Here is a 63,534-nt window from a genome sequence, read left to right as displayed (position 1 = left end):
TCCCCCCTCCCCCCCCCAAAAAAAAGGATTTGGGGGCCCCCCCGCGGCGGTTTTGGGGTTTGTTGGGGGGGGGGAGCGGATTTTGGGGGGGTTTTGTGGGTGTTGGGGACTCTCCTCACTCCCCTCCCCCACCCCTATTGCCCCTCCCCCCCCCTCCTCTTTCCCCTCCCCCCGCGGGGTTTTTGGGATTTTTTTTTTTTTTTTTTTTTTTTAAATTTTCGGGAATTGCAAAAAAAAAAAAACAAACCCAAAAAAACCACCAAAAAAAAAAAAAAAAGGAAAGAAAAAGGAAAAAAAAAAAAATTCCGGAAAAAAGAGGAAAAAAAAAAAAGGCAAAGAGGAAAAAAAAGCCCAAAAAAAAAGGAATAAAAAAATAGGGATTTTGGGTTGGGTTTTTTTTGGCGTCCTAAAGGTTCTTCCTGGAAGCCCCAAATTCCCCTGAATCCACCCCAAAGGGAGTCTAAAAATTCCTGATCCCACCAGGGACCCCAAAAGTGCCCGGAGTTCCCCCAAAAAAGGGACCCCAAAATGTCCCAAATCTCCCCCAGAGGGACCCTAAAATTCCTGATTCCACCAAGGACCCCAAAAATCCCCACCAGGGACCCCAAAAGTGCCGGGAATTCCCCCAAAAAAGGGACCCCAAAATGTCCCAAATCCCCCCCAGGGACCCTAAAAAATTCCGGATCCCACCAGGGACCCCAAAAGTGCCCGGAATTCCCCCAAAAAAGGGACCCCAAAATGTCCCAAATCCCCCCCAGGGACCCTAAAAAATTCCTGATCCCACCAGGAACCCCAAAAATCCCCTAAATCCCCCAAAAGGGACCCCAAAAGTGCCCGGAATTCCCCCAAAAGGGACCCCAAAATGTCCCAAATCTCCCCCAAAGGGACCCAAAAATTCCCCTGAATTCCTCAAAGGGACCCTAAAAAATTCCTGATCCCACCAGGAACCCCAAAAATCCCCTGAATTCCCCCAAAAGGGACCCCAAAATGTCCCAAATTCCCCCAAATGGACCCGAAAATTCCCCTGAATCCCCCCCAAAGGGACCCTAAAAAATTCCTGATTCCCCTGAGACCCCAAAAATCCCCTAAATCCCCACCAGGGACCCCAAAAGCGCCCGGAATTCCCCCCAAAAAGGGACCCCAAAAATCGCCTAAATCCCCAAAAGGGACCCCAAAATGTCCCAAATCCCCCAAAGGGACCCAAAAATTCCCCTGAATCCCCTCCAGGGAACCCCAAAAATTCCTGATCCCACCAAGGACCCCAAAAGTTCCCGGAATTCCCCCAAAAGGGACCCCAAAATGTCCCAAATTCCCTCAAAGGGACCCCAAAAATTCCTGATTCCCCTGAAACCCCAAAGATCCCCTAAATCCCCACCAGGGACCCCAAAAGTGCCCGGAATTCCCCCAAAAAAGGGACCCCAAAATTCCCCGGAACTCTTCAAAGACGCTAAAAAATTCCTGATCTTCCCCGGGGACCCCCGAACTGGGAGGCACTGGGGGGGTCACTGGTTTGAACTGGGAGCCCTGGGCAGGCACTGGGGGGTCACTGGGGGGTCACTGGAGTGGTCACTGATGGTCACTGGGGGGTCACTGGTGGTCACTGGGGGGTCACTGGTGCTCACTGGCGGTCACTGGGGGGTCACTGGTGCTCACTGGGGGGTCACTGGTGCTCACTGATGGTCACTGGGGCGGTCACTGGTGGTCACTGGGGGGTCACTGGTGGTCACTGGTGCTCACTGGTGGTCACTGGGGGGTCACTGGTGCTCACTGGTGCTCACTGGCAGTCACTGATGGTCACTGGTGGTCACTGGTGGTCACTGGGGGGGTCACTGGTGGTCACTGGTGCTCACTGGGGCGGTCACTGATGGTCACTGATGGTCACTGCTGGTCACTGGTGGTCACTGGGGTGGTCACTGGGGCGGTCACTGATGGTCACTGGTGGTCACTGGTGCTCACTGGCAGTCACTGATGGTCACTGGGTGGTCACTGGTGGTCACTGGTGGTCACTGGTGGTCACTGGGGCGGTCACTGGTGCTCACTGGTGCTCACTGGGGCGGTCACTGATGGTCACTGGTGCTCACTGGCAGTCACTGATAGTCACTGATGGTCACTGGTGGTCACTGGTGCTCACTGGCAGTCACTGATGGTCACTGATGGTCACTGGTGCTCACTGGCAGTCACTGATGGTCACTGATGGTCACTGGTGCTCACTGGCAGTCACTGGTGGTCACTGGGGCGGTCACTGGGGCGGTCACTGATGGTCACTGATGGTCACTGGTGCTCACTGGCAGTCACTGATGGTCACTGATGGTCACTGGTGCTCACTGGCAGTCACTGGTGGTCACTGGGGCGGTCACTGGGGCGGTCACTGATGGTCACTGGTGCTCACTGGCAGTCACTGGTGCTCACTGGTGGTCACTGGGGCGGTCACTGGTGCTCACTGGTGCTCACTGGCAGTCACTGGTGGTCACTGGTGGTCACTGGGGTGGTCACTGGGGCGGTCACTGATGGTCACTGATGGGCACTGGTGCTCACTGGTGGTCACTGGGGCGGTCACTGATGGTCACTGGTGCTCACTGGTGGTCACTGATGGTCACTGGGTGGTCACTGGTGGTCACTGGTGGTCACTGGGGCGGTCACTGATGGTCACTGATGGTCACTGGTGCTCACTGGTGGTCACTGGGGCGGTCACTGATGGTCACTGGTGCTCACTGGCAGTCACTGATGGTCACTGGGTGGTCACTGGTGGTCACTGGTGGTCACTGGGGCGGTCACTGATGGTCACTGATGGTCACTGGTGCTCACTGGTGGTCACTGGGGCGGTCACTGATGGTCACTGGTGCTCACTGGTGGCCACCGCTCCAAACTGGGAGCGCTGCCCGCGCCCTGAGCGCCCCCTGCCGGCCGAGCCAGCTCCGTCACCATGGCAACCCCCGCCCCCCCACCCCTCGCCCCGCCCCCTCGCGCTCCCATTGGCCAGAAGTTGCAGCGCGCTCTCCCATTGGCCGCCGCTCCCCGCCCTCCCCACGCCCTTCCCCCAACCAACCACCGCGCGTGGGCGGGACTTTACCGCCCAATCCCCGACCGCCGCTTTGGATTGACAGCCCGCGCAGCCAATAAGCGCCGGAAGGAGGCGTGGCCTGCCCTCACCTGTGGTGGCGGGCGTGGCTGGCCCCGCCCAGGGGGCGTGGCGGGGGCGGGGCCTGGCGGGGCGGGGCGGGGCGCACCTGGCGCGGGGCGGCGGCGCCATGGCGGGAGCGGAGCGGGGCCACCGGCACCGGCCCCGAGAGCCCGGGCGGGGCCTGCGGCTGCTGCTGCTGCTGCTGGGGGGGCTCGGTGAGCGCGGGGAGTGCGGAGGAACCGGGGGGGGGACGGAAACGGGAGGGGGGGAGCTGAGGGGGAGTCGGTATTGGGGGGGAAATCGGTGAAGGGCGGCGGGGGGGGATGGGTGAGTGCGGGAGGGGGGAGGGAATTGGGGAGGGGGTCGTTAATTAAAGGGGGGGGGGTCGGTTGGTGGGTGCGGAGGGGGCATGTGGGGGAGGCACGGGGGGTTCCGGTGAGTGGGGGGAGGGGGAAGGGTCGGTGGGTACCGGAGGGGGCACGGGAAGGGGGGGGGAGGGGTCGGTGAGGACCGGAGGGGGCACGGGGGCTCGGGCAAGGGGGGGGTTGGGTAACCGGGGTCACGTGAGGAGCGGGCGGGGGGGGGAGGGGGGGTTCCCCTGGGTCGGTCCCGGGGGGGTCCTCAGGGAGCGCGTTGGTAGCGGGGAGGGTTCGGGGGAGGGTCCGGTACCGGAGAGGGGATGGGGACCCCCCCCGCCCCCGCCCAGTGCCGGTACCGGGAGGTCCCTGGGGGCGATGCCGGTGCCGGGAGGGGCTCGGTGGTTCCCCGTTCGTACCGGGAATGAGGGGGGGGGTCCCGGTACCGGCACTACCGGAGACCCCCGGGAAAACGCCCGGGAACAGCCCCGGAACGGCCCGGGTTGAGGTCACCGGGAGGGAAAGGGGAAGTGGCCCCGGGAGCCCCGAAACTCGCCAGGGACCTCGCGGGCGAGGCAGGAGCGGGATGAGCCGGTCCCGGCCCCCTCCGAGCCCCACCGGGAATTTGGGGGGTCCCGGGGTTCCGGCGGCGCATCCGGACTCGGCGGCGGCACCGGGAGCGGCCCCGGGCATGGCGGTGGCGGGGGTGGCCTTCCTGTCCCCTCCATTGTGTTCCAACAATCCCGGGATTAACCCGATCCCGCCTGGTTTGGACCTGGCCTGAGTCGGGATTAACCCGATCCCGCCTGGTTTGAACCCAAAACGGGTCGGGATTGAGCCGATCTTGGTTTATTTGGACCCAAACCGGGTCGGGATTGAGCCGATCCCGGTTTATTTGGACCCAAACCGGGTCGGGATTGAGCCGATCCCGGTTTATTTGGACCCAAACCGGGTCGGGATTGAGCCGATCTTGGTTTATTTGGACCCAAACCGGGTCGGGATTGAGCCGATCTTGGTTTATTTGGACCCAAACCGGGTCGGGATTGAGCCGATCCCGGTTTATTTGGACCCAAACCGGGTCGGGATTGAGCCGATCCCGGTTTATTTGGACCCAAACCGGGTCGGGATTGAGCCGATCTTGGTTTATTTGGACCCAAACCGGGTCGGGATTGAGCCGATCTTGGTTTATTTGGACCCAAAACGGGTCGGGATTGAGCCGATCTTGGTTTATTTGGACCCAAAACGGGTCGGGATTGACCCGGTCTTGGTTTATTTGGACCCAAACCGGGTCGGGATTGACCCGGTCTTGGTTTATTTGGACTCAAAACGGGTCGGGATTGAGCCGATCTTGGTTTATTTGGACCCAAACCGGGTCGGGATTGAGCCGATCTTGGTTTATTTGGACCCAAACCGGGTCGGGATTGAGCCGATCCCGGTTTATTTGGACCCAAACCGGGTCGGGATTGAGCCGATCTTGGTTTATTTGGACCCAAACCGGGTCGGGATTGAGCCGATCTTGGTTTATTTGGACCCAAACCGGGTCGGGATTAACCCGATCCCAAACGTGGTCCCGGATCAGGTTGGGATTTACCCGATCCCGGCTGGATCAGACCTAAACCCACTCAGGCTGAACCCGATTCCAGGTGATTTAGACCCAAACCAGGCTGGGATTTACCCAATCCCGGCCGATTTAGAGCCGGTCCTGGCAGGCCCCGACTCCCAGCCGGGATCCCCATCCCGGGCTGATCCCAGAGAATTCCACGGGATGTTCCCATCCCTTTGTTTTACCCCCCAAATCCACCCGAACAGCCCCAAAAATCCCATCCCCTCTTCCCCGCGCTATTCCCAGACCCCAAATCCCGATTTTCCACCCCCCAAATCCCGATTTTTTCCCCCGAATCCCGATTTCCTCCCCCCCCCCAATCCCGATTTTCCACCCCCCCAAATCCCGATTTTCCACCCCCCCAAATCCCGATTTTTCCCCCCTCCAAATCCCGATTTTTCCCCCCTCCAAATCCCGATTTTTTCCCCCCCAAATCCCTATTTTTCCCCCCTCCAAATCCCGATTTTTTCCCCCCCAAATCCCTATTTTTCCCCCCTCCAAATCCCGATTTTTCCCCCCTCCAAATCCCGATTTTTTCCCCCCCAAATCCCGATTTTTCCCCCCTCAAATCCCGATTTTTCCCCCCTCCAAATCCCGATTTTTTCCCCCCTCCAAATCCCGATTTTTTCCCCCCCAAATCCCTATTTTTCCCCCCTCCAAATCCCGATTTCCCCCCCCCCCAAATCCCGATTTCCCCCCCCCCCAAATCCCGATTTTTCCCCCCTCCAAATCCCGATTTTTCCCCCCTCCAAATCCCGATTTTTCCCCCCTCCAAATCCCGATTTTTTCCCCCCCAAATCCCTATTTTTCCCCCCTCCAAATCCCGATTTTTCCCCCCTCCAAATCCCGATTTTTCCCCCCCCCAAATCCCGATTTTTCCCCCCCAAATCCCGGTTTCCCCCCCCCAAATCCCGGTTTTCCCGCCTGGGTTTCGCTTGGCAGCGGCTCGGGGGTGCAAAGGTGGCACGGGAGGGTGGGGCCGAGGCGTTCCCGGTGAAATTCCCGCTTGGAATGAGGCACCGGCGCCAAACGCGGCACCGGGAACGCCCCACGGGGACGCGGGGGTGACACGGGGGTGACACCGGGAATGTCCTGGGGGTGACACGGGGGTGACACCGGGGGTGACACCGAGAGTGTCCCGGGGGTGACAGCGGGGGGTCCCCAGGGTGTCCCCGTACCCCGCGCCCTCGGAGCTCCGGGAATTGCTGCGACATTCCCGGCCGGTTTCCTGTGAAACTGGGCACAAACTGGGCAGAAACTGGGCAGGGCAGGAGGTGCCCGGACGGGATTTTCCGGCTCCTGGGTGGGGAGCGGTGACCGTCCCTGAGGCTCCCGGTGACCACCCTGAGGCTCCCGGTGACCTCTCGAGGTTCCCAGTGACCACCCTGAGGCTCCCGGTGACCTCCCAAGGGTCCCGGTGACCTCCCTGAGGCTCCCGGTGACCTCCCTGAGGCTCCCGGTGACCTCCCTGAGGCTCCCGGTGACCTCTCAAGGCTCCCGGTGACCTCTCAAGGCTCCCGGTGACCACCCTGAGGCTCCCGGTGACCTCCCAAGGGTCCCGGTGACCTCCCTGAGGCTCCCGGTGACCTCTCAAGGCTCCCGGTGACCTCTCAAGGCTCCCAGTGACCACCGTGAGGCTCCCAGTGACCTCCCAAGGTTCCCAGTGACCTCCCAAGGGTCCCGGTGACCACCCTGAGGCTCCCGGTGACCTCCCTGAGGCTCCCGTGACCTCCCAAGGTTCCCAGTGACCTCCCTGGGGCTCCCAGTGACCTCTCAAGGCTCCTGGTGACCTCCTGAGACTCCCGGTGTCCTCTCAAGGCCCCCAGTGACCACCCCGAGGCTCCCGGTGACCACCCAAGGTTCCCAGTGACCACCCCGAGGCTCCCGGTGTCCTCTCGAGGTTCCCGGTGACCTCTTGAGACTCCCAGTGACCTCTCAAGGCTCCCGGTGACCACCCTGAGGCTCCCGGTGACCTCTCCGGGATGGCTCAGCCCCGATTTCCCCCGGCAGCGCCGTTGGCCGGAGCCCAGGTGACCTCGGAGAACAAGGAAGTGCCGGAGCACAAACGTGAGTGACCCCAATTCCTCCCCCGGTGCCACCCGGCCCCGGCAGCCCCGGGGGTCCCGGGAGCCACCCCGGAACCAGGGCTGGGGGTTCCACCTGGGGAGGATCACGGGGGATCGGTTTGGGATGGTCCTGGTTTGGGGTGATCCCGGTTTGGGGTGGTCCCGGTTTGGGATGGTCCTGGTTTGGGATGGTCCCAGTTTGGGGTGGTCCCAGTTTGGGGTGGTCCCAGTTTGGGGTGGTCCCGGTTTGGGATGGTCCCGGTTTGGGGTGGTCCCAGTTTGGGGTGGTCCCGGTCTGGGAGGGTCCTGGTTTGGGAGGGTCCCGGTTTGGGAGGGTCCCAGTTTGGGATGGTCCCGGTTGGGGGTGGTGCCGGTTTGGGGTGGTGCCGGTTTGGGGTGATCCCGGTTTGGGGTGATCCCGGTTTGGGGTGGTGCTGGTTTGGGATGGTCCCGGTTTGGGGTGGTCCTGGTTTGGGGTGGTCCCAGTTTGGGGTGGTCCCGGTCTGGGAGGGTCCCGGTCTGGGAGGGTCCCGGTTTGGGGTGGTCCCGGTTTGGGGTGGTTCCGGTTCTGGCTGATCCCGGTTCTGGCCCGATCCCGGTTCCGGCCGATCCCGGTTCTGGCCCGATCCCGGTTCTGGCCGATCCCGGTTCTGGGCCGATCCCGGTTCCGGCCGATCCCGGTTCCGGCCGATCCCGGTTCTGGCCGATCCCGGTTCCGGCCGATCCCGGTTCTGGGCTGATCCCGGTTCCGGCCGATCCCGGTGTTCCCGGTTCCTCTCCGCAGCCGTGGACATTCCCTGCGCCGCCTTCCGCTCCAGCTGGAGCAACCCCCGCATCGAGTGGAAGTTCCAGAAAGGCTCTTCCCTGGTGCTCTTCTACTACGGGGGGGAGCTCACAGGTACCGGGGACACCGGGGGGGCCTGTGGGGACACCGGGGTGTCCCTGAGCCCATGGGGCCATCGGGGTGTCCCTGTGGGGACATCGGGGTGTCCCTGAGCCCATGGGGCCATCCAAGGGTCCTTGAGCCCATGGGGCCATTAGGGTGTTCCTGTGGGGCCATCCAGGGGTCCCTGAGCCCATGGGGCCATCGGGGTGTCCCTGTGGGGCCATCCAGGGGTCCCCGAGCCCGTGGGGACATCGGGGTGTCCCTGTGCCCATGGGGCCATCCAAGGGTCCCTGAGCCCATGGGGCCATCGGGGTGTCCCTGTGGGGCCATCCAAGGGTCCCTGTGCCTGTGGGGACATTGGGGGGGTCCCTAAGCCAGGGGGACATCGGGGTGTCCCTGTGGGGCCATCGGGGTGTCCCTGTGGGGCCAGGGGGTGTCCCCGAGGTGTCCCAGCTCCGTGTCCACCCCCCCCCAGAGCCGTACCGGGACCGTGTCCAGTTCTCGCGCACGTCCATCCGGTTCCAGTCGGTGACACGGGAGGACAGCGGGAAGTACATCTGCGAGGTGGTGGGGGATGGCAGCCACATCGCCAAGTCCGAGGTCAACCTCATCGTCCAAGGTGAGGCCACCCCGTGTCCCCATCCCTGAGCCTGGCCTTGGCCCTGGCCCTGTCCTTGTCCCTGGTCCTCGTCCCCTCCCAGCCCAGGATTTGTCCCAACATCTCCTGGGGGAGGGACACCGTCCCTGCTGTCCCCTCCATCCCATCCCTGTCCCTGTCCCGTGCCCGGGTGCCTCTGGGCAGTGCCACTCCCTGTCCCTGTCCCCGTGCTGTGGGGGGCCCGTCCCGTGTCCGAGTGGCTCTGGGTGGCTCCAGTCCCTGTCCCTGGGGTGTGTCCGGGCAGTGACAGTCCCTGTCCCTGTCCCTGGGGTGTGTCCGGTTGGTGCCAGTCCCTGTCCCTGGGGTGTGTCCGGTTGGTGCCAGTCCCTGTCCCCGGGGGGGCTCTGGGCAGTGCTGGTCCCTGTCCCTGGGGTGGCTCCAGTCCCTGTCCCTGTCCCTGGGGTGGTTCCGGGCAGTGCCAGTTCCTGTCCCTGGGCAGTGCCCATCGCTGTCCCTGTCCCTGGGGTGGCTCCAGTCCCTGTCCCTGGGGTGGTTCCGGGCAGTGCCAGTCCCTGTCCCTGGGCAGTGCCCATCGCTGTCCCTGGGCAGTGCCCATCACTGTCCCTGTCCCTGGGCAGTGCCCATCGCTGTCCCTGTCCCTGGGCAGTGCCCATCGCTGTCCCTGGGCAGTGCCCATCGCTGTCCCTGTCCCGCAGTGCCCATCGCTGTCCCTGTCCCTGGGCAGTGCCCATCGCTGTCCCAGGGCAGTGCCCATCGCTGTCCCTGGGCAGTGCCCATCGCTGTCCCTGTCCCTGGGCAGTGCCCATCGCTGTCCCTGGGCAGTGCCCATCGCTGTCCCTGTCCCGCAGTGCCCCCCGGGAAGCCGCTGGCCCACGTGCCCAGCTCGGCCACGGTGGGGGCTCGGGTGGTTCTGCGCTGCTCCGAGGCCCAGGGCTCGCCCGCGCCCACCTTCCGCTGGTACAAGGATGGCACCGAGCTGCCCCCCGACCCCAAATCCAGCCCCGCCTTCCGCAACTCCTCCTACAGCCTGGACCCGCGCACGGGGGAGCTGGTCAGTGCCAGGGGGCATTCCTGCCCTTTTCCCTTTGGATTCTCCATTTCCTGCCCTTCTCCCTTTGGATTCTCCATTTCCTGCCCTTCTCCCTTTGGATTCTCCCTTTTCCTGCCCTTTTCCCTTTTGATTTTCCCATTTCCTGCCCTTTTCCCTGTTTTATTCTCCCTTTTCTTGCCCTTTTTCCCTCTTTTCCTCTCCCTTTCCCCTCTTCTCACCCTTTCCCCCCGTTTTCCTCTCCCTTTCCTGCCCTTTTCCCTTTGGATTCTCCATTTCCTGCCCTTTTCCCTTTGGATTCTCCCTTTTCCTGCCCTTTTCCCTTTGGATTCTCCATTTCCTGCCCTTTTCCCTTTTGATTTTCCCTTTTCCTGCTTTTTTCCCCTGTTTTATTCTCCCTTTTCTTGCCCTTTTTCCCTCTTTTCCTCTCCCTTTCCCCTCTTCTCACCCTTTCCCCCCGTTTTCCTCTCCCTTTCCTGCCCTTCTCCCTTTGGATTCTCCATTTTCCTGCCCTTCTCCCTTTTTATTCTCCGTTTTCCTGCCCTTTTTCCCTCTTTTCCTCTCCCTTTCCCCTTTTCTCACCCTTTCCCCCCATTTTCCTCTCCCTTTCCTGCCCTTTTCCCTTTGGATTCTCCCTTTTCCTGCCCTTTTCCCTTTTGATTTTCCCATTTCCTGCTTTTTTCCCCTGTTTTATTCTCCCTTTTCCTGCCCTTTCCCCCTCTTTTCCTCTCCCTTTCCCCTTTTCTCACCCTTTTTCCCTGTTTTCCTCACCCTTTTCCTGCCCTTTTTCCTTTTTTATTCTCCCTTTTCCTGCTTTTTCCCCCTGTTTTATTCTCCCATTTCCTGCCCTTTTCCCCTCTTTTCCTCTCCCTTTCCCCTTTTCTCACCCATTTTCCCTCTTTTCCTCTCCCTTTTCTTGCCCTTTTTCCCTGTTTTATTCTCCCCCCTTCCTCCCCCCTTTCCCCCCATTTCCACCCTTTTTTCCCCATTTCCCCCCATTTCTTCCCCATTTTTTCCCATTTTTCCCCATTCTTCCCCATTTTTTCCATTTTCCCCCCCTTTTTCCCCCCCTTTTTCCCCCCCTTTTTCCCCCATTTCTTCCCCATTTCTTCCCCATTTCTTCCCCATTTCTTCCCCATTTCTTCCCCATTTCTTCCCCATTTCTTCCCCATTTCTTCCCCATTTCTTCCCCATTTCTTCCCCATTTCTTCCCCCTTTTTCCCCATTTCTTCCCGTTTTCCCCATTTCAGCCCTTTTTTCCCCCCATTTCCCCCCATTTCTTCCCCATTTTTTCCCATTTTCCCCCCTTCCCTCCCCCATTTTCCCTTTCCCCCCTTTTTTCCCTCTTCCTCCCCTTTTTTCCCCCCATTTCCCCCCTTTCTTCCCAATTTTTTCCCATTTTCCCCCTCCCCCCCTTTTTTCCCCTCTTCCTCCCCCTTTTCTTCCCCATTTCTTCCCCATTTTCCCCCCTTTTTCCCCTATTTCCCCCATTTCTTCCCCATTTTCCCCCCTTTTTCTCCATTTCTTCCCCATTTTTTCCCATTTTCCCCCCCTTTTTCCCCTTTCCCCCCCCATTTCTTCCCCATTTCTTCCCGTTTTCCCCCATTTCTTCCCATTTTCCCCCATTTCCCCCCCTTTTTCCCCTATTTCCCCCCATTTCTTCCCCATTTTCCCCCCTTTTTTCCCCATTTCTTCCCCATTTTCCCCCTTTTTTCCCCATTTCTTCCCCATTTTTTCCCATTTTCCCCCCATTTCCCCCCATTTCTTCCCCCTTTTTCCCCCTTCCCTCCCCCATTTTCCCTTTCCCCTCTTTTTTCCCCTCTTCCTCCCCCTTTTCCCCCCATTTCCCCCCCTTTTTCCCCTATTTCCCCCCATTTCTTCCCCATTTTTCCCCCTTTTTCCCCATTTTTTTCCCATTTTCCCCCCTTTCCCCCCCATTTTCCCCCCCTTTTCCCTGACCCACGCCCTCGTTCCAGGTCTTTGAGCCCGTGGGGGGCTGGGACACGGGCGATTATCACTGCGAGGCCTCCAACAACGTGGGCACCCCCCAAAAATCCGACGTGTTCCACATGGAAGCCAGTAAGGAACGCACCCCCCCCACCCATTCCCACCTTTCCCATCCCTTTCCCAGGCCCCCGTTATCGCCTCGTTAATTATGTTAATGAGCCCGGTGGAGTCTCCCGGGATCGCGGGAAGGAGGGAGGAGCCCACGGAGCCGATCCCGGCCCGGGCTGGAGATGGGAATTCCAAAATTCCCACTGGGACCCCTCTCCCTGCTGGAATCCACCCCCCTCCACTGGATCCAATCCCGATCCCAGCCCTGTTTGGATCCAGGAATCCCGAAATTCCCACCTGGCCCCCTCTCCCTGCTGGAATCCACCCCCCTCCACTGGATCCAACCCCGATCCCAGCCCCATTTGGACCCAGGAATCCCAAAATTCCCACTGGGACCCCTCTCCCTGCTGGAATCCACCCCCCTCCACTGGATCCAATCCCGATCCCAGCCCCGTTTGGACCCAGGAATCCCAAAATTCCCACTGGGACCCCTCTCCCTGCTGGAATCCACCCCCCTCCACTGGATCCAATCCCGATCCCAGCCCTGTTTGGATCCAGGAATCCCGAAATTCCCACCTGGCCCCCTCTCCCTGCTGGAATCCACCCCCCTCCACTGGATCCAACCCCGATCCCAGCCCCATTTGGACCCAGGAATCCCAAAATTCCCACTGGGACCCCTCTCCCTGCTGGAATCCACCCCCCTCCACTGGATCCAATCCCAATCCCAGCCCTGTTTAGCTCCAGGAATCCCAAAATTCCCACTGGGATCCCTCTCCCTGCTGGAATCCACCCCCCTCCACTGGATCCAATCCCGATCCCAGCCCCATTTGGATCCAGGAACCCCAAAATTCCCACCCGGACCCCTCTCCCTGCTGGAATCCACCCCCCTCCACTGGATCCAATCCCGATCCCAGCCCTGTTTAGCTCCAGGAATCCCAAAATTCCCACTGGGATCCTTCTCCCTGCTGGTTTCCCCCCTCCTCCATCCAGATCCAACCCCGATCCCAGCCCCATTTGGATCTGGGAACCCCAGAATTCCCCCTGTCCGTGCTGGGATCCCCTGATCCCGTTGGATCCCTGCCGATCCCGTTTGCCCGCAGGTGAGGTGAACGTGGGCGGCATCGTGGCCGCCGTGGTGCTGCTGCTCCTGGTCCTGGCGCTCGCCGGCTTCGGGATCTGGTTCGCCCACAGGCGCGGCTACTTCAGCAGTGAGTGCCCGGGAATGGCTGGGGATGGACTGGGATGGACTGGGATGGACTGGGAACGGACTAGGGATGGACTGGAAATGGTCTGGGATGGACTGGGATGGACTGGGAACGGACTAGGGATGGACTGGAAATGGTCTGGGATGGACAGGGAATGGACTGGGAATGGACTGGGAATGGACTGGGATGGATTGGGATGGACTGGGAATGGTCTGGGATGGTCTGGGAATGGTCTGGGAATGGTCTGGGAATGGACTGGGAATGGCCAGGAATGGACTGGGATGGACTGGGAATGGTCTGGGAATGGACTGGGAATGGCCAGGAATGGACTGGGAATGGACTGGGAATGGTCTGGGGATGGCCTGGGATGGCCTGGGATGGACTGGGAATGGACTGGGAATGGCCTGGGATGGTCTGGGAATGGTCTGGGATGGACTGGGAATGGACCGGAATGGACTGGGAATAGCCCCAGGAATGGTCTGGGAATGGCCCTGGGAATGACCAGGAATGGACTGGGAATGGACTGGGAATGGTCTGGGAATGGCCTGGGATGGACTGGGAATGGACTGGAATGGTCTGGGAATGGTCTGGGGATGGCCTGGGATGGCCTGGGATGGACTGGGAATGGCCTGGGATGGTCTGGGAATGGTCTGGGATGGACTGGGAATGGTCTGGGATGGACTGGGATGGACTGGGAATGGACTGGGATGGACTGGGAATAGCCCCAGGAATGGTCTGGGAATGGCCCTGGGAATGACCAGGAATGGCCTGGGAATGGCCTGGGAATGGTCTGGGAATGGCCTGGGATGGACTGGGAATGGTCTGGGAATGGACTGGAATGGACTGGGAATGGACTGGGAATGGCCAGGAATGGACTGGGATGGTCTGGGATGGTCTGGGAGTGGTCTGGGAATGGACTGGGAATGACCAGGAATGGACTGGGATGGACTGGGAATGGCCTGGGATGGACTGGGAATGGCCTGGGATGGCCTGGGAATGGACTGGGAATGGACTGGGAATGGCCTGGGATGGACTGGGAATAGCCCCAGGAATGGTCTGGGAATGGCCTGGAACGGTCTGGAATGGACTGGGAATGGACTGGGAATGGTCTGGGAATGGTCTGGGAATGGCCAGGGAATGGACTGGAATGGTCTGGGATGGACGGGGAATGGCCTGGGATGGACTGGGAATGGCCTGGGAATGGCCTGGGATGGACTGGGAATGGACTGGGAATGGCCTGGGATGGACTGGGATGGACTGGGATGGACTGGGAATGGCCAGGAATGGACTGGGAGTGGCCCTGGGAATGACCAGGAATGGACTGGGAATGGTCTGGGAATGGCCAGGAGTGGCCTGGGAATGGCCTGGGAATGGCCTGGGAATGGCCTGGGATGGACTGGGAATGGACTGGGAATGGCCGGGGATGGACTGGGATGGACTGGGAATGGCCAGGGAATGGACTGGAATGGACTGGGAATGGCCCCTGGAATAACCCCAGGAATGGTCTGGGAATGGCCCTGGGAATGACCAGGAATGGACTGGGATGGACGGGGAATGGCCAGGAATGGACTGGGAATGGTCGGGGATGGACTGGGATGGACTGGGAATGGACTGGGAATGGCCTGGGATGGACTGGGAATGGTCTGGGAATGGCCCCTGGAATAACCCCAGGAATGGTCTGGGAATGGCCTGGGAATGACCAGGAATGGCCTGGGATGGACTGGGAATGGCCAGGAATGGACTGGGAATGGTCTGGGATGGACTGGGATGGACTGGGAATGGACTGGGAATAGCCAGGAATGGTCTGGGAATGGACTGGAATGGTCTGGGAATAGCCAGGAATGGACTGGGAATGGACTGGGAATGGACTGGGAATGGCCAGGAATGGACTGGGAATGGCCTGGGATGGCCTGGGAATGGCCTGGGATGGACTGGGATGGACTGGGAATGGCCCCTGGAATAACCCCAGGAATGGTCTGGGAATGGCCCTGGGAATGGCCAGGAATGGACTGGGAATGGACTGGGAATGGTCGGGGATGGACTGGAATGGACTGGGAATGGCCTGGGATGGACTGGGAATGGTCTGGGAATGGCCCCTGGAATAACCCCAGGAATGGTCTGGGGATGGCCCTGGGAATGACCAGGAATGGCCTGGGATGGACTGGGAATGGCCAGGAATGGACTGGGAATGGTCTGGGATGGACTGGGATGGACTGGGAATGGACTGGGAATGGCCAGGAATGGTCTGGGAATAGCCAGGAATGGACTGGGAATGGACTGGGAATGGACTGGGAATGGCCAGGAATGGACTGGGATGGTCTGGGAATGGTCTGGGAATGGACTGGGAATGGCCTGGGAATGGCCAGGAATGGACTGGGAATGGTCTGGGAATGACCCCAGGAATGGCCCCAGGAATGGCCCCATGACCCTGGGAATGACCCTGGGATTGGCCTGGGAATGGCCCCGGGAATGACCTCAGGAATGGCCCCGGGAATGACCCCGGGAATGACCCCGGGAATGACCCCATGGCCCCCTGACGTTCCCACCAGCCCCAGGAATGGCCCCATATCCCAATGTCCCCATGAATGTCCCCGTGCCCCATTAATGTCCCCCAAAGTGTCCCCCCAATGTCCCCAAAGTGTCCCCAAAGTGTCCCCCCCCCATCTCCCCCCTCCCTGATCCCATTTTTCTTCCCTTTTTTTCCAGAAAAAACAGAGTGAGTGACACCGGCGCCACCTCCTCCTCCTGGGTGATCCCACCCCCCCCAGTGTCCCCTTGGTGTCACCCCCGGTGTCCCCTCGGTCCCTTGGGGTGTCCCCCGGTGGGGACAGAGGGGGTGGCACATCCCAATCCCGATTTTCCCGCAGTGCCAGCGGGAAGAAGGTGATTTACAGCCAACCCTCGAGGCGCAGCGAGGTGAGGACATGGGGACACCGCGGGGACACCACGGGGACACCACGGGGACCTGCCACCACCCTGGGGGGACACCCCGGTGTCCCCAGTGTCCCTCGGCAGGGGTGGTGGGGGGTGATGGTGTCACCAGTGATGTCACTGTGTCCTTGTTAATGTCCCTGGGTCCCCATCGATGTCCCCAGTGATGTCCCCACTGATGTCCCTGGGTCCCCATTGATGTCCCCATTGATGTCCCCATTGATGTCCCCATTGATGTCCCCATCGATATCCCCATCGATGTTCCCAGTGATGTCCCCACTGATGTCCCTGGGTCCCCATCGATGTCCCCAGTGATGTCCCCATTGATGTCCCCATTGATGCCCCAGTGATGTCCCTGGGTCCCCATTGATGTCCCCATTGATGTCCCCATTGATGCCCCAGTGATGTCCCCAGTGATGTCCCCATTGATGTCCCTGGGTCCCCATTGATGTCCCCATTGATGTCCCATTGATATCCCTGGGTCCCCATTGATGTCCCCATTGATGTCCCCATTGATGTCCCCATTGATGTCCCATTGATGTCCCCATTGATGTCCCCATTGATGTCCCCATTGATGTCCCATTGATATCCCTGGGTCCCCATTGATGTCCCCATCGATGTCCCCAGTGATGTCCCCATTGATGCCCCAGTGATGTCCCCACTGATGTCCCTGGGTCCCCATTGATGTCCCCATTGATGCCCCAGTGATGTCCCTGGGTCCCCATTGATGTCCCCATTGATGTCCCCATTGATGTCCCTGGGTCCCCATCGATGTCCCCATCGATGTCCCCATTGATGCCCCATTGATGTCCCCATTGATGTCCCCATTGATGTCCCCACTGATGTCCCCACTGATGTCCCTGTGTCCCTGGGGTGGGGGTGAAGGGAGGGGGTCATGGGGCTCCCTGTCCCTGTTAATGTCCCTCAGTGTCCCCATCGCTGTCCCCATGAATGTCCTGTTATTGTCCCGTTATTGTCCCCATGAATGGCCCCCTTAATGCCCTGTCACTGTCTCCATGGCTGTCCCCATTGATGTCCCCATGCCTGTCCCCATCCCTGTCCCTGTCCCCATCGATGTCCCCATCCCCATGAATGTCCCCATCAGTGTCCGAGTCCCTGTCCCCATGGCTGTCACCATCCCTGTCCCCATCAATGTCCCTGTCCCCATCACTGTCCCCACCAATCACCCTGTCCCTGTCCCCATGGCTGTCCCCATGGCTGTCCCCATCGATGTCCCCATCGATGTCCCTGTCCCTGTCGCCATCAATGTCCCCGTCCCCATCACTGTCCCCATCAATGTCCCCGTCCCCATCCCTGTCCCCATCCCTGTCCCATCGATGTCCCCATCCCTGTCCCCATCCCTGTCCCCATGGCTGTCCCCTGTCCCCACAGGGCGAGTTCAAGCAAACCTCCTCATTCCTGGTGTGAAGTCGCCCCCCCCCCGCTCCCCCCCTCTGGACACTTTTTCCCAATTCCCGGAATTTCTGCGGGATTTTCGACGCCGTTTTTTTTACGCCTCACCCGGTGCCTTCGCCGCCGCTGCCTCTGGAACTTGGGGGGGGTCCCCGTGTCCCCACTTTTGTCCCCTCCTTGTCCCCCTGGCTCTTCCTTGTCCCCCTCTTTGTCCCCTCTTTATTCCTGCCCTTGTCCCCCCCATTGTCCCCCCTTGTCCCCCACCTTTGTCCCCTCCTTGTCCCCTCCCATCCTCCCCTTGTCCCCCTCCCTGTCCCCCTTTTTGTCCCCCCTTCATCCTCCCCATCCCCTTTGTCCCCCCATTTCCCCCCCCTCGTCCCCCTCCCCACCCCCTTTGCCCCCTCTGTCCCCTCTTTGTCCCCAGGGGGGCTCTGGGAGGGGGTGGGGCTGGTGCCACCATCTGGGGACACGTGTCCCACTGGTCCCAGTGCCCACCCTGTACTGGGAGGGTGGGGGTGGGTACTGGAAATAAACCTGTGTCCTTTACTCGGCGTGGTGACATCATGGGGGGGGGGGCTGGGGACACTGGGGGGACATTGGGGGTCCCTGGAGACACTGGGGGGATACTGGGAGGATTCTGGGGATGTTGGGGGGGACCCTGGAGGACAGTGGGGGGACATTGGGGGAGTCCTTGGGGACAATGAGGGAGCCCTGGGGACACTGGGGGGACATTGGGGAGTCCTTGGGGATGCTGAGGGAGCCTTGGGGACATTGAGGGGACATTGGGGGGCTCTGGAGGACATTGAGGGGACATCGGGGGAGTCCTTGGGGATGCCAAGGGAGCCCTGGGGACATTGGGGGAACCTTGGGGGGACACTGGGGGATCTCTGGGGACATTGGGGGGACACTGGGGGATCTCTGGGGACATCGGCGGGGGGGGGGGGGTCCCGGCAACACTGAGGGGACATTGGGGAGTCCCTGGGGTCCATGAGGGGACCCCGGGGGACATCGCGGGGGTCCCTGGGGGCTGAGGGGACATTGGGGACACCGTGGGGACATTGGGAGATCTCTGGGGACATTGAGGGGACATTAGGGAGTCACTGGGAACATCGGGGGGGATATTTGGGGGGGGTCTCTGGTGACATTGAGGAGATGTTGGGGGGTCCCTGGGGACCATGAGGGGACCCTGGGGGATGTCGGGGGGGTCCCTGGGGGCTGAGGGGACATCGGGGACACCGTGGGGACGCCCCCCCCGCGAGCGGAGCAGCCCCGTCCCCTCTATCGACGTCACCTTTATTGAACCTCTGCCCCTCCCCCCCCCCCCCCCCCCAACCGAGCTCGGACCCCCCCCGGGGAAGGGGCGGCTTCGGGGGGGGGGTCGTCCCGCTCCTTCCTCATTACTGACACCTTTAATTAGTGACACTAATTGCCCCGGCGCGGGGGGGGCCGCGTTAATTGCGGGGTCTACGTTAAGCAGCAGCGACGGGCGGGGGGCGGGGGGGGGACCCCGGCCCGGGGAGGGGGAGGGGACACGGTGGCCGATTATCGGTGACACCCCGGGGGGACCCCCCGACACTGCCCGGAGTGGGGGGGGGGGGACAGGGAGGGGGTCCAGGGCTTGGGGGAGGGGTCTCAGGGGGGTTTGGGGGGGGTCTCCTGCCTCAGTTTCCCCTGGGGATGGGGGGGGAGCAGCGGTCGCCTGGGGATTGGTGGCACCTCCAGGGGTTGGTGACACTTTTGGGGTGGTGGCACCTCCAGGGGTTGGTGGCATTGGTGGCACTTTGGAACTGGTGTCACTCCCAGGGGTTGGTGGCATCTCCAGGGGTTGGTGGCACTTTGGGGCTGGTGGCACCCTCGGGGGTTGGTGGCACTTTGGGGCTGGTGGCACTTTGGGGCTGGTGTCACCCCCAGAGTTTGGTGGCACTTTGGGGCTGGTGGCACTCCCAGGGCTTGGTGGCACCCCCAGGGGTTGGTGGCACTTTGGGGCTGATGTCACTCCCAGGGGTTGGTGGCATCTTGGGGCTGGTGTCACTCCCAGGGGTTGGTGTCACTCCCAGGGTTTGGTGGCACCCCCAGGGGTTGGTGGCACTTTGGGGCTGGTGGCACTTTGGGGCTGGTATCACTCCCAGGGGTTGGTGGCGCTTTGGGGCTGATGTCACTCCCAGGGGTTGGTGGCATCTTGGGTGTCACTCCCAGGGGTTGGTGGCATCTCCAGGGGTTGGTGTCACTTTGGGGCTGGTGTCACCCCCAGGGGTTGGTGGCATCTTCAGGGGTTGGTGGCACTTTGGGGTTGGTGTCACTCCCAGAAGTTGGTGGCACTTTCAGGGACTGGCGGCACTTCCAGGTGTTGGTGACATCTTGGTGTTGGTGGCATTTCCAGGTGTTGGTGACACTTTGGGGCTGGTGGCACTTTCAGGACCTGGTGGCACCTCCAGGTATTGGTGGCATTTCCAGGTGTTGGTGACACTTTGGGGCTGGTGGCACTTCAGGTGTTGGTGACACCTCCAGATGTTGGTGGTACTTCCAGGCACTGGTGAAACTTTCAGGGGCTGGTGGCAACTCCAGGACCTGGTGGCACCTCCAGGGGCTGGTGGCACTGGGGACACCTTGGAGGTCTGGAGGATTTGTGGCACCTGCAGGCATTGGTGGCACTTTGGGGTTGGTGGCACCTCCAGATGCTGGTGGCACCTCCAAGGACTGATGACACCACCAGGGCTGGTGACACCTCAGCACTGGTCACACTCTGGGACTGGTGGCTCCTTCAGACATTGGTGACACCTCCAGATGTTGATGTCCCTTTGGGGCTGGTGGCACCTCCAGACACTGATGGCACCCCCAGGCATTGGTGATACCCTGAGGCAGGTGACACCTCCAGGGCTGGTGGCATGTCCAGATTTGGTGGCACCTCCAAGACTGGTGACACCACCAGACATTGATGCCCCCTTTGGGCTGGTGGCACCTCCAGACTTGGTGACACTCTGAGGTTAGTGGCACAGAGCTGGTGACACCTCCAGGCACTGGTGACACCTCAAGCATTGGTGATGCCTTCAGGGCTGGTGGCCCCTCCAGTCGTTGGTGTGCCTTGGGGGCTGGTGGCACCTCCAGGGCTGGTGACACCTCCAGGCATTGGGGACACTCTGCGGCTGGTGGCACCTCCAGACTTGGTGACACCTCCAGCTGATGACACCTTCAGACATGGTGACACCTCCAGACCTTGGTGTCTCCTCGGGGATGGTGACACCTCCAGACATGGTGACACCTCCAGACATGGTGACACCTCCAGACATTGGTGTCTCCTCGGGGATGGTGACACCTCCAGACTTGGTGACACCTCCAGCTGACGACACCTTCAGACATGGTGACACCTCCAGACATTGGTGTCTCCTCGGGGATGGTGACACCTCCAGACTTGGTGACACCTCCAGCTGACGACACCTTCAGACATGGTGACACCTCCAGACATTGGTATCCTTGGGGATGGTGACACCTCCAGATTTGGTGACACCTCCAGGGGCTTGATGGCGCCTCCAGACATTGGTATCCCTTTGGGGTTGGTGGCACCTCCAGTTGTTGGTGATGCTCCAGACTTGTTGACACTCTGGCGCTGGTGACACCTCCAGGGGCCGATGCCAGTTCCAGGGCTGGTGGCACCTCCAGGCGTTGGTGACACTTTGGGGCTGGTGACACCTCCAGACATTGGTGTCCCATTGAAACCGGTGAAAACTCCAGACTTGGTGACAATTCCACATTTGGTGACACTCTGAGGCTGGTGGCACCTCCAGGGCTGGCAACACCTCCAGGTGCTGGTGACATTCTGAGGCTGGTCACACCTCCAGATGTGGTGACATCTGCAGGGTTGGTGACGCTCTGAGGCTGGTGGCACCTCCAGGGCTGGTGACACCTCCAGACGTGGTGACACCTCCAGATGTGGTGACACCTCCAGACGTGGTGACACTTCCAAGGCTGGTACCACCTCCAGACATGGTGATACCTCCAGACATGGTGACACCTCCAGATGTGGTGACACCTCCAAGGCTGGTGCCACCTCCAGACATGGTGCCACCTCCAGATGTGGTGACACCTCCAAGGCTGGTGCCACCTCCAGACATGATGCCACCTCCAGACATGGTGACGCCTCCAGACGTGGCGTCACCTCCAGACGTTGATGTCCCCTTGAATCTGGCCACACCTCCAGCATCTGCTGCCACCCCCTCGCTCCAATGCCACCCCTTCCTCCGGTGCCACCCGGGGCCCGATGCCACCCCTTGCTCCGGTACCACCCTGGTGCCAATGTCACCTCTCTGTCCCCCCTCAGACGTTGCTGATGCGGACGCTGAGCGGGGCCCCCTCCCCCTCCCGCTCCGCCTCCCGCAGCGACTCCTCCAACTTCACCTTCTCAGGGTCCCCGAACCGGACGGCCTCGTGGTGACAGCAGGGCGCCGCCACCTTGACCACGCGGTCGAAGAGGCTGAAGTCGGCCACGTACTTGCCGCTGGCCGACAGGGAGATGGCCGGCGTGAACTCGTAGCCCCACAGGATCTCCTCGGGCAGGTAGGACGTGCGCACCTGGCACGTGGCGCTCGTCGACTCCACGGTGCCGCTCAGGATGACCACGAGCTCGAAGTCGCCGTCTCCCGAGCGCAGGGACACATCCCGCAGCGGGCTGGCCTCGTCCACCACGTGGTAGAAGGTCAGCGGCAGGATGAGGAAGGGGCTGTCCGAGGATGTGTCCACCTGGAAGTCCACGTTGAGCTGGTTGAGCCGGACGCTCTCGCCCTCCTTGGTGAGGTGGGTTTGCAGCAGCTTCCCGGTGACCTGGCAGCCGATCAGGAGGCTCTTCCTCATGTTGGCCACGCGGATCATCAGGCAGGTCTTGCCGTCGTGCTGCGCCACCACCGCGTTCTGGCTGAACTTGATGGTCTCGGCGCGTTTCTTGGGCCGCGCGATCTTGGCCAGGAAGGTGCCGGTGATGAAGATCTCCAGGATGGTGGTCAGCACCAGCTGGGTGATGAGCAGCACGATGGCCAGCGGGCACTCCTCGCTGATGTAGCGGAAACCGTAGCCGATGGTGGTCTGGGACTCGAGGGAGAAGAGGAAGGCGCCGGTCAAGGTGTGCACCTGCATCACGCACGGTGTGTGGTTGGCGGGCGGCTCGAACTCCAGCAGGTCGCCGTGCGCCGCGGCCACCAGGTACCAGACCACGCCGAAGGCAAACCAGGTGCCGGCGAAGGTGGCGGAGAAGAGCAGGAGCTTGTAGCGCCACTGGAGGTCGATGAAGGTGGTCCACAGGTCCTTGAGGTACAGGAAGCGCTTGTCCGAGATGTGCTCCATGCGCACGTTGCTGCGGCCGTCCTTGGTCAGCACCCGGCGCCGCCGCAGCCCCGGCCCCATCAGCGGGCGGCTGTCGGTCTGCGTGGTCTGGCTGTAGTACACCTTGGTGGAGGACGTCATCTGCGGGGGACAGGTGAGGGACAGGTGGAGAGGTCATCAAAAGGGACACAGGGACAGGTGAGGGACAGGTGGAGAGGTCATCAAAAGGGACACAGGGACAGATGAGGGACAGGTGGAGAGGTCATCAAAGGGGACACAGGGACAGGTGAGGGACAGGTGAGGGACAGGTGAGGGACAGGTGAGGGACAGGTGGAGAGGTCCTGAAAAGGGACACAGGGACAGGTGAGGGACAGGTGAGGAACAGGTGAGGGACAGGTGGAGAGGTCATCAATGAGGACACAGGGACAGGTGAGGGACAGGTGGAGGGGATTGTGAAAGGGGACACAGGGACAGGTGAGGGACAGGTGAGGAACAGGTGAGGGACAGGTGAGGGACAGGTGGAGAGGTCCTGAAAAGGGACACAGGGACAGGTGAGGGACAGGTGGAGAGGTCATGAAAGGGGACACAGGGACAGGTGAGGGACAGGTGAGGGACAGGTGAGGAACAGGTGGAGAGACCATGAAAGGGGACACAGGGACAGGTGAGGGACAGGTGGAGAGGTCATGAAAGGGGACACAGGGACAGGTGAGGGACAGGTGAGGGACAGAGGAAGGCTACGGGGCCAGGGGGAGGTGGAGGATGTCATCGGGGGGACATGTCAGGGAGTGGAGGAGGTCATGGGGGGAGGTCATGGGGACAGTTGGGTGGGGGAGGAACGTTAACTGGGGGGGTGGGGGAGGGGGGGAGGACGTTGTGGGGGGACGTGTGAGGGGGTGGGGGACATTGGGGGGACATGGGGAGGGTGAAGGAGGTCATCGAGGGGTGGACGTGGCAGACAGGGACACCCCCTCCCTCCTCAGCTGGGGCTGAGGCCAGGTGGGCTCGTCCCACCTCAGGGAGCAGCAGGGGGTCCTCCCCATATCCCTCTGTCCATCCCTCTGTCCATCCCCATATCCCCTGTCTGTCCCCATATCCCTCTGTCCATCCCTTTATCCCTCTGTCCATCCCTCTGTCCATCCCTGTATCCCTCTGTCCACCCCTTTATCCCTCTGTCCATCCCCATATCCCTCTGTCCCTCCCTGTATCCCTCTCTCCACCCCTCTGCTAACCCCTTTATCCCTCTGTCCATCCCTCTCTCCACCCCTCTCTCCACCCCTCTGTCCATCCCCATTTCCCTCCATCCCTCCACGTGCCCCCCCCCCATTCCCAACCCCCTCCGTGTCCCCCCCGTGTCCCCCCCGTGTCCCCTGGCAGCTCCGGTGCCCGTGGAAGCGTCCCCGGCGTCCGGGAGGAAGAGGAAGGGGATGAATGGGAGGTGACAGGGACAAATGACCGGGGGCAGCGCCAGGCTCCTCCCCGGTGTCCCCGTGTCCCCAAGGCCCGGTGTCCCCATCCCAAAAAAGGCCCTTTCAGCCCCCGCCAGCCTCTGGCCCCCGCCACCGCTTCCGCCGCGGAAGGGCAGCGTGCCGGGGACACGGGGACACCGGGACACGGGGACACGGGGACACCGGGAGGTGCTGGCACCACGGGGGTCTCCTTGGAGCCCGGTGTGCCAGCCAAAGCAGGGGGACACGGGTGGCACTGCCACTGTCCTGGTTGCGCCGTGTCCCCTCACAGAGAAAGGTCCTGGAAGGGGACAGAGGGGACAGCGGTGTCCCCAAAGAGGGGACACGGAGCTGCTCCTTTCCAGCAACTGGGCTGGTGGCGGTCCCTGGAGCGACCCGTGTCCCCACAGAGCCACCGTGTCCCCACAGAGCCACTGGGTGTCCCCAGAGCCACCATGTGTCCTGGAGCTGCTGGAGGTCCCTGGAGCCACCCGTGTCCCTACAGAGCCACCATGTCCCCATAGAGCCACTGGGTGTCCCCAAAGCCACTGGGTGTCCCCAAAGCCACCATGTGTCCTGGAGCTTCTGGGGGTCCCCAGAGCCCCCCATGTCCCTGGAGCCACCATGTCCCCATAGAGCCACTGGGTGTCCCCAAAGTCACAGCATGTCCTGGAGCTTCTGGGGGTCCCCAGAGCCCCCTCTGTCCCTGGAGCCACCGTGTCCCCATAGAGCCACTGGGTGTCCCCAGAGCCACCATGTGTCCTGGAGCTGCTGGGGGTCCCCAGAGCCCCCGTGTCCCCATAGAGCCACCATGTCCCCATAGAGCCACCATGTCCCCAGAGCCACTGGGTGTCCTGGAGCTGCTGGAGGTCCCTGGAGCCACCCGTGTCCCTATAGAGCCACCATGTCCCCAGAACCACTGGGTGACCCCAAAGTCACAGCATGTCCTGGAGCTTCTGGGGGTCCCCAGAGCCCCCTCTGTCCCTGGAGCCACCGTGTCCCCATAGAGCCACTGGGTGTCCCCAAAGCCACCATGTGTCCTGGAGCTTCTGGGGGTCCCCAGAGCCCCCCCTATCCCTGGAGCCACCGTGTCCCCACAGAGCCACCATGTCCCCAGAACCACTGGGTGTCCCCAAAGTCACAGCATGTCCAGGAGCTTCTGGGGGTCCCCAGAACCCCCTCTGTCCCTGGAGCCACCGTGTCCCCAAAGCCACTGGGTGTCCCCGAAGCCACCATGTCCTGGAGCTGCTGGGGGTCCCCAGAGCCCCCGTGTCCCCATAGAGCCACCATGTCCCCAGAGCCACTGGGTGTCCCCAAAGCCACACCATGTCCTTGAGTCACTGGGTGTTCCTGGAACCCCACCATGGCCCCTGTACCCCTCAAGGGTCCCCAACGTCCCCAGAGCCACCGTGTCCCCAAAGCCACCCTGCCCCCCCCCCCCCCCCCCCCCGCTTTGGGGGTCTCTGCACACTCCAGGCTCCCCTGCCCTCCTCTAGGGGGGTCCCAACCGCCCTCTTTGGGGCCCTGCCCCCCTTCTTTTGCCTCCTGACCCCCCCTTTTCTGCTCCGCACCCGTTTTTGGTCTCCCCGCCTCATTTTTGGGGTCGCCGCCCCCCCCGTGCCCCCCCACCGAGGGCCCCGCAGGGGCCGCGTGCCCCCCGTGCCCCCCGGCCGTGCTCTGGTGGCCGGACACGGCTCGGGACAAGCCGGAGCTTGTTCCCGGTGCCCGCGGCACAACCGGTTACCCATTAACCCCCCTCCCCTACCACCCCCCCTCCGTGCCTCAGTTTCCCCCCCCGAGGGGTTCTGGTCACTTTGGGGGGTCACCGCAGAGGCCCGGCCCTACATGGGGGGCCCGGCTCGGGTTGGGGGGGCCCCAGGGACACGTCCCCGTTCCCCGCGTCCCGCTGGCACCGGCGGCGCGGGCACCGTTCCCACGCCACGGCGGTGCCAGGCGTGACCGGGCACCCCGCCAGCCGCGCCCCCCCTCCCATCCTCCTCCCCACCCCCGAACTGGGGCGCGGGGCTGCTCCGCACTGGGGTAACTGGGATTGGGGGGGGGGGACCGGCCCCCAACCCCACGGCGGGGTCCCAAATTGAGGAAGGGGAGTGCGGGGGGTGCGGGGTTGGGTGCGGCGGGGTTGGAGCGGGGGGTGGCGGTGGGGTGGCAGTGGCGGGGGGGGGGGACAGGGACGGGGACAGGGGACAGTGGGGCCATTGTGCGGCCGGAGCCGAGGTTTCAATGGGGCTGGCGGGGGGACAAAGGCGCTTTGACGGAGGCCTCGTTAAGATGCAGAGCCCCGCGCGCCCGCCACCGCCAGCGCGGGGGTCCCGGGGGGCCCCCGACACCGCCAGGGCCACCGAGGGGGGCACAGGGGCTACCATCGTTACTGCCACTGTCACCGAAGGGAGGGCACAGGGACCCCCATCGTTCCTGTCATTGGCACCGGGGGGAGCACAGGGGCCACCATCGATACTGCCACTGTCACCGAAGGGCTCCCATGGAGGCCCCGACACCGCCAGGGCCACCGAGGGGGGCACAGGGACCCCCATTGCCACCGACACCGCCAGCGCGGGGGTCTCGGGGGGGCCCCCAACACTGCCACTGCACCAAGAGGGGCACAGGGACCCCCATTGGCACCGCCACTGTCAGCGCGGGGGGCACAGGGACCCCTGTCATTACTGTCACTGTCACCACAGGGGTCCCCCGACAGCGCCATGGCTGCCGTGGGGGGCACAGGGACCCCCCCTCACTCACCCCAGTGGGGGTCCCAGGGGCCCCTTGTCACTGCCACGGCCACCATGGGGGTCCCAGGGGTCCCTTGTCACTGCTGTGGCCACCATGGGAGTCCCAGGGGTCGCTTGTCACTGCTGTGGCCACCATGGGGGTCCCAGGGGTCCCCTGTCACTGCCACGGCCACCATGGGGGTCCCAGGGGTCCCTTGTCACTTCTATGGCCACCATGGGGGTCCCAGGGGTCCCTTGTCACTGCTGTGGCCACGATGGGGGTCCCAGGGGTCGCCTGTCACTGCCACGGCCACCATGGGGGTCCCAGGGGTCCCTTGTCACTGCCACGGCCACCATGGGGGTCCCAGGGGTCCCTTGTCACTTCTATGGCCACCATGGGGGTACCAGGGGTCCCTTGTCACTGCCACGGCCACCATGGGGGTCCCAGGGATCCCCTGTCACTGCTGTGGCCACCATGGGGGTCCCAGGGGTCCCCTGTCACTGCCACGGCCACCATGGGGGTCCCAAGGGTCGCCTGTCACTGCCACGGCCACCATGGGGGTCCCAAGGGTCGCCTGTCACTGCCACGGCCACCATGGGGGTCCCAGGCCCCCTGCTCTGACCCCGCTGCGGGTCCTGGGGGACCCCTGTCCCCACCATGGCCCTGAAGGGGGTCCCAGCCCACCCCATGGCCCCACTGGGGGTTCTGGGGGATGTCCCCCACCCCCATGGTGACCATGGGGGTCCCAGTCATGGCCAGGGTGGGGGTCCCAGGTCCCCCCTCACAGCACCGGGGTGGACCCCAAAATGATGCAGTGGCTCATATCCAGGATAAGGGATGCCTGGATAATCCACGTGGGATAATTCACACCAGGGATAACCCAGATCCCAAATCCAGGATAACCCAAATCTGGGATAACTCAAGTCTGGGATAACTCACACCTGGGATAACCCAAATCTGGGATAACTCACACCTGGGATAACCCAAATCCGGGATAACCCAAATCTGGGATAATTCACATTGGGATAATTCACACCTGGGATAACCCAGATCCGGGATAACCCAAATCCGGGATAACCCACTTTGGGATAACTCACACCTGGGATAACCCAAGTCTGGGATAACTCACACCTGGGATAACCCAAATCTGGGATAACCCAAATCTGGGATATCCCAAATCTGGGATAATCCACATTCGGGATAACTCACACCTGGGATAACCCAAATGCAGGATAACCCACATTCAGGATAATTCACATTTGGGATAACCCACACCCGGGATAACCCAAATTCCGGGATAACCCAAATTCCAGGATAACCCACACCTGGGATAACCAAAATTCCAGGATAACCCATACACATATAACCTGCTCCCGGGATAACCCACACCTGGGATAACCCAAATTCCGGGATAAGCCACACCTGGGACGCTCAGAATAACCCACATTCCGGGATAAATCTCACCTGGAATAACCCACACCCGAGATAACCCACATCCCGGGATAATCCACATCCAGGATAAACCACACCTGGGATAACCCACACCCGGGATAACCCACATTTTGGGATAACCCACTCCTGGGATAACCCACTCCCGGAATAAACCACATCCAGGATAAACCACACCTGGGATAACCCACATCCAGGATAAACCACATTTTGGGATAAACCACATCCAGGATATCCCATACCCGGGATAATCCACATCCAGGATAAACCACATTTTGGGATAACCCACATCCAGGATAACCCACACCTGGGATAATCCACATCAGGATAAACCACATTTTGGGATAACCCACTCCTGGGATAATCCACATCAGGATAAACCACATTTTGGGATAATCCACATCCAGGATAAACCACATTTTGGGATAACCCACTCCTGGGATAATCCACATCCAGGATAAACCACATTTTGGGATAACCCACTCCCAGGATAACCCACTCCCGGGATAACCCGCATCCCAGAATAATCCACATCCCAGTTCACCACAGCCCAGCCTGGGGTTCCATCCTGGGGGGAGGGTCCATCCCAGCCGAGGCTGGGGGACACCTCTGGGGGAGCCGGGGGGTGTTATCAGCCCCCGCCCCCCATCCGCTGTCCCTGTGCTGGGACAGAGGGAAAATCCACAGGGAATGGGGACAGTGGGATGGGGGGACATGGGGGTAGAGGGACATGGGGATATGGGGACATGGAGAAAGAGGGATGGGGATTTTGGGATAGAGGGATGGGGATATTGGGATAGAGAAATGGGGATTTTGGGACATGGGGACATGGGGATATTGGGACATTGGGACATGGAGACATGGGGACAGAGGGATATGGGGATAGAGGATGGGGATATGGGGAGGTGGGGACATGGGGACATGGGGATAGAGGGACATGGGGACATGGGGATAGAGGGACATGGGGACAGGGGGATAGAGGGACATGGGGATAGAGGGACGGGGATATTGGGACATGGGGACATGGGGATAGAGGGACATGGGGATATTGGGATAGAGGGATGGGCATTTTGGGATATGTGGACATGGGGATAGAGGGATGGGGATATGGGGAGGTGGGGACATGGGGATATGGGGATATTGGGAGAGAGGGATGGGGATTTTGGGATATGGGGACATGGGGATAGAGGGACAGGGATATTGGGACATGGGAATATAGGGACATGGGGATATTGGGACATGGGGATAGAGGGACATGGGGATAGAGGGACATGGGGATTTTGGGACATGGGGACATGGGGATAGAGAGACGGGGACATGGGGATATTGGAATAGAGGGATGGGGATTTTGGGACATGGGGATAGAGGGATGGGGATATTGGGACATGGGAATATAGGGACATGGGAATATTGGGACATGGAGATATTGGAATAGAGGGGTGGGGAGACACGGGGATACAGGGACATGGGGATGGGGGATGTGGCACACAGGGATGGGGGATATGGGGACGTAGGAACATGGGGACACGGGGATAAAGGGACAGGGGCTTTGAGGACGTGGGACCTGGGGACATGGGATGGGGGATGTGGGGCACAGAGGACACTGGGATGGGGGATATGGGGATGTGGGAATACAGGGAAATGGGGACATGGGACACAGGGATGGGGGACACGGGGACTCAGGGATATGGGGATACAGGGACACGGGGACATGGGATACAGGGACACGGGGACATGGGATACAGGGACACGGGCCTTGGGGACATAGCACGTCAGGATACGTGACATGGGGACATGGGGACGTGGGGATGTGGGGCACAGGGTGGTGGGGACGCGGGAGAGGGACACCGGATCTGAGAATATGGGAATATGGGGACACAGAGCTATGGGGACACAGAGCTATGGGGACACATCCCCGTGGGGCATGGGGACGTGAGGGTAACAGGGACACGGGAATATGGGGACATGGGGATTGGGGGGACGTGGGGGCATGGGGATACGGGAATATGGGGACACAGGGGAACGTGGGGATCCAGGGACAGGGGGCCGTGGGGATCCAGGGACACGGGGACGTGGTGATACGTGACGTGGGGACATCGGGACATGGGGACACTGGGATACAGAGAAAGGAGAATATGGGAATGTGGGACACGAGGATTTGGGGTCTTGGGGACGTGGGGATGAGGGGCTTGGCGCTCTGGGGACACGGGGATTTGGGGACACAGGGATGGATGGACACAGGGACACGGCGACAACAGGGACGTGGCCTCACGGAGTCACGGGGCTGTGGGGCGATGGCGACACAGGGATGTGGGGACAACGGGGGTGCGGTGCCACCGGCGGAGGGGGCACACGAAGAGCTCCGGTTCCCCCTCTCCGGTGCCGGTGCCATCCCAGCGCCACCGGCCGGTGCCCGCAACCCTCGGGACCCCCCAGGAGGGGACGGGGGACCCCCGGGGCCCCCCCCCTGGCCGGCCTTACCTTGCTGGGGGGGTCGCGGGTCCCGCCGTGCTCAGCCCGGCCGGCTCCCCATGGGTTTTATGGCTCGGCGGGGCCGCGGCGGCGGGACGGGCACCCCCCCCCCCCCAACCCTCCCCGAGGGACCGGGGGGGGGGCCCGGGGCTGGGAGGAGCCGCCGGGGGCGGGCCGGGGGTTAATGGGGTGGAAAAGGAGCCGGCCGGCACCGGGTCACGTTACCGGGCACGGGGGGGGCACGGGGGGGGCACCGGCACCGCAGTGGGGGTCCCGGCGGGGGCATCGTTGGGGGGGGGGGGGTTCAGAGATCGGGAGCGGCACTGGGGGTTCCGGTGGAGGCACCGGGGGGCACCCGGGGGGATGTCCGAGCATCGGGACCGGCACTGGGGGTCCCGCGGGGTCCCCCGGGCAGCGGCACCGGCGATGAGGGGCCCGGCGGGGACACCGGGGGGTCTCGGCGGGGTCATCCAGGAACTGGCACCAGCAGCGGGGGGGTCCCGGCGGGGTCACCGGAGGGTCCGGACCGGGTCCCTCGGGCACCGGCACCGGCTCTGCGGGTCCCGGCGGGGTCTCCCGGGCACCGGCAGCAGCACTGGGGGGGTCCGGGAAGGGTTCCCCGGGCACCGGAGGGGTCCCGACAAGGTCACCCGGGCCTGTGGGATGGCGGAGGCCGTGGGTCGGTGGTTTGGGGGGCGTCCGTGGGTCAGGGGGGGTGGTGGGGGCTGTGGGTCCGTGTCCGTGTGTCCGTGGGTGGCTGGTCAGTGTGTCCGTGGGTCAGTTGGTCAGTGTGTCCGTGTGTCCGTGGGTGGCTGGTCAGTGTGTCCGTAGGTCCGTTGGTCAGTGTGTCCGTGTGTCCGTGGGTGGCTGGTCAGTGTGTCCGTGGGTCAGTTGGTCAGTGTGTCCGTGTGTCCGTGGGTGGCTGGTCAGTGTGTCCGTGGGTCGGTTGGTCAGTGTGTCCGTGTGTCCGTGGGTGGCTGGTCAGTGTGTCCGTGTGGCCGTAGGTCCATTGGTCAGTGTGTCCGTGTGTCCACGTGTCCGTGCGTGGCTGGTCAGTGTGTCCGTAGGTCCATTGGTCAGTGTGTCCGTGTGTCCGTGTGTCCGTGGGTGGCTGGTCAGTGTGTCCGTGGGTCGGTTGGTCAGTGTGTCCGTGGGTCCGTAGGTCCGTTGGTCAGTGTGTCCGTGTGTCTGTGGGTCGGTTGGTCCGTGTGTCCGTGTGTCCGTGGGTGGCTGGTCAGTGTGTCCGTAGGTCCGTTGGTCAGTGTGTCCGTGTGTCCGTGGGTGGCTGGTCAGTGTGTCCGTGGGTCGGTTGGTCAGTGTGTCCGTGTGTCCGTGGGTGGCTGGTCAGTGTGTCCGTGGGTCGGTTGGTCAGTGTGTCCGTGTGTCCATGTGTCCGTGGCAGCCCCACGCCAGGCCCCTGGCCCGGCCGGTCCGGCGGCACAAGGAGCCTTTGTCCACCCGGGGGGGGGGAGGGGGTGGGCGAGTGACCGCGGGGCCGGGGCTACCGGGGAGGGCGGGGCTGGGCCTGTCAGGGAACCCCGGGCTAGTGGGGAGGGGGCTGGGCTGGGGGGGCCACTGGGCTAGTGAGGGTGGAGGGGGCTGGGCGACTGAGCGGGACCCCCGGGCTAGTGATGGGGGGAGGGAGGGCCCGAGGCAGGGAGGGGGCTGGGCTAATGACGGGCACCCCCGGACTAATTATGGGAGGGGGGGGCTGAGCCGTGGGGGGCTGGGCTAGCGAACGGCAGCCCCGGGCTAGCGCAGGGGTGGCAGGGCTAATGAAGGAGCCCCCTGGGCTAATGAAGGAGGGGGGGGGGCCCTTGAACCGGGGGGGGGGGGCTGTGCTAATCCTGGGGGTGTAACTGAGCCCAGGTTGGGGGGGGGAGGGCTGGGCTAGCGCTGGCCACCCCCGGGCCAGTGCTGAGGGGGCGTGAGCCGAGGGGGGGGGTGGGGCTGGACTAATGAGCGGCACCCCCGGGCTAATGATGGGGGGGGGGGGGCCGTGCTAATTAGGAGGGGGGGGGTTTGTGCTGATGCTGGCGGCGGCACTGAGCGCGGGGGGGGGGCTGGGCTAGTGCTGACCACCCCCGGGCTAGTTGTCCGTGCCTTGGTGGGGGGGGGGTGCCGGGGGGGGGGGGGGGGGGCGGGGGCTCCCGGTATTTTTATCCGCGCGCGGCCGTTGCCGGGGAACGGGGCGGGGGGGGGGCGGGGGGGGCCCGGGGCCGGAGCGCTCGGAGCGAGCGGGGCTGCGGCAGCGGTGAGAGCGGGCGGGGGGCGCGGGGGGGGCACCCACACCCCCCACACCCCCCACACCCCCCCCCCGGGCAGCGGCGGGGCCGGGGAGGGGCCCCCCAAAATCCGGCTGTGCTCCCCCCCCCCCCCCCCCAATCCCACACACACCCCCCCAGGATGGGGGATGGGGGATGGGGGATTGGGGGGGGGGTGGTGTCGTAGGGACCCCTCCCCCCCCCCCCCGTAAAAGGGGCAGCGGGGGGGTGGGGGGGGGTGCGTGTGCTCGTGACCCGGCTGCGCGCGCACACGCGCGTGTGTTCACATGAGCGTGCAAGGGGGGGGGAGGGGAGGGGAGGGGAGGGGAGGGGGGGGGGGGAGAGCCCGGCGCGCGTGCAAGGCCCCGTGGCACGCGCGCCCCCGCGTGTGGCCGTGCGCGGGCCCGCGGGCGTGACCCGGCTCCCCCGTGCACGCGCGCGTGCTCGTGCAAGGCCCAGCGTGTGACCGGCCGTTCGCGTGCCCGCGCGTGCCCGCGTGCAAGGGGGGGAGCTCGGCGCGCGTGCGAGGCCCGGCGGGGGGGGGGGGGGGTTGTGAACACGCGTGGGACCGTTCGTGTGTCCGTTCGTGTGTCCGGTCGTGGGACCGTTCGTGGGTCCGTTCGTGTGTCCGTTCGTGTGTCCGGTCGTGTGTCCGTTCGTGTGTCCACGCGGGATCCAGCGCCAGCGCACACACACACACACACACACATCCCGTCCCTCCCAGTCCCCACCAGTTTGGGGGCTCTATCCCCCATCTCTGCCCCTCCCAGTCCCCCCAGTCCCCCTCAGTTTGCGACCTCCATCCCCCCATCTCTGCCCTTCCCAGTCCCCACCAGTTTAGGGGCTCCATCCCCCCCTCTCTGCCCTTCCCAGTCCCCACCAGTTTGGTGCCTCCATCCCCCTCTCTTTGCCCCTCCCAGTCTCCCCAGTCCCCCCCAGTTTGGTGCCTCCATCCCCCTCTCTCTGCCCTTCCCAGTCCCCCCCAGTTTAGGGGCTCCATCCCCCTCTCTGCCCTCCCCAGTCCCCCCCAGTTTAGGGGCTCCATCCTCCCCTCTCTGCCCCTCCCAGTCTCCCCAGTCCCCCCCAGTTTGCGACCTCCATCCCCCTCCCCCCTGCCCCTCCCATTCCCCCCAGTCCCCCCCAGTTTAGGAGCTCCATCGCCCCCCTCTCTGCCCTTCCCAGTCTCCCCAGTCCCCCCCAGTTTGCGACCTCCATCCCCCTCTCTCTGCCCCTCCCAGTCCCCCCCAGTTTAGGGGCTCCATCCCCCTCTCTCTGCCCTTCCCAGTCCCCCCCAGTTTGGGCTTCCATCCCCCCCTCTCTGCACCTCCCAGTCCCCCCAGTCCCCCCCAGTTTAGAGGCTCCATCCCCTCTCTCCCTCCCTCCCTTCCAGTCCCCCCACTTTGGGAGCTCCATTCCCCCACTCCCCCCATCCCAGTCCACCCAGTTTGGGACCCTCACCCACCTATCCCCCTTCTCCCAGTCTCCCCAGTTTGGGTGTTTCATCCCTCCCTGCCCCTCCCAGTCCCCCTCGTCCCCCCAGTTTGGGGCCTCCATCCCCCCCTCTCTGCCCTTCCCAGTCCCCCCCAGTTTGGGCTTCCATCCCCGTCTCTCTGCCCCTCCCAGTCCCCCCAGTCCCCCCAGTCCCCCCCAGTTTGGGACCTCCATCCCCCTCTCTCTGCCCCTCCCAGTCCCCCCAGTCCCCCCAGTTTAGGACCTCCATCCCCCTCTGTCTGCCCCTCCCAGTCCCCCCAGTCCCCCCCAGTTTGCGACCTCCATCCCCTCTCTCTGCCCTTCCCAGTCCCCCCCAATTTAGGGGCTCTATCCCCCCCCCCCCGCCCCTCCCAGTCCCCCCAGTTTGACACATCCATCCCCCCCCTCCCCCTCCCAGTCCCCCCAGTTTGACACATCCATCCCCCCCCTCCCCCTCCCAGTCCCCCCAATTCTCACCGCCCCCCACCCCTGTCCCCCCACAGCCGCCGCCGATGGCTCAGGACAACGCCGCCTTCTGCGGGGTCCCCGAGGGGGTCCCCACGGGGGTCCCAGCCGAAGCCAAACCCCCTCCCCCACCCACCCAAGCCCCCAAACGCCGCCCGTGGGGGGCCGGGGGTGGTGCGGTGACCCGGAAGCGCCAGCGCTACGTGGAGAAGGACGGGAAGTGCAACGTCCAGCACGGCAACGTGCGCGAGACCTACCGGTACCTGACCGACATCTTCACCACCCTGGTGGACCTCAAGTGGCGCTTCAGCCTCCTCATCTTCATCCTGGCCTACGCCCTCACCTGGCTCTTCTTCGGCCTCATCTGGTGGGTCATCGCCTACAGCCGCGGCGACCTGGAGCACCTGGGTGACCACAGCTGGACGCCGTGCGTCAACAACCTCAACGGCTTCGTGTCCGCCTTCCTCTTCTCCATCGAGACCGAGACCACCATCGGTTACGGCCACCGCGTCATCACGGACACGTGCCCCGAGGGCATCGTGCTGCTGCTGCTCCAGGCCATCCTGGGCTCCATGGTCAACGCCTTCATGGTGGGCTGCATGTTCGTCAAGATCTCGCAGCCCAACAAGCGCGCCGAGACGCTGGTGTTCTCCTCGCACGCCGTGGTCTCGCTGCGCGACGACCGCCTCTGCCTCATGTTCCGCGTGGGCGACCTGCGCGACTCGCACATCGTGGAGGCCTCCATCCGCGCCAAGCTCATCCAGTCCAAGCAGACGCAGGAGGGCGAGTTCATCCCGCTGGACCAGACCGACCTGAGCGTGGGCTTCGAGACGGGCGACGATCGGCTCTTCCTGGTGTCGCCGCTCATCATCAGCCACGAGATCGACGAGCGCAGCCCCTTCTGGGATGTGTCGCGGGGGCAGCTGGAGAGGGACGACTTCGAGATCGTCGTCATCCTCGAGGGCATGGTGGAGGCCACAGGTAAACGGGGACGCCTCGGTGATGTGGGGACGCGTCGTCGTCGTGTGGATGCGTCCATGGGGACGTGTCATCTCCGTGGGACACATCTTTGTGGGGACATCGTCTTCTTGGGACACGTCGTCTCCATGGGACACATCTGTGGGGACACCCTCCATGAGGACACATCATCTTCCTGGGGACATCTCATCTCCGCGGGGACATCGTCTTGTTGGGACCCGTCATCTCCATGGGACATATCGGTGGGGACACATCACCTCTGTGGGTCATACCATCTTCTTGGGACCCGTCATCTCCGTGGGACACATCCATGGGGACACATCACCTCTGTGGGATGCATCATCTTGGGGCCCATCATCTTCATGGGACACATCCGTGGGGACACATCACCTCTGTAGGACACATCATCTTCTTGGCACCCATCATCTCCATGGGGACACATCTTGTTGGGACAGATCATGTCCATAGGGACATGCCATCTCCATGGGACACGTCCATGGGGACACATGACCTCTGTGGGACACATCCGTGGGGACACATCACCTCTGTGGGACGCATCATCTTCTTGGGGCCCATCATCTCCATGGGGACACATCCATGGGGACACATGACCTCTGTGGGACCCGTCATCTCCATGGGGACACATCACCTCTGTAGGACACATCCGTGGGGACACGTCACCTCTGTAGGACACATCATCTTCTTGGGACCCATCATCTCCATGGGACATGTCCATGGGGACACATCACCTCTGTAGCACACACCATCTTCTTGGGACCTGTCATCTCCATGGGGACACCTCTACGAGGACACATCATCTTCTTGGGGACATCTCATCTCTGGGGACATCATCTTGTTGGGACACATCATCTCCATGGGGACCCATCACCTCTGTAGGACACATCACCTCTGTGGGACACATCATCTTCTTGGGGACCCGTCATCTCCATGGGACACATCCATGGGGACCCATCACCTCTGTGGGTCACACCATCTTCTTGGGACCCATCATCTCCATGGGGACACATCCATGAGGACACATCTGTGGGGACACATCATCTTCTTGGGACCCATCATCTCCATGGGGACACATCATCTTCTTGGGGACCCGTCATCTCCATGGGACACATCCATGGGGACCCATCACCTCTGTGGGTCACACCATCTTCTTGGGACCCATCATCTCCATGGGGACACATCCATGAGGACACATCCATGGGGACACATCATCTTCTTGGGACCCATCATCTCCATGGGGACACATCATCTTCTTGGGGACCCGTCATCTCCATGGTGACACATCCATGGGGACACATCACCTCTGTAGCACACATTATCTTCTTGGGACCTGTCATCTCCATGGGGACACATCCATGGGGACACATCACCTCTGTGGGACGCATCATCTTCTTGGGCCCCATCATTTCCATGGGGACACATCATCTTCTTGGGGACCCGTCATCCCCATGGGGACACATCACCTTCTTGGGACCCGTCATCCCCATGGGGACACATCATCTCCATGGGACACATCCGTGGGGACAGATCATCTTCTTGGGACCCATCATGTCCATGGGGACACGTCCATGGGGACACATCATGTCCATAGGGACATGCCATCTCCATGGGGAGACACCATCTCCTTGGGGACCGATAACATCCATGGGGACACATCATGTCCATGGGGACGCTTCATCTCCATGGGGTCATCTCGTCTCCATGGGGACACCTCCATGGGGACACCTCCATGGTGTCCATGTGTGGGGACACCTCACCTCCATGGGGACATCTCCGCTGGGGGGGGGGGGTGCTCCACAGTGCCCCTCTACCAGATTTGGGGTGCCCCCCATGCCCAGGGTGCAGCACAGACCCCCCCCCAAGTGGGTTCAGGGTGCTCCATGCCCTGGGGACATCAGGTTTTGGGGTGCCCCCCATGCCCAGGGTGCAGCACTGACCCCCAGCTACCAGATTTGGGGTCCCCCATGCCCTGTGGGTACTTCATTTATTGAGGTGCCCCATATCCTGGGAGCTTCAGGTATTGGGGTTCCCCCCTTCACCCCCCGACCCTCGTGCCCACCCCCAGGGATGACGTGCCAGGCGCGCCAAACTCGTACCTGGCCGACGAGGTGCTGTGGGGTCAGGGGGCTTCAGGTATTGGGGTGCCCCAAACTCTGGGGCTTTCACAGAGCCCTCCTACCAGATTTGGGGTTTCCCATGACCTGGGGGTTTCAGGTATTGGGGTTCTCCTCACCCCCCGACCCCCGTGCCCGTGCCCACCCCCAGGGATGACGTGCCAGGCGCGCAGCTCGTACCTGGAGGAGGAGGTTCTGTGGGGTCAGGGGGCTTCAGGTATTGGGGTGCCCCAAACTCTGGGGCTTTCACAGAGCCCTCCTACCGGTTTTGGGGTTTCCCATGACCTGGGGGTTTCAGGTATTGGGGTTCCCTTCACCCCCCGACCCCCGTGCCCACCCCCCATCCCCAGGGATGACGTGCCAGGCGGACGAGGTGCTGTGGGGTCAGGGGGCTTTCAGGTATTGGGGTTCTCCTCACCCCCCGACCCCCGTGCCCACCCCCAGGATGCCCTGGGGCTTTCAGGTATTGGGGTTCCCTTCACCCCCCGACCCCCGTGCCCGTGCCCACCCCCAGGGATGACGTGCCAGGCGCGCAGCTCGTACCTGGAGGAGGAGGTGCTGTGGGGTCAGGGGGCTTCAGGTGTTGGGGTGCCCCAAACTCTGGGGCTTTCACAGAGCCCTCCTACCAGATTTGGGGTTTCCCATGACCTGGGGGTTTCAGGTATTGGGGTTCCCCTCACCCCCCGACCCCCGTGCCCGTGCCCACCCCCAGGGATGACGTGCCAGGCGCGCAGCTCGTACCTGGAGGAGGAGGTTCTGTGGGGTCAGGGGGCTTCAAGTATTGGGGTGCCCCAAACTCTGGGGCTTTCACAGAGCCCTCCTACCGGTTTTGGGGTTTCCCATGACCTGGGGGTTTCAGGTATTGGGGTTCCCCTCACCCCCCGACCCCCGTGCCCGTGCCCACCCCCAGGGATGACGTGCCAGGCGCGCAGCTCGTACCTGGCGGACGAGGTGCTGTGGGGTCACCGCTTCACGCCGCTGCTTAGCCTCGAGGAGGGCTTCTACGAGGTGGACTACGGGGGCTTCCACCACACCGTGCCCGTGCCCACCCCGGCCTGCAGCGCTCGCCAGCTCGCGGCCGCCGCTGCCCGCCGCGATGCCCACCTGTACTGGTCCATCCCCAGCCGCCTGGACGAGGCGGCAGCTGCGGGGGGCGAAGGGGACCCCGAGATGTCCCCCCGCGAGAGCAACGGGACCTTGGCCAGCCCCGAGTCGCGGTGATGCCGACAAGATCTGGGTGTATACAACAAAAAAAATCCCCCCCTGGTTATGGTGGTGGTGGTGGTTTTGGGGTGTCCCTGGGTTTGGGGGGGCAAAGGGGACCCCAGAATCCCTCAGGAGAGCGATGGGACCTTGGGCAGCCCCGAGTTGCGGTGATGCCATCAAGATGTGGGTGTATATAATGAAAATCCCTCCCCGTGGTGTTGGTGGTGGTGGGTTTGGGGTGTCCCTGGGTTTGGGGGGTGATAGGGACCCCAAAAAACCCCGTGCGAGCAGCGGGACCTTGGCCAGCCAGCCCCGAGTCGCGGTGATGGTCCCAAAATATGAATCTATTTAATAAATTTCCCCCCAGTTATGGTGGTGGTGGTGGATTTGGGGTGTCCCTGGGTTTGGGGGGGGGTGGGGGGTGTCCCTGCGATCGGGGGGCTCGAGGGACCCCAAAATCCCTTGGGGACCTTGACCAGCCGTGATGGGCTCCAAACGTGAATCTATTTAATAAACCCCCTCCATTCTAACGGTGATGGTGATTTTGGGGTGCGGGAGGTGGATTTGGGGTGTCCCTGGCTTTGGGGCCTCGAGGGGGGGGTGGGGGGAGCAATCCAGCGGGTCCACTGAGGAATTTGGGGTGAAATAGGGGTGGGCAGAGCGCCCTAATTCCTACAGGGCGGCAGGCAGCGGTCAGTGGCACCCCTTCAATGACGTGGGACCCCCAGGGTGGGCAGGGGGAGTCTCCAAGGATGTGGGGACCCCCAGTGAGACGGGGGAGGGGGTCCTGTAAGAACATGAGGACTCCAGGATGGGTGGGGGGGGGGTCTCCAAGGACCTGGGACCCCCAGGGTGGGCGGGGGGAGTCTCCAAGGACATTGGGACTCCCAGGGCGGGCGAGGGGCACCGAGACCCCCGTGACACCACGGGCAGGGGGTCACTGAGGTGGGCGAGGGCACAGAGCCCCCCGCCATTGTCCCCTCTCCCCAGCGCCCCCATGGGACCCCCCCCAAAATTGGGGTGGCGGCGCTGGGTGATGCGGAGCCGAAAGGAGCCGATTAAAGCCGAGCGGAGCCAAAAGGAACCGAGCGAGGACGAAAGGAGCCGAACGAAACCGAAAGGAGCCGAGCGAGGCTGAGTGGAGCCGAATAGATCCGAAAGTAGCCGAACGAATCCGGGCGGAGCCGAGCCGAGGTTGAGACGAACGTAGCCGATTGGGGTCGAGCAGAAACGAACGGAGCCGAGCCGAGCCGAACGGGGGCCGAGCGCCTCCAACGCCCCGCCCACCCTCTGAGCCCGGCCCCGCCCCCGCCCCCGTCGCGCGTGGGAGGGTCCGGGGGGACAGAGGCTGCGACCCCCCCCCCCCAAAAACGGCGACACGTGGGGCTACGCGGCCCCCCCGAGCCCCCTCGGGCTCCCACGCGTGTCCTGTGTGTTGCACACGCGTGTCCTGTGTTGCACACGCGTGTTCTGTGTGTTGCACACGCGTGTCGCCCCCCCCGCCGTGTCCCCGTGTCCCCCCGGCTGTCACATTCCTGCCGCCCACGGGCAGCAGCTGCGCGGGGCGGGGGGCGGTGGGGCACGGGCAGGGGACTGGGGGGTACTGGGAAGGACTGGGGACGGACTGGGGGAAGTGGGGAAGCGGGGCAGTGGAGGGACTGGGGGGACTGGGAGGACTGGGAGGGACTGGGGGGAACTGGGAGGACTGGGGGACTGGGAGGGACTGGGAGGGACTGGGAGGGACTGGGGGAACTGGGGGGAGTGGGAGAGTGGAGAGACTGGGGGAACTGGGAGGACTGGGGCGAGTGGGGCGCGTGGGAGGACTGGAAGGACTGGGGGTTACTAGGGAGTACTGGGGATACTGGGATGGACTGGGAGAGCATGGACTGGGATGGACTGGAAGGACTGGGAGGGGATGGCTGGAAGGTCTGGGTGAACTGGGAGGACTGGGGAGACTTGGAGGGGCTGCAAGGACTTGGGGGCGGGTCTGAGGAGCGGGGGGACTGGGAGGACTGGGAGGGGCTGGGGGAGGGCTGTGGGAAGGGGGGAGGAGTGGGAGGGGAGGGGGGGGGGCGTGGGCCGGTGCCCGGGTCCCCCGTGGGGACAGTCCCGGCACGTGGCCCCGGTCCCGCGTCATCGGTGTTTGTTCAGCTTGGGGGGCAGCGGGGGGGGACAGCGGGGGGGATGGGGGGGGACAGCGGGGGGGACAACGGGGGGACAGCGGGGGGGATGAGGGGGGACAACGGAGGGACGGGGGGACAGCGGGGGGGATGAGGATGGGACAACGGGGGGGGACAGCGGGGGGGACATGGGGGGGATGAGGGGGGACAGCGAGGGGGATGAGGGGGGACAGCGAGGGGGACAACGGGGGGACGGGAGGGGAGAGCGGGGGGACAGAGAGGGGACAGAGAGGGGACAGAGAGGGGACAGAGGGATGGGGGGACAGCGGGGGGACGGGAGAGACATGGGGGGACAGCGGGAGGGACATGGGGGGACAGAGAGGGGACAAGGGGGGGACAGAGAGGGGACAGTGGAGGAACGAGGGGGTTCCGTGAAAGGGGACAAGGAGGGGATAAGGGCTGGCAGGACCAGGGTAACTGGCCGCGGCTGGGATGGACTGGAGGCACTGGGGGGACTGGGACAGACTGGGACAGACCGGGGCACTGCGAGAAATGGGGAGACTGGGATGGACGGGGAGGACTGGGATAGATAGGCGCTGGGTGAACTGGGGTGGACTGGGGGCACTGGGACAGACGGGGGCACTGAAAGGACTGGGATGACTGGGATGGACTGGGAGGACTGGGATGGACTGGGGGGAACTGGAGCAGGCAGGCACTGGGAGGCACTGGGAAGGAATGGAGGCACTGGGATGGACTGGAACAGACTGGGAGGCACTGGGGGGACTGGGACAGACTGGGAGGCACTGGGGGGCACTGGAAGGATTGGGAGAGGTTGAGGGAACTGGGATGGACTGGAGGGACTGGGATGAACACGGGGGACTGGAATGGACTGGGGGCACTGGGAGGAATAGCACAGGAGGGGCGTTGGGACAGACTGGGGGGACTGGGAGGTGCTGGGACAGACTGGGATGGACAGGAAGATGCTGGGGAAGATGGGCAGACTGGGCAGTACTGGGACAGACTGGAGGGGCACTGGGGCAGACTGGGAGGTACTGGGGGTGCAGGTCTGGACTGGGGGCACTGGTCCGGACTGGGGGCACTGGTCCGGACTGGGGCCACTGGTCTGCACTGGGGATGCAGGGCTGGATGGGGCACGCCAGGTCCATACTGGGAGCATACTGGGCTGCACTGGGAGGGCGCGGCTGGCGCAGGGGAGGGGAGCCGTGGGCTGGGGGAGCCGATAACTGGTGCAGACTGGTGTCACTGGTGCGGGGCCCCAGGGCCGGGCACCCCCCGCCCTTGAGCTGCCCTTGGCGGTTGCCATGGAGATAAAGCCGGGGGGGGAGGGGGGGTTACTGGGAGGGGACCTTGGCGCGGCACTGGGGACACTGGGGGGGCGGGATGGGGAGGGGGGGACAGGCACAGCTGGAGCCCGGGAATGGCCGGAGTTTGGGAACAGCCGGACCCTGGGAATACCGGGAGACTGGGAACAACCGGACACCGGGAACAGCCAGAGTTCGGGGACAACCGGACACCGGGAGCAGCCAGAGTTCGGGAACAACCGGACACCGGGAACAGCCAGAGTTCGGGAACAACCGGACACCGGGAGCAGCCAGAGTTCGGGGACAACCGGACACCGGGAGCAGCCAGAGTTCGGGGACAACCGGACACCGGGAGCAGCCGTGTCCCCTGGAACTGTGGGCACAACCGGATCCCGGGAACAGGCGGATGCTGGGAATAACTGGGTGCAGGGAACAGCCGGACCCCGGGAACAACCGGACACCGGGAGTGAACCTGTTCCCGGGAACAGCCTCCGTGGGCACAGCCGGGTCCCGGGAACAACCGCTGTGGGCACAAGTGGATGCCGGCAACAGCTGGATCCCAGGAACAGTCGGACCCTGGGCACAGCTGGATCCCTGGGAACCCTGAGACCCTGGCAACAGTCGCTGCCTGGGCACAGCTGGATCCCTGGCAACAGTCGGACCATGGGAACAGCCGTGTGCCCAGGTACAGCCGGTCCCGGGGCACCGCGGATCCCCTGGGAACAGCCGATCCCGGGCACAGTCGGATCCCGGGCACAGCCGTTCCTTGGCACAGTCAGATCCTGGGAACAGCCGTTCCTTGGCACAGTCGGATCCCGGGCACAGCCGTTCCCTGGCACAGTCGGATTCTGGGAACAGCCGATCCCGGGCACAACCCCCCCAGTTCACACTCCCCCCCCCCCCCCTCTCCGGTGTCCCCCCAACTCTCGCCCATTCCCGGGCTAATTTTAGCCCCCGGCCACATTCCCGGTCACTTCCCCGTGCCAGCGGGATCAGACTGGGAGCACTGGGCACACACCAGTTTGGGGGGACCCCCCCCCCCCTTAAAAAAACACCCCCCCATGGGGTCACCCCCCGCTCTGACGGGGGTGGGTCAGGGAGGGTCCGAAGCGTCCGGTCAGCCCCCCCCCCCCCCAAAAACGAGCCGCCCCCCCTTAAAGGGGAGCCATGGGGGGGGGCCGGACGTCAGCGTCCCCTCGGATTTGGGGGGGTCAGGAGGGGTCACCCCCCTCCCCCCGCACACCTGCGTTCCCAGAGCCCCCCTGGGACCCCCCCAAACCCCCCCGCGGTGGGGCGGGAGGAGCCCCCCCAGGCCGGGCGGGGGGTGGGGGGTGGGGGGGCGGGGTGGGGGCGGGGGGGGCCGGCCCGGGCGGGGCCCGCCGGGTTTTTCTCGGCCGCTGTCGCCGCGCCCCCCCCCAAAGTGTCCCGGGCTGGGAACGGCGACGGCAGCGCCATGGGCAGAGGGGTGAGTAAGGGGCGGCCCGGGGCGCCCACGCGGGGCACGGACCCACGCGGGGCACCCAAAAAACCCCCCCCCCCCCCAGACCTCCCCACCCGAGAGGACACCCCAGCAGCGGTCACTCACCCGCGACCACCCCGCGCCTGAGCTGGGCACCCCCCAAAACCCCCCCCCCCGCCCCCGCCAGCGCCACGCGGGGCACCCCAAACCCCCTCGGGACACCCCAAACCCCCTCGGGACACCCCAAACCCACGCGGGGCACCCCAAACCCACTCGGGACACCCTCACAGACCCCCCACCCACCCCCACGGTGCGACCACCCCGCGCCTGACCCAACGCGGGAAGCCCCCCCCCCAGACCCCCCCCCTCCCCCACAGGGCTGGCACCCACGCGTGACAACCCCCGGGGCACCCCCGGGGCAAGCAGAGCCCCCTCCCCAGAAGCCCCGCGACTCACCCTGGCACCCCCCCCCCCCCAACGGGACCCCCGCCCTGGGACCCCCCCGCTCCACCAGGGCTCCCCCCGCTGTGGGCACCCGCACAGGTGGCACCGACCCACGCGCGACCCCCGCCCCCGGCACCCTCCAGACCCCCCCCCCCCTCCCCCGTGGGTGCTCCCCCTCCCCAAATTGTCTCCTCGACCCCCCAACCCCCCCCCCCACGGAGGTCCCACCTCCCCCCCCCCGTGAGAGTCACGCGTGGGCTGCAGAACCCCCTGACCCGGGGTCTTTTTTTTGAGGGGTGGGGGGATCCAAACGCGGCCCCCCCCGCGCTCTAAAACGCGATCCCCGTGGGCGGGACCCCCCCCGTGCCCGCCCCCCCCCGTGGCTCGGTGCCCGCGGCTGCCCCGAGCCCCGGTCCCGGTGCCTGGCAACGCCCGCGGGGGGGCCCCGAGCGCCGCTGGCCCCGCGCCCACCCCCCCGTCCCCGGGGACCACCCCCCCCCCCCCAAACAACCCACCCCGGGCACCCACCCAAAAGCGGGGGCACCCCGCAGGATGTGGGTTCCTCGCCCCCCCCCCCCCCCACCGGGTGTCCCCTTGGCGCTGTCCCCAAGGTGGGGGGGGGGGGGGGGACACGCGCGACACCCGACACCCCCCTGCCCCCCCTCCCCTCCCTCAAATGCGGGGGGGGTCCCTCAGGTGGGTTCCCCCCCAATGCGGAGCCACAATCGGGGTGCTGGGGGGGAGCTGGGGTGCCCCCCCCGGGGGTGTCCCGTGGGTTTGGGGGGGGTAGGGGGTGCCCCTCACGGTGATTTGGGGTGCTCCCCGTGCCCTCCCCCCCCCCCCGGTAACCCGAGCCCCCCCCCCCTCCCCCCTCCAGCTCCCGGTGTTGGTTTTGGCTCCCGGAGCTTTTCCATGACATCGGCCCCCCCCGCCCCCCCCCACGGCCGTGCCACCACCGGGGGACCCCTGGGGACAGGGGGGTGACACTGCCACCCCCCCCCCCCCAAAGAGAGGGAGGGCCCTGCCTCCCCCTCCATGGCAGCCTGGGGGGCTCTTCCTCTGTCTGGTTTGTGGGGACCCCCCCGTGGGCGTGGGGATCCCCCCGGGGTGACGGTGACACCCCCGGGGTGACGGTGACACCCCCCTGCCGTGGTCCAGGAGACCCCCCCGCCCCCCCCGTGACCTTGGGGACATCCCTGTGGTCCTGGTGACCCCCCACGATGGTCCTGGGGGTCTCCCAGGATGGCGGTGACACCCCCATGGCCACCGTGGCACCCCCATGGCCACCGTGACACCCCCATGGCCACAGTGACACCCCCATGGCCACCGTGGCACCCCCATGGCCACAGTGACACCCCCATGGCCACCGTGACACCCCCCGGCCACCGTGACACCCCCATGGCCACCGTGACACCCCCCGGCCACAGTGACACCCCCCGGCCACCGTGACACCCCCATGGCCACCGTGACACCCCCATGGCCACCGTGGCACCCCCATGGCACCGTGACACCCCCCGGCCACAGTGACCCCCCTGTAGCCCCAGGGACTCTCCATGGCCACAGTGCCACCCGTGTGACCACAGTGCCACCCCCGTCCCCAGCCTGGCCACAGTGGCCACAGTGACACTCTGGGGACTCTCCCCCCCACCGACCACAGTGCCACCACAGTGACCCCCCCGCCGTGAGCACGGTGCCACCCCCGTGGCCATGGAGCCACCGTGGTGACCACAGTGACCCCCCCCCCATCGGCCACAGTGCCACCGTGGTGACCACAGTGCCACCTCTGTCACCAAAGTGACGCCTCCTGCCATGGCCACGATAATTCTCCAATGACCACAATGACCTCCCCCATGGCCACAGAACCACCCTGGTGACCACAGTGCCACCCCCATGACCACAATGCTGCCCTGGTGACCGCAGTGACCCCCCCATGGCCACAGAACCACCCTGGTGACCACAGCGCCACCCCCATGACCACAATGACCCCCTCAATGACCACAATGACCCCCATGGCCACAGAACCACCCTGGTGACCACAGCGCCACCCCCATGACCACAATGACCCCCTCAATGACCACAATGACCCCCATGGCCACAGAACCACCCTGGTGACCACAGCGCCACCCCCATGACCACAATGACCCCCTCAATGGCCACAATGACCCCCATGGCCACAGAACCACCCTGGTGACCACAGTGCCACCCCAATGACCACAGTGCTGCCCTGGTGACCACAGTGACCCCCCCCATGACCCCAATGACCCCAATGATCACAAGGCTGCCCTGGTGACCACAGTGCCACCTCCATGACCACAATGACCCCCTCAATAACCACAATGACCCCCATGGCCACAGAACCACCCTGGTGACCACAGTGCCACCCCCATGACCACAGTGCCACCCCCATGACCACAATGACCCCCTGGTGACAACAATGACCCCCCCACCCACAGTGAGCCCCCCCCCATGGCCACAGTGCCACCCTCCAATGACCACAGTGCCACCTTGGTGACCACCCCGTGACCACAGTGCCACCTCTGTCACCATCACCACTCCCCAATGCCCACAATGCCACCCTGATGACCACAACACGCCCCCCCCCCACCAGTGACCCCGCTGACCCCCCCGTGCCCCCTCCGCCGTGCCCCCCCCGCCCACGGCCGCCCGGTGCCCGCCGCCCCCCCCCGCGCCGACGATGCCGGTGGCCACGGTGACGCCGGTGCTGGCCGTGACCTCCACACCCACGGTAATGGCCCTGGCCCGGGACTGGCGGGGGGGCGGGGGTGGCACCGTGGTGGGGAGGGTCCCCTGCCCGCCGGGGGGGTCCCCGTGCCCATGGAGGGTGTCCCCGCAGGCCGGCCGCGAGTACTCGCCCGCGGCCACCACGTCCGAGAATGGCGGTGGGAAGAGGAAGCAGAAGGAGAAAGAGCTGGACGAGCTCAAGAAGGAGGTGAACCTGGTGAGTGGGGACAGGGGGACAGGGGGACATAGGGGACATGGGGACAGGGACAGGAGGACATGGGGATATGGGGACGGGGGATATGGGGATATGGGGACAGGGGGACATGGGGACAGGGACAGGGGGACATGGGGACATGGGGATATGGGGACAGGGGGACAGGGACAGGGGGACATGGGGATATGGGGACAGGGGGACATAGGGGACATGGGGACAGGGACAGGGACGTGGGGGCACGGGGGACATGGGGACACGGGGGACAGCAACAGGGGGACAGGGGGATATGGGGACATGGGTGACGTGGGGACATGGGGAACATTGGGGACGTGGGGGAGATATGAGGGACATTGGGGACATGGGAACACGGGGGACATGGGGACGTGGGTACTTGGGGACATGGAGACATGGGATATGGGGACATGGGGGACATGGGACCGTAGGGACACAGGGACATAGGGGACATGGGGAACATTGGGGACATGGGGGAGATATGAGGGACAGGGAGACATGGATGACATGGGGACACGGGGACATGAGGACATGGGATCATGGGGGACATAGGGACATGGGGACAGGGGGACATGGGGAACATTGGGGACATGGGGGAGATATGAGGGACATTGGGGACACTGGGGACATGGGTGACATAGGAACATGGGATCATGGGGGACATGGGCGACATGGGGGCAGGGGGGACATGGGGACACAGGGACAGCGACAGGGACAGAGGGACAGGGGGATATGGGGACAGGGGGACAGGGGGACAGGGGGACATGGGGACATGGGGACATGGGCGACATGGGGGCAGGGGGGACACGGGGACACAGGGACAGAGACAGGGACAGGGGGACAGGGGGACATGGGGACATGGGGACATGGGCGACATGGGGACATGGGGATGGGGGGACATGGGGGACAGCGACAGGGACATGGGGGCAGGGGGACATGGGACCATAGGGACACAGGGACATAGGGGACATTGGGGACATGGGGGACATAGGGACATGGGGGACATAGGGACAGAGGGACGGGGGCATGGGGACATGGGGGACAGCGACAGGGACAGAGGGACGAGGGGCATGGGGACATGGGGCAGGGGGACATGGGGACAGGGTTATATAGGTGATATTGGTGATCCAGGGGACATGGGGGACACGGGGATGGTGGCCATGTCATTGCATTCATGGGGACACAGGTGACGTGGGGGGTGTGGGTGACATGGGGGACATGGGTGACACTGGGGACATGGGGTGCATGGGGAATGCGGGTGACACGGGACCATGGGGACATGGGGATGTCATCGTGTCCGTGGGGACATGGGGGTGACACAGGGGACATGGGGACATGGGGATGTCATCCCATCTGTGGGGACATGGGGGTGACACAGGGGACATGGGGACATGGGGATGTCATCCCATCTGTGGGGACATGGGGGTGACACAGGGGACATGGGGACATGGGGATGTCATCGTGTCCATGGGGACATGGGGGTGACACAGGGGACATGGGGGACATGGGGATGTCATCCCATCTGTAGGGACATGGGGGTGACATAGGGGACATGGGGGACAGGAGGATGTCATCCCATCCATGGGGGACATGGGGGTGACACGGGACCATGGGGACAGGGGGATGTCATCCTGTCTGTGGGGACATGGGGGTGACACGGGGGACATTGGGGATGTAGTGGCCATGGGTGACGTGGGACCATGGGGACACTTGGCCATGCCATCCCATCCATGGGGACATGAGTGACATGGGGGACACGGGCAACGTGGGGGACTTCAGGGACATAGGGGACATGGGTGACATGGAACCGTGGGGACGTGGGAGACATGAGGGACATGGGACAGTGGGGACAGTGGGGACAGTGGCCATGCCACCCTGGCTGGGGGGGGGACATGAGTGATGTGGGTGACACGGGACTGTGGGGACAGCTGGCCACGCCACCCCATTCAGGGGGACATGGGTGACATGGGGAGAGCTGAACACGTCACCCCAGCTGGGGTGACACAGTGGGTGACATGGGACTCCGGGGACAGCTGGCTGCGTCATCCCATCCAGAGGGACATGGGTGCCATGGGGCCAAGGGGACGTGCCACCCTGCTGGGGTGATGTGGGGTCATGGGGACAGCTGGCCGTGTCACCCAGCTGAGGTGACACCATGACGTGGGTGGTGTGGGACTCTGAAGACAGCTGGCCGTGCCACCCCATCCAGAGGGACACGGGTGACACGGAGCCATGGGGACAGTGGCCACACCACCCTGGCTGGGGGGACACGGGTGACGTGGGTGACCTGGGGACAGCTGGCCATCCCCTCTGGGTGGGGGGGACATGGGTGACGTGGGTGACCTGGGGACAACTGGCCCTGCCCCCTGGCCATGGGGACGCGGTGACAGGGGTGACGTTTGTCCCTCAGGATGACCACAAACTGTCCCTGGATGAGCTGGGCAGGAAGTACCAGGTGGACCTGTCCCGGGTGAGATGTCCCTGTGTCCCTGTGTCCCCGTGTCCCTGTATCCCCATGTCCCCATATCCCCATGTCCCCATATCCCTATATCCCCATGTCCCTGTGTCCCTGTGCCCCCCATGTCCCCAGTGTCCCCAGTGCCCCCTGCCCGTGCCCCCCATGTCCCCAGTGTCCCTTGCCCGTGCCCCTCATCACCCTCTGTGTCCCCAGTGTCCCCCATCTGTGCCCCCCCCATGTCCTCGGTGTCCCCTGCCCATGCCCCTCATCCCCCCATGTCCCCCGTGTCCCCTGCCCGTGCCCCCCATCACCCTCTGTGTCCCCTGCCCGTGCCCCCCATGTCCCCCATGTCCCCTGCCCATGCCCCCCATCACCTTCTGTGTCCCCAGTGCCCCCCGCCCGTGCCCCCCCATCACCCCCACACCCCCGGGGTGTCCCCGGTGCCACCGTGTCCCCTCCGCAGGGCCTGACGAACGCGCGGGCGGCCGAGATCCTGGTGCAGGACGGTCCCAATGCGCTGACCCCGCCGCCCACGACCCCCGAGTGGGTGAAGTTCTGCCGGCAGCTCTTTGGGGGCTTCTCCATCCTGCTCTGGATCGGTGCCATCCTCTGCTTCCTGGCCTACGGCATCCAGGCCGCCATGGAGGACGAGCCTGCCAACGACAACGTGAGGGGGCACGGGGGGCACGGGAGGCATGGGGGGCACGGGGAGCATGGGCAGAGAGGGGGGGCAGGAGCTTGATGGGGACACGGGGGGCATGAGGGGCACGGGGGGCATGGGGGGCACAGGGGGCATGGGCAGAGAGGGGGGCTTGATGGGGACACGGGGGACCCTGGGGGCACGAGGGCCATGGGGGGCATGGGCAGAGAGGGGGGGCAGGAGCTTGATGGGAACATGGGGGGCACAAGGGCCACGGGGGGCACGGGGGGAGAGCATGGGTGTCATGGGGACAGGGGCATCGAGGGGGACAGGGACATCACGGGGGCACGGGGGACACAGGGGGCACAGGGGCATGGGCAGAGAGGGGGGCAGGAACTTGATGGGGACACTGGGGGCACTGGGGGCATGGGGGGCACGGGGGGCATGGGCAGAGAGGGGGCAGGAGCTTGATGGGGACACGGGGGGCATGGAGGGAGAGCATGGGTGTCATGGGGACAGGGGCATCGAGGGGGACAGGGACATCACGGGGACCGGTGGGCACTGGGAGGGGGGCTCTGGCATCATGGGGACAAGGACATCAAGGGGGGCACGGGCACTGGGCGGGGACAGCTGCCATGGGGACACACGGGCACTGGGGGTGGCACAAACTGGTGTCCTCCTGTCCCTCCCCACCCCGTGCCCGCTCTCGGGGGGCCCAGCTGTGGGTGTGGGGGGGTGTCCAACCACCTTGGCTGGCACAGGGGGGTGACCCCTCGCTGTCACCCTGCTCTGGGGGTCCCTGGGGGGTGCTGAGGTGCCCCCTCCCCGGTGCCAGCTGTACCTGGGGGTGGTCCTGGCCGCCGTCGTCATCGTCACCGGCTGCTTCTCCTACTACCAAGAGGCCAAGAGCTCCAAGATCATGGACTCCTTCAAGAACATGGTGCCCCAGGTGGGCAGCGGGGGCATGGCCGGGGGGGGGCTCCCGGGGGGAGTGGGCAGCCCCTGAGGTGCCCGGTGCCCCCCCAACCCCCCCCCAGCAAGCGCTGGTGATCCGCGAGGGCGAGAAGATCCAGATCAACGCCGAGAACGTCGTGGTCGGGGACCTGGTGGAGGTGAAGGGTGGGGACAGGGTGCCCGCGGACATGCGGATCATCTCCTCCCATGGCTGCAAGGTGGGCACAGAGGGCATTGAGGGGGCATTGGGGACATTGGGTGGGCACAGGGGGCATTGAGGGGACATTGGGCAGGGACAGGGGACGTTGAGAGGACACTGGGTGGGGACATTGAGGGGACATTGGGTGGGGACAGGGGACATTGGGGACATTGAGGGGACATTGGGGACATTGGGTGGGGACATGGGACATTGAGGGGACACTGGGTGGGGACAGGGTGCCCATGGACATGCGGGTCATCTCCTCCCATGGCTGCAAGGTGGGCACAGGGGGCATTGAGGGGGCATTGGGGACATTGAGGGGACATTGGGGACATTGAGGGGACACTGGGTGGGGACAGGGTGCCCGCGGACATGAGGATCATCTCCTCCCACGGCTACAAGGTGGGCATGGGGACACTGGGGACACTGGGCATGCTGGGCAGGGACAGGGGACATTGAGAGGACATTGGGCAGGGGACATTGAGGGGACATTGGGTGGGGACAGGGGACTTTGGGGACATTGAGGGGACATTGGGGACATTGGGTGGGGACATGGGACATTGAGGGGACATTGGGTGGGGACAGGGTGCCCATGGACATGCGGGTCATCTCCTCCCATGGCTGCAAGGTGGGCACAGGGGGCATTGAGGGGGCATTGGGGACACTGGGTGAGGACAGTGGACATTGAGGGGACACCAGGGACCCTGGATGGGCACAGGGTGCCTCATGCTCCCCTCTGTGCCCCCCCCCCAGGTGGACAACTCCTCCCTGACGGGCGAGTCGGAGCCGCAGACGCGCTCCCCGGAGTTCACGCACGAGAACCCCCTGGAGACGCGCAACATCTGCTTCTTCTCCACCAACTGCGTGGAAGGTGGGCACCCACCGTGGGTCCCCCTCCACCCTGGGGGTGTCCCCGAGTTCTTTGTCACCCTCATCCCCATGCCACCCTGCCAGGCACCGCGCGGGGCATCGTCATCTCCACGGGGGACCGGACGGTGATGGGCAGGATCGCGTCGCTGGCCTCGGGGCTGGAGGTGGGGCGGACGCCGATCGCGATGGAGATCGAGCACTTCATCCGCCTCATCACCGGCGTGGCCGTGTTCCTCGGCCTCTCCTTCTTCATCCTCTCGCTCATCCTCGGCTACACCTGGCTCGAGGCCGTCATCTTCCTCATCGGCATCATCGTGGCCAACGTGCCCGAGGGGCTGCTGGCCACCGTCACGGTGAGGGGGTGGGAGTATTGGGAAGGTACTGGGAGGGCACTGGGAGGGCACTGGGAGGCCATTTGGGGCACTGTTGGGGGAGTTGCACCCTCATCTTCCTCACGGGCGTCATAGTGGCCCAAGGGCTGCTGGCCACCATCATTGTCAGAGGGAGTACTGGGAGAGCACTGGGAAGGAACTGGGAGCAATGGGAGAGCACTGGGAAGGATCTGGGAGCACTGGGAGGGCACTGGAGGGCACCAGAAGGAGATATGGGGGCATTGCTGGGGGGGCTACACCCTCATCTTCCTCATGGGCATCATGGTGGCCAACGTGCCCCAAGGGCTGCTGGCCACCATCATTGTGAGAGGGGGCAATGGGAGTACTGGGAGAGCACTGGGAAGGAACTGGGAGCACTGGGAGGGCACTGGAGGGCACTGGAGGGCACTGGAGGGCACTGGGAGGCCATTCGGGGCACTGCTGGGGGGGCTACACCCTCATCTTCCTCACGGGCATCATGGTGGCCAATGAGCCCCAGGGGCTGCTGGTGAGAGGGGGCAATGGGAGTACTGGGAGAGCACTGGGAAGGAACTGGGAGCACTGGGAGGACACTGGGAAGGAAATACGGAGGTCCCTGGGGGGCAGTTTGGGGTCCCACCCGACCTCCATGGGTGCCCCCAGACTCCCTGGGTGCCCCCCAGATGTGCCTGACCCTGGCAGCCAAGGGGGGGCTGCGTACCCAGGGCACATTGGGGGGTCCGTGGGGTCAGTTTTGGGGGTCAGTGGGGGGATCCGTGCACCCCATAGGGGGGGTCCCACCCCTGTGGACCCCTGGGTGCCCCCAGACCCACCTGGGATGTTCCTGACACTGCTGACCGAGCCCGTGCCATGGGGGGCTGCGCATTGAGGGGTCCGTGGGTTCAGTTTTGGGGGGCTGTGGGGGGATCCGTGCACCCCATAGGGGGGGTCCCACCCCCTGTGACACCCTGGGGTGCCCCCCAGGTGTGCCTGACCCTGACTGCCAAGCGGATGGCGCGGAAGAACTGCCTGGTGAAGAACCTGGAGGCCGTGGAGACCTTGGGGTCCACCTCCACCATCTGCTCGGACAAGACGGGGACGCTGACCCAGAACCGCATGACTGTGGCCCACATGTGGTTCGACAACCAGATCCACGAGGCCGACACCACCGAGGACCAGTCAGGTGCGTGGGGGGCATCCCAAATCGCCAGCTCCGCCGGCACCCCGATCCCCTGGAACCCCAACGCCCTGGAACGTCCGTACCCAAATCTATTGGCACCCCTGATCCCCCTGGAACACCAATGCCCTGGAACCAGATCCCCTGGAACCCCCAATCGCCAGACACCTCCATCTCCTGGAACCCCAATCCCCTGGAACCCCAATGCCCTGGAACCCCAATCCCCCAACACCCCAATGCCCTGGAACCCAAATCCCCCGACACCCCCAATCCCCAGACACCTCCATCTCCTGGAACCCCAATCCCTGGAATCCCAATGCCCTGGAACCCAGGTCCCCTGGAACCCCCAATCCCCAGACACCTCAATCTCTTGGAACTCCAATCCCCCAACACCCCAATCCCCAGACATCTCAGTCTCCTGCAACCCCAATCCCTGGACACCTCCATCTCCTGGAACCCCAATCCCCCAGAACCCCAATCCCCTGATCCCCCAGAACCCCCAATCCCCAGACACCTCAATCTCTTGGAACTCCAATCCCCCAACACCCCAATCCCCAGACATCTCAATCTCCTGCAACCCCAAAACCTGGACACCTCCATCTCCTGGAACCCCAATCCCCCAGAACCCCAATCCCCTGATCCCCCAGAACCCCCAATCCCCAGACACCTCAATCTCTCAGAATCCCAATCTCTCAGCATCCTGATCCCCTGGAACCCCAATCCCCTGTAACCTCAATCCCCCAACACCCCAATCCCCAGAAACCTCAATCTCCTGGAACCCAAATCCCCTGGAACCCCAATTCCCCAACACCCCAATCCCCAGAAACCTCAATCCCCTGGAACCCCCAATCCCCAGACACCTCAATCTCTCAGAATCCCAATCTCTCAGCATCCTGATCCCCTGGAACCCAGGTCCCCTGGAACCCCAATGCCCCAGCACCCCAATCCCCAGAAACCTCAATCTCCTGGAACCTCAATCCCCTGGAACCCCAATCCCTTGGTCCCCCGACACCCCCAATCCCCAGACACCTCAATCTCTTGGAATCCCAATCCCTCAGCATCCTGATCCCCTGGAACCCAAATCCCCTGGAACCCCAATCCCCAGAAACCGCAATCCCCTGGAACCCCAATCCCCTGGAACCCAAATCCCCTGGAACCCCAATCCCCTGGAACCCAAATCCCCAGCACCCCAATCCCCCAGCACCCCAATGCCCAGAAACCGCAATCCCCTGGAACCCAAATCCCCAGCACCCCAATCCCCAGCACCCCAATCCCCAGAACCCCAATCCCTGGAACCCCAATCCCCCAGAACCCAGATCCCCCGACACCCCCAATCCTTTCCCTGGCACGTGACCCCCCCTGAGCCCCCCCCCATCCCAGGGGTCCCCCTTTTCTCACGCCTGACCCTCCCTTGTCCCCCTGTCCCCCTTCCCGGGACCCCTCTCTAAGGTCATGGGGGTGTCCCCACCCATCCGGGGGTGTCCCCCCACCCATGTCCCCTGACGGTGCCCGGTGTCCCCAGGTGCCACCTTCGACAAGCGCTCGCCCATGTGGGTGGCCCTGGTGACACCAGAGTGGTCAGTGGGTGACACTGGGATGGTCAGTGGGTGACACTGGGGTGGTCAATGGGTGACAGTGGGGTGGTCAGTGGGTGACAATGGGGTGGTCAGTGGGTGGCACTGGTGACACCGAGCTGCTCAGTGGGTGACACCGCGGGTGTCCCCCACACCCCTGCCAGCTCCTGCTGCCCCCAGGTGCCACTTTCGACAAGCGCTCGCCCACGAGGGCGGCCCTGGTGACACCGGGGTGGTCAGTGGGTGACACTGGGGTGGTCAGTGGGTGACACCGGTGACAAGGGGGTGGTCAGTGGGTGACACTGGGGTGGTCAGTGAGTGGCACTGGTGACAATGGGGTGGTCAGTGGGTGACACTGAGGTGGTCAGTGGGTGACACTGAGGTGGTCAGTGAGTGGCGCTGGTGACACCGGGGTGGTCAGTGGGTGACACTGAGGTGGTCAATGGGTGACACCGAGCTGGTCAGTGGGTGACACTGGGGTGGTCAGTGGGTGACACTGGGGTGGTCAATGGGTGACACCGAGCTGGTCAGTGGGTGACACTGAGGTGGTCAGTGGTTGGCACTGGTGACACTGGGGTGGTCAGTGGGTGACACCGGGGTGGTCAGTGGGTGACACCGGGGTGGTCAATGGGTGACACCGAGCTGGTCAGTGGGTGACACTGGGGTGGTCAGTGGGTGACACTGGGGTGGTCAATGGGTGACACCGAGCTGGTCAGTGGGTGACACCGGGGTGGTCAATGGGTGACACCGAGCCTGGTCAGTGGGTGACACTGGGGTGGTCAGTGGGTGACACTGGGGTGGTCAATGGGTGACACCGAGCTGGTCAGTGGGTGACACTGGGGTGGTCAATGGGTGACACCGAGCTGGTCAGTGGGTGACACTGGGGTGGTCAATGGGTGACACCGACCTGCTCAGTGGGTGACACCGGGGTGGTCAGTGGGTGACACCGGGGTGGTCAGTGGGTGACACTGGGGTGGTCAATGGGTGACACCGGGGTGGTCAGTGGGTGACACTGGGGTGGTCAGTGGGTGACACCGAGCTGGTCAATGGGTGACACCGGGGTGGTCAATGGGTGACACCCAGCTGGTCAGTGGGTGACACTGGGGTGGTCAATGGGTGACACCGAGCTGGTCAGTGGGTGACACTGAGGTGGTCAGTGGTTGGCATTGGTGACACTGGGGTGGTCAGTGGGTGACACTGAGGTGGTCAGTGAGTGGCGCTGGTGACACCGAGCTGGTCAGTGGGTGACACCGGGGTGGTCAGTGGGTGACACTGAGGTGGTCAATGGGTGACACCGAGCTGGTCAGTGGGTGACACCGGGGTGGTCAGTGGGTGACACCGAGCTGGTCAGTGGGTGACACTGGGGTGGTCAATGGGTGACACCGAGCTGCTCAGTGGGGGACACCTCTGCCAGCTCCCGCTGTCCCCAGGTGCCACCTTCGACAAGCGCTCGCCCACGTGGGCGGCCCTGGCGCGCATCGCGGGGCTCTGCAACCGCGCCGTGTTCAAGCCCGGCCAGGAGAACGTCTCCATCTCCAAGGTCCGGGGGGGGGTCCCCGAGACCCCGGGGGAGGGGGACACGGGTCCCGGAGGTGCCGGGGGAGGGGGACACGGGTCCCGGAGGTGCCGGGGAGGGGGACACGGGTCCCTGAGGTGCCGGGGAGGGGGACACGGGTGCCCGAGCCCCCCGGTGACCCCGCGGTGCCCCCTCCTGCAGCGGGACACAGCCGGGGACGCGTCCGAGTCGGCGCTGCTCAAGTGCATCCAACTGTCCTGCGGCTCCGTGAAGAGGATGAGGGACAGGAACCCCAAAGTCACCGAGATCCCCTTCAACTCCACCAACAAGTACCAGGTACTGGGGGGACTGGGAGCGCTGGGAGCGCTGGGAGCGCTGGGAGCACTGGGAGGGGCAACTAGGGCCAATGGGAGCGCTGGGAGTGCTGGGAGAGGGAAACTGGGAGGACTGGGAGGGGGAACTGGGGGAGCTGAGGGCACTGGGGGCACTGGGAAGGGGGTGCTGGGGCCACTGGGAGCACTGGGAGGAGGCGCTGGGGGTGCTAAAAGCACTGGGAGCCCTGGGAGTGCCAACTAGGGCCAATGGGAGTACTGGGAGTGCTGGGAGAGGGGAACTGGGAGGACTGGGAGGGGGAACTGGGAGCACCGGGAGGGGCAACTAGGGCCAATGGGAGCACTGGGAGTGCTGGGAGAGGGGAACTGGGAGGACTGGGAGGGGGAACTGGGAGCACTGGGAGCACTGGGAGGGGCAACTAGGGCCAATGGGAGCGCTGGGAATGCTGGGAGAGGGGAACTGGGAGGACTGGGAGGGGGAACTGGGGGAGCTGAGGGCACTGGGAGGGGGCACTGGGGGTGCTAAAAGCACTGGGAGCACTGGGAGGGGCAACTAGGGCCAATGGGAGCACTGGGAGTGCTGGGAGAGGGGCACTGGGAGGACTGGGAGGGGGAACTGGGGGCACTGGGAGCACTGGGAGGGGGCGCTGGGGGTGCTAAAAGCACTGGGAGGGGCAACTGGGGCCAATGGGAGCGCTGGGAGTGCTGGGAGAGGGGCACTGGGAGGACTGGGAGGGGGAACTGGGGGCACTGAGGGCACTGGGAGGGGGGTGCTGGGGTCACTGGGAGCACTGGGAGGGGGCACTGGGGGTGCTGGGGCCACTGGGAGCACTGGGAGGGGGCACTGGGGGTGCTGGGGCCACTGGGAGCACTGGGAGGGGGCACTGGGGGTGCTGGGGCCACTGGGAGCACTGGGAGGGGCCACTGAGAGCAATGGGAGGGGAAACTGGGGGTACTGGGAGAGGGACGCTGAGGGTACTGGGGGCACTGGTGGGCAGTGGGCGGCACTGGGGAGGTGGGCGAGTGGCACTGGTGGCGCTGGGGTGGTCAGTGACTGGTGTGGGTGACACCGCAGTGGTCAGTGGGTGACGGGAGGGCGCTCAGTGGGTGGCACTGCGGACACCGGAACGGTCAGCGGGTGACACTGCTGGGGGGCGGGTGGCACTGGTGGCACTGGGCGGTGGTGGGTGACACGGGGGTGACTGTGGGTGACACTGGGGTGACTGTGGGTGACACTGGAGTGGCTCTGGGTGACCCTGGGGTGTCTGTGGGTGACACTGGGGTGACTGTGGGTGACACTGGAATGCCTGTGGGTGCCACTGGAATGCCTGTGGGTGCCACTGGGATGCCTGTGGGTGCCACTGGGATGCCTGTGGGTGACACTGGTGACACTGGGCACTGTGTGGGTGACCCTGGGATGCCTGTGGGTGACACTGGTGACACTGGGCACTGTGTGGGTGACCCTGGGGTGACTGTGGGTGACACTGGGGTGACACCAGGCCATGTGTGGGTGACCCTGGGGTGCCTGTGGGTGACACTGGGCAGTGTGTGGGTGACACTGGGATGCCTGTGGGTGACCCCGGGGCGGCTCTGGGTGACCCTGGGGTGACACTGGGACGCCTGTGGGTGACACTGGTGACACTGGGCAGTATGTGGGTGACCCTGGGGTGACTGTGGGTGACACCGGGCAGTGTGTGGGTGACCCTGGGGTGACCCTGGTGACACTGGGATGCCTGCGGGTGACACTGGGGTGACACCAGGCCATGTGTGGGTGACACTGGTGACACTGGGCAGTGTGTGGGTGACCCTGGGGTGCCTGTGGGTGACCCTGGGGTGACACCGGTCAGTCCGTGTGGGTGACCCCATGCCCACCCCGGTGTGTGACACCGCTGTCCCCCTGTCCCCGTGTCCAGCTGTCCATCCACGAGCGCGAGGAGGACCCCCAGGGGTACCTGCTGGTGATGAAAGGAGCCCCCGAGCGCATCCTGGACCGCTGCTCCCGCATCCTCCTGCAGGGCCAGGAGCAGCCGCTGGACCAGGAGATGCGCGAGGCCTTCCAGAACGCCTACCTGGAGCTGGGGGGGCTCGGCGAGAGGGTCCTGGGTACTCCTGGGGGGGTCCTGGGGGGCTGGAAGAGGATCCCGGGGGTCCCTGGGGGATCAACACCAGGATGAGGAGGAGAAGGAGTCGTTCAGAGCCCTTACCTGGAGCTGGGGGGACTCAGGGAGAGGGTCCTGGGTTCTTCTGGGGGGGTCCTGGGGGGGTCCTGGGGGGCTGGAAGAGGATCCCGGGGGTCCCTGGGGGATCAACACCAGGATGAGGAGGAGAAGGAGTCGTTCAGAGCCTCTACCTAGAGCTGGGGGGACTCAGGGAGAGGGTCCTGGGTTCTTCTGGGGGGGGTCCTGGGAGGGTTCTGGGGGGCTGGAAGAGGATCCAGGGGGAATTTGGGGGAGCAACGCTAGGATGAGGAGGAGAAGGAGTCGTTCAGAGCCCTTACCTGGAGCTGGGGGGGCTCGGGGAGAGGGTCCTGGGTTCTTCTGAGGGGGTCCTGGGGGGGTTCTGGGGGGCAGGAAGAGGATCCAGGGGGAATTTGGGGGTCCCGGGGGGAGTAGGACCGGGATGAGGAGAAGGAGTCGTTCAGAGCCCTTACCTGGAGCTGGGGGGCTCCGGGAGAGGGTCCTGGGTTCTTCTGGGGGGGTCCTGGAGGGGTTCTGGGGGGCAGGAAGAGGATCCCGGGGAGAATTTGGGGGTCCCGGGGGGAGCAACATCAGGATGAGGAGGAGAAGGAGCCCTTAGCTGGAGCTGGGGCGGCTCGGGGAGAGGGTCCTGGGTACTCCTGGGGGGGTCCTGAGGGCTCCTGGGGGGGTTCTGGGGGTCTGGAAGAGGATCCAGGGGGAATTTGGGGGTCCCGGGGGGAGTAGGACTGGGATGAAAAGGTCAAGGAGTCGTTCAGAGCCTTTACCTGGAGCTGGGGGGGGCTCGGGGAGAGGGTCCTCGGTTCTTCTGGGGGCTCCTGGGAGGGTTCTGGGGGGCTGGAAGAGGATCCAGGGGGGAATTCGGGATCCCGGGGGGAGCAACATCAGGATGAGGAGGAGAAGGAGCCCTTAGCTGGAGCTGGGGCGGCTCGGGGAGAGGGTCCTGGGTACTCCTGGGGGGGTCCTGAGGGGAAATTTGGAGGGTCCTGAGGGGCAGGGGAGGGGATCCCAGGGAGATTTGGGCATTCCCGAGGGGATTTGGGGGTCCCTGGGGGAGCAGCACCTGGATGAGGAGGGGGAGGAGGTCTTAGAGACCCTCTGAGGGGCGAGGGGATTTGAAGGGGGGGGGGTCCCGTGGTTTCCTGGGGGTGTCTTTGGGGTCTCACTGTGCCCCCCCCCGGTGTCCCCAGGGTTCTGTCACCCAAATCCACTCCCGGACAAGTTCCTGGGGGTGTCTTTGGGGTCTCACTGTGCCCCCCCGGTGTCCCCAGGGTTCTGTCACCCAAATCCACTCCCGGACAAGTTCCTGGGGGTGTCTTTGGGGTCTCACTGTGCCCTCCCCCGGTGTCCCCAGGGTTCTGTCACCTGTACCTGCCCCCGGACAAGTTCCTGGGGGTGTCCTTGGGGTCTCATCGTGTCCCCCCCGGTGTCCCCAGGGTTCTGTCACCTGTACCTGCCCCCGGACAAGTTCCCCCGCGGGTTCCGCTTCGACGCGGACGAGGTGAATTTCCCCACGAGCGACCTTTGCTTCGTGGGCCTCATGTCCATGATCGACCCCCCCCGCGCCGCCGTCCCCGACGCCGTCGGGAAGTGCCGGAGCGCCGGCATCAAGGTGGGACCCCCCCCCCCCCAAAACACCCTCGGCACCCCAAAACCCCCCCCCCCCCCGAGCCAGCCCGGATCCCCCCTCCCCATCTCCCTGTCCGTCCATTCCACCCCCCCGTATCCCAAATCCCTCCCCCCAAATCCCTCCCTGTCCCCGTCCTTATCCCCCCCAGCCCCAAATCCTCCGTATCCCCCCATCCCAATCCTCCCGCCCCCCCCTTATCCCCCCGTATCCCCCCAATCCTGCCCCCCCTCATCCCTGTACATCCCCCCCGTCCCCCCCCGCTCCCCCATCTCCCCCATCCTCCCGACCCCTCCCTGATCCCCCCAATCCCCCCCTCCTCCCATCCCCCATCCCCTCACCCACCCTCCCCTCACTGGGAGGGGCAATTAGGGCCAATGGGAGCGCTGGGAGTGCTGGGAGAGGGGCACTGGGAGGACTGGGAGGGGGAACTGGGGGAGCTGAGGGCACCGAGGGCACTGGGAAGGGGGTGCTGGCTTCACTGGGAGCACTGGGAGGGAGCGCTGGCGGTGCTGAAGGTGTCCCTTCCACGTCCCCACCAGTGTCCCCAGTGCCCCCCACCCCTCCAACCCTCCCGTGTCCCCTCCGTGTCCCCCCCCAACTCCCCCACCCCCTCCAACCCCCCATCTCCCCCCATTCCCGGTGTCCTCCCCATTCCGAGGGTGCCCCCAGGTGTCCCCCAGGTGTCCCCCAGGTGTCCCCCAGGTGCTGACGGTGTCCCCGGTACCCCTCCCCCCCCCCCAAGGTGATCATGGTGACCGGGGACCACCCGATCACGGCCAAGGCCATCGCCAAAGGCGTCGGGATCATCTCCGAGGGCAACGAGACCGTGGAGGACATCGCGGCGCGGCTGAACATCCCCGTCAGCCAGGTGAACCCCAGGTGAGCCGGGGAAGCCCAGGTGAACCCCAGGTGAGCTGGGGAAGCCCAGGTGAGCCCCAGGTGATCCCCAGGTGAGCTGGGGAAGCCCAGGTGAGCCCCAGGTGATCCCCAGGTGAGCTGGGGAAGCCCAGGTGAGCCCCAGGTGAGCCCCAGGTGAGATGGGGAAGCCGAGGTGAGCTCCACGTGATCCCCAGGGCAACCCCAGGTGAGCCCAGGTGAGCCCCAGGGGAAGCCCAGGTGATCCCCAGGTGAGCCCCAGGTGATCTGGGGAAGCCCAGGTGAGCTCCAGGTGAGCCCCAGGTGAGCCCCAGGGCAACCCCAGGTGAGCCCAGGTGAGCCCCAGGTGAGCCCCAGGTGAGCCCCAGGGCAACCCCAGGTGAGCCCAGGTGAGCCCCAGGGGAAGCCCAGGTGAGCCCCAGGTGAGCCCCAGGTGAGCCCCAGGTGAGCCAGGCAGGGGGATTGAGGGGGTTTTGGGGGTTTTGGGGGGTTCCCGCAGGAATTTTGGGGTGCTGACCCCCCCCATGACCCCCCAGGGAAGCCAAGGCGTGTTTGGTGCACGGCTCGGACCTCAAGGACATGAGCTGGGGAGGGGGCTTGGGGAGGAGACTTGGGATGGGGTGCCGGGGTTTCCCAGGAATTTTAGGGTTCTGGGGGTTTTTCCTGGGAATTTGGGGGTCGTGACCCCCCCGTGACCCCCCCAGGGAGGCCAAGGCGTGCGTGGTGCACGGCTCGGACCTCAAGGACATGAGCTCGGAGCAGCTGGACGAGATCCTGCGCAACCACACCGAGATCGTCTTCGCCCGCACGTCCCCCCAGCAGAAACTGATCATCGTCGAGGGGTGCCAGCGACAGGTGGCACCGCCCGGCCCTGTCACCTGTGCCACCTGTGCCACCTGTGTCTGTCACCTGTGTCACCTGTGTCATCTGTGCCACCTGTGCCACCTGTGCCACCTGTGTCTGTCACCTGTGTCACCTCCTGTGTCACCTGTCCCACCTGTGTCACCTGTGTAATTTCTGTCACCTGTGCCACCTGTGTCATCTGTGTCACCTGTGCCACCTGTGCCATCTCTGTCATCTGTGCCACCTGTGCCACCTGTGCCACCTGTGTCTGTCACCTGTGCCACCTGTGCCACCTCTGCCACCTGTGTCACCTGTGTCATCTCTGTCAACTGTGTCACCTGTGCCACCTGTGCCACCTGTGCCATCTCTGCCACCTGTGTCACCTG

The 63,534-nt window shown here is 64.4% G+C and overlaps 4 protein-coding genes across 5 annotated transcripts in view; 3 read left to right on the top strand and 1 right to left on the bottom strand.

Moving 5' to 3' along the window:
• The first annotated feature begins 3,232 nt into the window (after positions 1–3,232).
• F11R (F11 receptor) lies at positions 3,233–15,734 on the top strand. The gene is made up of 8 exons (XM_082298757.1): positions 3,233–3,336; positions 7,091–7,147; positions 7,931–8,044; positions 8,508–8,651; positions 9,500–9,702; positions 11,676–11,778; positions 12,855–12,962; positions 15,666–15,734. The coding sequence occupies exons 1-8, from the start codon at positions 3,249–3,251 to the stop codon at positions 15,677–15,679; spliced, it is 831 nt and encodes a 276-aa protein (XP_082154883.1). The 5' UTR covers positions 3,233–3,248; the 3' UTR covers positions 15,680–15,734.
• Positions 15,735–21,614: 5,880 nt separating this feature from the next.
• KCNJ10 (potassium inwardly rectifying channel subfamily J member 10) lies at positions 21,615–30,785 on the bottom strand (the record flags this gene model as incomplete). The annotated part of the gene is made up of 2 exons (XM_082298927.1): positions 30,716–30,785; positions 21,615–22,754 (listed from the first exon to the last, which is right to left on the bottom strand). Exon 2 carries the CDS (start codon positions 22,752–22,754, stop codon positions 21,615–21,617), a length of 1,140 nt encoding a protein of 379 aa, XP_082155053.1. The 5' UTR covers positions 30,716–30,785.
• Positions 30,786–34,952: 4,167 nt separating this feature from the next.
• On the top strand, positions 34,953–39,236 carry KCNJ9 (potassium inwardly rectifying channel subfamily J member 9; the record flags this gene model as incomplete). Its single annotated transcript, XM_082298834.1, has 2 exons — positions 34,953–35,886; positions 38,926–39,236. The coding sequence occupies 2 exons, from the start codon at positions 34,953–34,955 to the stop codon at positions 39,234–39,236; spliced, it is 1,245 nt and encodes a 414-aa protein (XP_082154960.1).
• A 4,786-nt stretch (positions 39,237–44,022) lies between these two features.
• Positions 44,023–63,534, top strand: part of LOC309583052 (sodium/potassium-transporting ATPase subunit alpha-2) — a 30,859-nt gene continuing 11,347 nt past the window's right edge. The window contains exons 1-16 of one of the 2 annotated variants that reach the window (XM_082298567.1): positions 44,023–44,128; positions 47,175–47,312; positions 47,421–47,525; positions 49,945–50,004; positions 50,456–50,659; positions 51,468–51,581; positions 51,670–51,804; positions 52,539–52,656; positions 52,740–53,008; positions 53,990–54,188; positions 57,187–57,296; positions 57,474–57,608; positions 59,518–59,707; positions 61,236–61,411; positions 62,172–62,308; positions 63,010–63,160. In XM_082298567.1, the coding sequence (XP_082154693.1) occupies positions 47,262–47,312; positions 47,421–47,525; positions 49,945–50,004; positions 50,456–50,659; positions 51,468–51,581; positions 51,670–51,804; positions 52,539–52,656; positions 52,740–53,008; positions 53,990–54,188; positions 57,187–57,296; positions 57,474–57,608; positions 59,518–59,707; positions 61,236–61,411; positions 62,172–62,308; positions 63,010–63,160 (2,154 nt within the window). In that variant the 5' untranslated portion in view covers positions 44,023–44,128; positions 47,175–47,261. The remainder of the gene's footprint in view (positions 44,129–47,174; positions 47,313–47,420; positions 47,526–49,944; positions 50,005–50,455; positions 50,660–51,467; positions 51,582–51,669; positions 51,805–52,538; positions 52,657–52,739; positions 53,009–53,989; positions 54,189–57,186; positions 57,297–57,473; positions 57,609–59,517; positions 59,708–61,235; positions 61,412–62,171; positions 62,309–63,009; positions 63,161–63,534) is intronic. The other variant, XM_082298568.1, reaches the window with a different exon arrangement.

The sequence above is a fragment of the Coloeus monedula genome, assembly GCF_965178545.1.
Source record: "Coloeus monedula genome assembly, chromosome: 29".
NCBI classification, from domain to species: domain Eukaryota; kingdom Metazoa; phylum Chordata; class Aves; order Passeriformes; family Corvidae; genus Coloeus; species Coloeus monedula.
This window is presented reverse-complemented; position numbering and strand designations above follow the sequence as displayed.

Excerpts from the sequence above, each read along its gene's own strand:
- F11R (XM_082298757.1), top strand. The coding sequence starts at position 3,249 with ATGGCGGGAGCGGAGCGGGGCCACCGGCACCGGCCCCGAGAGCCCGGG. Across the intron at positions 7,148-7,930 it reads GGAAGTGCCGGAGCACAAAC|CCGTGGACATTCCCTGCGCC; the intron begins GTGAGTGACCCC and ends TCCTCTCCGCAG. Across the intron at positions 8,652-9,499 it reads GGTCAACCTCATCGTCCAAG|TGCCCCCCGGGAAGCCGCTG; the intron begins GTGAGGCCACCC and ends CCTGTCCCGCAG.